The 66404-nt window shown below is 37.4% G+C and overlaps 5 protein-coding genes across 5 annotated transcripts; 2 read left to right on the forward strand and 3 right to left on the reverse strand.

Annotated features, from left to right (window-relative positions):
* The first annotated feature begins 5206 nt into the window (after positions 1–5206).
* Positions 5207–20246, forward strand: esamb (endothelial cell adhesion molecule b). Its single transcript, XM_062419863.1, has 10 exons — positions 5207–5302; positions 9421–9443; positions 9724–9779; positions 9988–10086; positions 11188–11333; positions 12303–12504; positions 13030–13167; positions 18219–18341; positions 18465–18594; positions 19775–20246. The coding sequence occupies exons 1-10, from the start codon at positions 5207–5209 to the stop codon at positions 20244–20246; spliced, it is 1485 nt and encodes a 494-aa protein (XP_062275847.1).
* A 1078-nt stretch (positions 20247–21324) lies between these two features.
* On the reverse strand, positions 21325–26766 carry acad8 (acyl-CoA dehydrogenase family, member 8). The gene is made up of 11 exons (XM_062419193.1): positions 26649–26766; positions 25936–26036; positions 24947–25116; positions 24516–24625; positions 24287–24363; positions 24015–24152; positions 23755–23890; positions 23465–23562; positions 23179–23331; positions 22943–23045; positions 21325–22811 (listed from the first exon to the last, which is right to left on the reverse strand). The coding sequence occupies exons 1-11, from the start codon at positions 26764–26766 to the stop codon at positions 22756–22758; spliced, it is 1260 nt and encodes a 419-aa protein (XP_062275177.1). The 3' UTR covers positions 21325–22755.
* A 434-nt stretch (positions 26767–27200) lies between these two features.
* Positions 27201–30057, forward strand: thyn1 (thymocyte nuclear protein 1). The gene is made up of 8 exons (XM_062419458.1): positions 27201–27287; positions 28545–28603; positions 28682–28866; positions 28958–29026; positions 29210–29302; positions 29378–29473; positions 29585–29735; positions 29826–30057. The coding sequence occupies exons 2-8, from the start codon at positions 28555–28557 to the stop codon at positions 29870–29872; spliced, it is 690 nt and encodes a 229-aa protein (XP_062275442.1). The 5' UTR covers positions 27201–27287; positions 28545–28554; the 3' UTR covers positions 29873–30057.
* Positions 30058–31069: 1012 nt separating this feature from the next.
* vps26b (VPS26, retromer complex component B) lies at positions 31070–37773 on the reverse strand. Its single transcript, XM_062419519.1, has 6 exons — positions 37166–37773; positions 35657–35813; positions 35351–35515; positions 34299–34474; positions 34035–34177; positions 31070–32281 (listed from the first exon to the last, which is right to left on the reverse strand). Exons 1-6 carry the CDS (start codon positions 37386–37388, stop codon positions 32144–32146), a joined length of 1002 nt encoding a protein of 333 aa, XP_062275503.1. The 5' UTR covers positions 37389–37773; the 3' UTR covers positions 31070–32143.
* A 1556-nt stretch (positions 37774–39329) lies between these two features.
* On the reverse strand, positions 39330–51990 carry jam3a (junctional adhesion molecule 3a). The gene is made up of 9 exons (XM_062419388.1): positions 51862–51990; positions 43954–44025; positions 43740–43853; positions 43379–43531; positions 42763–42965; positions 42169–42268; positions 40715–40844; positions 40549–40600; positions 39330–40386 (listed from the first exon to the last, which is right to left on the reverse strand). Exons 1-9 carry the CDS (start codon positions 51923–51925, stop codon positions 40351–40353), a joined length of 924 nt encoding a protein of 307 aa, XP_062275372.1. The 5' UTR covers positions 51926–51990; the 3' UTR covers positions 39330–40350.
* Positions 51991–66404: the final 14414 nt, after the last annotated feature.

A 66404-nucleotide genomic window follows, 5' to 3' on the forward strand; every position in this document is an offset into this window, starting at 1 on the left:
CTATAATTAGGATTTTTTTAAATAAAATATTGATTTGGCCTATGTAATGGCATGTGCACCAGGTGAAGTTAATAATTAATCCCCTCATTTCTTGGCTTAAGGTAAAGATAGAGGTCGAGATATAAGGAGCGGCGAATATGTACGTCACAGTAGTTTAAATATGGCTGACATCTGCTCTATTTTAGTGAATTCCCAAGTGACTTTGATTATACATTTATTTTTAAAATGGTGTGTATTTTCTAAATTTACATTGAACACAGATTCTTTATCTTTATCTAGAGAAATGGATGACATTATTATCTAATGATTGGAATAGATATTACAAGATATGTTTTACCAAAATAGAAAGCAAAAAGGATGCTTAATTGATAGATTCATTTTTCCTATGAAGACAGTGGAAATTACTTGGTGACATAAAATGTAAGCAAAGGTTTGGTAAGTCCACAAATTCAGCATCAAATTTGATGTTTAGGGGACATTTCATTAAACAAGTCTTTAATTCACAACTCACAATTTCAACTGTAGTTTTCAGAGGATTATCAGAAAGTTAAGTCTCATAGAAAGTCTATAAGAAAGTTACAGCTTATATATAATATTTTACAACAATTTATCAAGCTACAATGCGTGATGTGAAAGGTGCCACAACCTGCAAAGCCCCAAATAGCAGACAAAGTTAAAAGTTTGTGAATACAGAGCTAAAAGAGTATGTGCTTTTGTCATTTCAGTTGTATGAGATGATTTGAAAAGTCATTGCAGGTATATTGGGTACATTTTCTAAAATTGGTAAAATAGCACTGTTGGATTTTGGTTCTGAGTGTTTTTTCCACAAAAGCCCAATCAATAAAAATAAATCCTGTATAATCATCAAAGAAACTTGTATAGATTTCATTTTATAAAAGCTATACCTGGGCTTTGGGAATAGCTCTGACTGTGGGAGTGATTCTTTGATTTTACAGTGAGGCCTCAGGAGTAAGACTTAACCTGGAAGTGCCCAGAGAATGTCGAATTCAGACCTTTTCTTTTCCTGCTAATCACATGGTGTTCTGTTTCTTAAAACAAGCAGAGAATTTGAGAAAGAAATGTTGCACTCCTGCATCCAAATTACTCGTACCCTACATCTCTCCCATGATGAACTTGGGAGGCATTTGAGTATCTGATGTTGCATATACAGATTATAAGCTTCATGCTGTAATTCCTCTCTGATGAGAGCTCAGTGGAAATCTGAAATCAGATCACTCAACCTCTTAATTACAGTCACACTGCATTAAAACCCCCGTGTCCCACAGGCAATGAAGTGGTGAGGCAGTTGGGGGGGCCTCAGCCGTCGCGTTCGACCCTGGTCTTCTGCTGCAGTGGCCCAATCAGCCCTCACTCTGTCAGTCTGTCAGCACAGCACGCCTGGTGCATGGTAACACATGACAGATCTGGAAGATAAAACAGCCAACCCTCACCCTGCTGCCACACTAATGGTTTATAAATATCTTCTTCAAAGACCCGAGACGGTGTGAGGGGTGGTGGGGTGGTTATGGGCTCTGTTGTGGTGCAACATTGCAGACCCATTTAGGAACTCAGTTTCCTTTTCATTCCCTGCCACTAGGACCCAAGAGTTAGCTGGCGAGGGGGTTAGAAAGGCCACTGTGGGACTTGTGATGGACAGCTGGGATGAAAAGGCCACTTGCATCCACCAGTCCGAGTCAGACTGACCAACACACCACAACCACAAGACGAGATGAGCCACTGCCAGCCGCTTCACTGTCAGACTCTTGTTAAATATTTATACAGCACATACATTCATACCCATGCACTTACAGATGGAAAAGCTTTTCCCCAACTCCCTAACTTGCGTACTTCACCGAAGTTGAGCTACAATAAGAGTCTTTGTTTTCCCACATAAACACCTATATCCCCTGTGTGTGGTATTTGCATGTGATCAAAGCATCAGCCCACTGCTCCTTCCCTCCCTCCTTCCCTCCTTCCCTCACGACTATAGAAACCTGTTTCTCCGTTTCCCATTTGTCTGCCTTGTGTTTCATGTTTCATTCAGCTCTGAGGGCATTGTGCTTAAATGGGGTGGATGTCAGAGCTGCAAGGAGACATGTAAGGCATTCACCATAAACACACAAGCATGCATGTCTCTGCTGCCGTAAATGCATAATCACGCTTGTAGATGAATGTTGTAAGGGAAGTCGGAGGACAAACAACAAGCGTGTGGAAAAAAGGTAGCTGAACTGCAGCAAGCTGCTTTAGACACAAGACACAATTAATGAATGCACTTGTTTTGTTTGTCACTGTTTCTGATGAGTTCATATGAATATTACAATCATGTCTCCAATGATTTAATGTTCCTGAATTAAAGGTTATAAATAGTTGCTGCAATGAGAAATTACACAGGGAGCTTCTTTTTAATTTGGATTGAGACTCGTAATACATTGTGTTACATTTCTGCCTCAATCTTTTATGTCTCACACAAGCCTTTTGTGTAGGCAGCAGAGACAATGGCATAGATACTGATGTGGAAGCAGTGAGAGAAAATGAGGAGCCAGTGTTTTTATTTTTAATTGTTGCTTTGCTTTGCAATTCTAAGATGGTTTTGATCATTTGTGCAGCATTTTTTTAATACACTAGTCTTGACTATTGCAGATCAAGTAGAGAACTGTTTTAAATGAGATATGTATACATAGTTCTGAAAGTGAATGTGTAATCAATGAAACTCAATCATTAGTGATAAATTATTGATCATCAGTTTTTCTCTGTGTTATATTGTAAATAAAATATTTTGGGATCTGGGCTGTTACTCTGACAAATTTCTGCTTTAAGAACGCACACACAGCAAGGTGCAGACCATTGTGTGCTTGAATGTAAGTTAAATATAAAACACGCCTCCCAACTCTTCTCCAGTACACTTTGCTTTATTCATCAAATGCTTTCGCGGTACGTGGTACGTTTCACAGTTTTATCATGTGACCAATAAATAAATAAAAATGATTATTAAAAATTATAATTATTTACAAAAAGTTTACGAAATTCCTCAGAGACATGTTGATGGCCATTTAACCAAAATAATCAAATCTTTTTACAGTATGAACAAATTACAAAACCAAAAAATTGAAACATGTTGCTTTGGGACTTGTGTTCAACATTTCCTGACCTTTTTATAGACCAAATGTTCAGTCAGTTCATCTAAAAAGTAATTCACAGGTTAAAAGTTTATGAAAGTAGTAGGTACAGCCATGGGTGTCACAGTCCCACCCACTTTTTAAAATGATTAGTCTAGAACCCCCCAACACTTTTACCATGTTGAAAATCAGTGCGTCAGTCTATCCACTCAGCACAGTTTTCAGAGTGCTGTCTAAGTACTTCATTATCAAAATCCATTCCACTTGCTTAATGGGAGAATGCCCAAATCAATGAAACTCCATCCCATGTTTTCACTGCCATTCTCTGCCTTTCACCCAGGCAGATTCTCACTTAGCGCACACACACAAGTGCTGCTGATCATCGGCTGTCATTGATGCTCAGAAGGCAGCTAGCAGAGTTAACCTGGATCACACAGTGTCTAAACAAAATGTTCTGGACATTGTTTACTTACTGAAAATCAAAGCTCGTCATTAACTAAATGTTCGTATTTTGTTTGCCTGTTGCTCAAAGCTTTTTAAAATTTTTGTTACAAAGTCTCTACTGTATAAATTGACAGTAGCCTTGATGTGCGTTCAGCTAACTGTTTAAAAGCTGTGATGTAAGGCGCCCTCATATTCTAGTGGTTGGTGGTCATGCATTAATGTAAAAAGGTCCTTGGTTCGAGTCCAGTATTGCACCCTCCCCTGGTAAGATGGTCCCACTCACATTTTCAATGCATCCTACACCAATGGTTGCAGCCCTAACATGCATCATGTAGGCCAGGTCAATCATGAATCAAATCCTAAACTAGTGACTGCTACCAAGAGGTGGGCAAGAATCATTTTGTTGGTGATTGTTGCTTTTGTATTGATCTGGCTTTTATGGATGTTTTCACGTCATATCAGAATATAATGAACAGCTTTAACAGCTCTTATGAAAAGAATCAAAATATTTATGCAGACTCAAACTGTGTCAGTGATCTTCAGTGATTTTCCTCCCACTCAGCAGTACATTAAGCTAGTTCTACTTTTCTGACGTGAGTGGGCTGCTACATCTACTGTAACCCCAAAAAAGATACTGTAAAAACAAATCATGTTTAAAATCTTATGTGTGCAAGTGCATATTTGTTTGTGTCTTGTGAATGTGAGAGTATGAACGAGTAAGTTTTCTGTGAGAACCAGAAGGAGGTTGTGGGAGTTTGGAGCCATGTGTGCGAGGAGAATCAATTTAAGCACAATCAAAAGTTAAGAGGGATTAAAGCTACTGTGATGAGATAACACTCTCAAAATGGTTTAAAATAGCTACAGAGATTACACTAATGTAATCCAATTTAAAGGAGCCTTCCCCAAATATTTATTATTGAAGCACCATCTGTTTGAAACCCGTAGGGTCAGTCCAATATGCAGTTTTACACCAACAAGGCTATTTTGTTGTCCTACATTCCTCCTTGTCCTGTCTGTCAAAAAGTCAGACAATAACCCAATTTTTCCTTGGCTCTATTGTTATCTTTGTTCATGTTTGTTCTCCTTCGACATCAGCAATCTGGAACAATTTGCAATCAGTTCCTCAGGTTGTTAAATTCCTTAATAAAAGTAAAGGTCATCCTGATTTCTTTGCTAGACTAATGAAAGATTATAATGGGGAGCAGAAATCTGATGCTTAAATAATTTATTAATATGTTGTTGGTTTCTGCAAGGCTAGGCCTTTATGGGGTCATTTGAAGACTTTGTTATTACTTCTGTGACACAGATTCCAGCTCAGCACAGACGAAACATGATGTAGAGCTCAGATAAACTGAGTTTCATACACATGAGCTGTGTTGCTAAGCAGGAAACTGCGACTTTCTCGTTAAATTAAAGGGCAAGTGCACCACTTTAACACATCGAAGGAGTGTACTACTGCATATGTGAAAGAAATTGTTAAATGTCTTTGGGGGCTCCGGTTGTGTGTAGACTACAAGTATGAAAAAGAAAGAAATCTGGAGGTGTGGACGTCAAAAGAAACTTGCCGCTCAAGCATGATATAGAGAACTGGATACAGTGTCGGAGGCGGGGCCCCGTTCATTCCTATGAAAATTGCACAGTAGCCCATGAAGCTAAAGAAGCCAATTCCTGCTGTAAAGAAATACCTGGAAGAAAACCTGATGGGCACACTCTTGGGCCAACCTGTCCATGAAGGATACTCAGTAGGGACAGCTCTTCTAGAGTTTTTAAATGTAATCAGACTGAGTATATCTGAATATATTATATATAAACTCTAATAATGAAACTTGTGGGGGTTGTGACACTAAATAAAGTAATCCACTGATTTACAGACGTCTCTTTCACAATGAAAGTCTATGGGAAAAAGTCTCATGGCATCGTGTAATGTTGTAATTACACAGTTTGATCATTATGTTAAATTGGCTTCAAAGCCCAATGCTTTTTCTGGAGGCTTAGGCCTGAGGATACATTAGCCGCTACTAGTATTTACGCGCACAAATCTCCCACTGAGCTGTCAGTGGTCATGTTGCATTGTGGGTTATTTAGGTGCAAGGTTTTGAAAAGGAAGAACAATGCTCTCTGGTTTCTCAGGATTGCATTTACAGTTTTGTTGTGATAAAGTACCCTGATCTGCCAAGTATTCCCTGAATTAGCTGAGAAACCGATCCCTGTGTGTTTATTTGACCTATACTGTAAATGGTTTCTAAACTGAGAATGTCAAACATATTAACATACAGGGTTTGCTGCTGAGTTAGTGGAGTTGCTCCATATGCCTGAAATAAAAAGCGCCTCAATCTGCCAACAGAAGACGAGGAAATTATTAAATTTTTATGAAATGTAATATCAGGCTCATTAAATTTCAGGGGAAACAAGCAGTAGCTCTGCTCCACTCTACAAAGGTCACATATTTAATGAGTGAAGTCATTGTTTAAACTGTCATCTAGTAAACAAATTGATAACAAGATGAGATGCATCACCTTTAAATATAATGTTTGGAATAAAAGAAAAGTTCAGGCAAACAACCATTACACTAAACAATATCCTGCAGATATATACACGGTCGCCCATAAAGTTGGAATAATTTTGTTTTCAGACACATTCCTCTTTTAATTTTCTATTTATACACATCAGTAATCACCTTTGACCAGGTGCAATGAGATTGATCAATGCAATTTTTAGAATATATACACGTTATCTATCAAGAATAAATCACATTTTCACAATCATTTCATGAGAAGAAGTAAAAAATATTTTATTCCAACTTTATGGGCGACCGTGTATATAAATAGGGTTTGTGTGTGTGTGTGTGTGTGTGTGTGTGTGTCATTATTCCAGTATAAAATGACATGCTTTTTTTTTTTATCCTCAACAAATGTGATTGTCATAAAGCTGAACTCATCCCAAGATCCCAAGCTTAACTTCTTAACTTTAACAACTTTGAAAGTTGAAACATGGTGAGTAAAAAAACATTTGGCACAGGTTTTGTGCCAATTAAATGATAAATCGAGTTGTCAATTGTCAGATGATTGCTGGTGATTGATTACTGAGTAAAGTATTTTATCAAGTGGTAATGTCAATCATTTGCTTTTCCTGTTTTCTAATTTGAGGATTTAAGAGAATTCTTCATCCTACCTTCAGTCCTGGTCTCTAGTCAAGACCTTTAACCTCAGACCATATTACTTTTTTGCTTTGCTTCGATTATCCAGTTCATTTTTTAAGGCGGCAGGCCCACCCTGTTGTATTGATGGGTAAAGGCAGGGGAGAGGTGCACTGAAAACAGAGAGTGAGTCTGAGCCCCAGCTAAAGCTTTAGCTCCAGAGAGGGACTCACATGAGCACATGAGAGAAAGACATGGGTGGAAGCAGAGATTACTCGGGGAGATAGAGTGGGGCTGGTTAAAGAGGATCAGTTTATCTTCACACAGGCCTACATGGCTCCCTGAGGGCTTTGAGAGAGGGACTGACTTTTTTTATCCTTCACTTGATCACACACACACACACACACACACACACACACACACACACACACACACACACACACACACACACACACACACACACACACACACACACACACACACACACACACACACACACACACACACACACAGCAGAATTAGGTTGGGAAGCCCTGTTAGAAATGCACATTACATGTATTTCAGAAATAACGGAGTCACGTATTTGTTTGTTTTTCAACATCTGCTCAGCCCGGTTGACAAAATCTCATTTAACCTGTGTATTTATTTAGCACTTAATTTATTAATTTGATGGGTCTTCAGAGATTTAACTGTTTTAGTGATGTTTTCATAGTAGTATTGTTATCTTTTCATCAGATGATCTCTTTTACCACATGTATGTGCTGCCCCCTGTAGACGGCTCATCATACTACAGCAACCTTACATTTGATCTCTTAATTGTGCCCCAGCTCAGACACACATGACAGGGTTTACTTTTCTTTGATTATTCAGTGCAGGTTTGAAAGTACGCCACTTAATTGCTGTTGCAGGGACCTTGACTGCTGAGACTGCCAATATCTCATAGCCGGGATGCATGAAAACAGAAACATTGTTTATTCTAAAGAGAAGAATCCAATTAGCAGATATAAGCGTGGCTACGCTGAATGGTAGCCTTTGGCAAAATATAATTAGGACAGAGTTTACTCAGCCTACATAGTGTCAGATCTGCATCCCATTTATTGGCAGATTTTCCTGATTTTTTTTTTTTTTTTTCTTTTGTCTTCGTGGAGGATTTAAGTTGACTTCATACCCATATCCACATCTTAAACTGTTTTCTATCTGTCTGTGTCTGCAGTTATACACACATCCCAGATGGAGACAGCCGCGGATTACTGCAGATTTTCCTTCGTTTAATAAACAATTGAATGACACAGTTCTGAGGATAAACCTGTTCAAAGAAACACAAGAGTAGTCTGGAGTGAGGAGCATTATCCCACTTCATTATAGAATATCTCTGTATCATTCAGCGCATCTATTGCTGCATGCTCTCTGCAGCTGGCCCTCATTCACATCAACAAGCAGTATAGTCTCATCAACCTACAGAAAAACAAACTGATCCTTTGTGATTGCATTGCTGGTTCACAATGTATATTAATCATGATGAAATACCTGCATAGCACTTTATAGCATTATACAAGGCAAGAGATTCCAGGCATCTTCCATGTAGACGCAATCCCAAAAGCAGACCCTTTTTCTCAATATTGTTACATAATTGTTACTGTGCAACAGCAGTGACAATAGCTGGTGGAAATGAAATTGGTGCACTAACCGGATTTGTGAGAAAAACTATGTTTCAAATCTGAAAGACGTCAATTCGTCTGTACTCTGGACTGCTGAATATTATTAATATAAAAGCAGGCCGATATGTCGACAGCTGCAGGAATGATGGTGACAATAAAGATACTAATCTCATGCATGCATGTTCAATAGATGGCTTTACTGCTCTGTACCATTTACATGAGCAAAGACAGGAAGGGAAGACATGTTGTGGAATATTTGTACATTAATGTCTCCAAATGCATACCATGGGATTGTTACATCTTTTCTTGTATTTGTGATGAAAGCACTGATGTCCTTAAAGTAGATTTGTAGCAACACATGATGCATGGCTCGCAGAGATGCTAGCATGTATGCTATAAATGCTTTATCAGAGTAACAACTGCTTTTGCAATGCTTTTTGTCATATGCCAGGTGAAGGTTGCCGTGCCACAGTCACATTAGCACCAGCCTCTGCGAATAATCATATAACCTATTGACTTAAATCAAGGTTTCAGTTTAATCTCCTTGCAGGTCAGAGTTTTCCTTTGTTCAACGTTGCCCTATACATTTGCACAAACAGTGATGCACTGTGTTTAGAAAGGGTGATGTCATTATTCTATACTATTTATTACTTACATTGGATACATAACAGCTCATCTTTTTTGTGTTAGACTGTTGGGCAGTTTCATTGAAAGGAAGGCTCATGTGACCATAAAGCCTTTTCAATAACCTGTTGAATGAGGAAAAGCAATTATAAAAGCTTTATATATGTCATTTTTTGGTTAAGTCAAGTCCTTTCTGTCCTTGAAAACCCTCCAATTTTTGGTGTAATTGTGTGCCCAGTACATATTTAGCTGACATGGTGGCTTCAACTCATAACATGTGAAAGCCACAAACAGGCTTGGCAGAGATAGCATGACATGAATGATTAAATGTGAAGCAAAGCGATATGCTAATCGTTGTTTAGAGAACATAATGCATGCTGTGATGATGGCAAACAGCATTGGTGGCTGAAGTGACCATGTGTTACATCATATCCATGTCCAGCTGAGCGCTTGCGCTCACGTGAGGTGAGAGGATTGAGCCCGGGATTGTTTGGGGATTAGTCAACAGGACTTACCAGACTCAGAGATTCAGAAATTAAGGGACAGGAGCACCACAGCGGCAGGGTCACATTGTTCCAGAAGGAATAAGGAAGCCCTGAGTCACTTCAACGAAACTATAATTCAAAAACAAGTTCTGTCTCTCTTTCTGTCTCGGCACACAATCACTCTTTCTCTCTCACGCACACCCATGTACACTTTCCTCCTCATCATCTGTGCACTCCCCCTCCACACTCCCCCTCCCCAGGCCCAGCCTCACCACCACCACAAATCGCCTAATTCTCCTGGCTCTGCATGCTTTCGGTCTGGAAAAGAAGGAAGGCGTGCTCGGCTGAACAGATGTGGAGATCTCAGCTGCCTGCCTATGGATCATAACATTCCCTTCTCTCTGTGTTCTTCTCTACCTCACCATTTACTCTGCTCACCCATCTGAGTGCATGAGGAACCCTCCTCAAAGTGTGCTCTGCAGTCGAAGGATTTAGCGGCACTTTTACTTTTTTCTTTGCATGAGTTTTTGAGCCGAGCTTCAAACTGGAGACACAGACAGACACTGACTGCTGGGATCAGTTGATCCAGCTGCCGTTATCTGGTTCAGGTGACTGGGCACCTTGTGAGTTAGATCTCCTCCTCTTTTCTTTTTAAATATATTATTTTCCTTTCTTTGCTATCAGTACTTATACATAATCTTTGTTCTGCTGATATTTCTTGATAATCCCTGAACCTGCATTTCTTACAATTGTGCTAAAAAAAAAATTATTTTTAGTTTTTAATTCTTAAGAATAGCTTTTTTTGCTCAGATTCACCCAGAAAATGAGATCTGCTCAGTGTGTGTTGGGCCTAACAAGTGTCTGCCTGTAAATTCATTGGTTGAGAATGATGTATGTTTGCACAGTGGATGTCTGTTGTAGACTAGTATAGTTTAATGAGGAAAGATAGTGCAGAACTTCAAGTTAAATCTCAGTATGAAGTCATCATAAAGTAATAATCAGGCACTGTATGTGGAAGTTATTGAGACCTGCACATGTGGGAGGAGCAGAGTCTGTTTTACTATCAGTTGCTGTTGCACCTGAATTAGATCATAATTAGCTGTTACATTTATTAAACATTATTCAAAGAACAGGTCATATCACTACTTACTTAACTTTTTTTCCTCTGCTGCTATATAATGTTTGAGTTACCTCACACATACACATGTCAAGATTTCAAAACATGTTTGGGATTAGATGGTCCTTAGGCTCAAAGGGCATAACAGAGCAGATTAACTGATATCACAGTTACATCATAAAATTCAACTTGGTAACATAATCATTTGGGAAGATTTATTGAGTTATTGATTTTCTCCAGTCCAAAGTTGTCCTTCATTTTCATAATTTTCATTTTATTAAATTACTTTCTGATCAACTCTTTTCATGTTGAACATCAGACTTATTTGGCAAGAAAGTGTCGGCAGCGGTTCAAACTTGATTTGAGTTGATTCTGGCAAAAACATACTCATCCAACTATTCACAAAAGAAAAAAGACAGATTTAATCCAATATGACACCTAAAGATATACAAAGACTTCAGTAGCATACAACAAAAACAAGATGCTTAAAGTTGAATCACATCACAGGACAAAAACAAAAAAGTTAAGTAAAAGTCCTGTATCATGCCTCTGCTACATTACAGTTGTGATATACTCATTTAACCCTTTCTGTTTTATGTTGTTCCAGGTGACACCCAGAAGGTGGAAATCCCCAGAGGAGAGATTGAGGTGGTTAAGGGCCACATGGTGGTGTTACATGCATGGTATAGCCCCAACTCAGACATTTCTAAAAACTCTGTCGTTTGGCTCTTTGTTGGAAAAGAATCCCAACAGGTGAGACAATCAAAACACATCGGTAAATGATTGAGTATGTATTTGAACCTGCTCTGACCTCTAGTGGATAAGAGAAAGGAGAGCAGTTAGAGCAGAACAAATAATTGATTCAATGATCAGATGAGACAGAAAAATAAGTATTTTGATATTTTGCAAGTTGTTTTGTAAAGCAAAAATGTAGTTGCAGTCTCTCAAATGTGAGAATTTGTCGCTTTTCATTGTTTTATATCATTTTAATGTAAACTCTTTTTTTTTGAACTGTTAGTCAATTAAAAATGAATTTCAGGAATTCTTGTTTAAGAACCAGCTATGCCGTTTTGTATATCAGGCCTTTCTCACGTCTGAATGTATGCAAGAGGAAGCAAGCTTTTCTGTGATGCATGACACTGTTATATCCTGAGAAACCCATCGGTGGGTCTTTAAGGTAAAAAAAAAAAGATCTGTAAAGATTAGGATTACTGCTAACACTACTGCTGATTCATAGCGGAAGGAAGGAAGGAAGGACAGATATAGTGGTGTTATTACTGAAAGTGTGCCACTAATGACATATCATCTCTTTTTATTGCACCTACTACATGTAGCACGAACTGCTGGTGAAACTGTACACATCTGCACACAGGAGGCCATATATGTGTTTGCGTGATTAATATAATCTAAACAGTTTCGGTGTCTGATGCCTGTGAGCTTATCTCAAACAGAAAATCAGCCTAAAATTCAACACCACCATCTGCACATGCCAGGATTATCCTTATGAAGGACGTTGATTTCTGTTATATGGTTAAGCTGCACATCTTAATATAGCTGCAGCAAATAAAATTAAACACATTTCAGTGAAATGACTAGAAAGACTGTAGTGCTATTTTCAGAATAAATTTTACTTTATGAAAGCTCCTCTAGTACAGACGTGGATTTCTAATTAACACTGTAATGATACTGTTCAGCATATTTCCATGTTTTTTTTCCGTGCAGGTGATAAACTTTAGCTCAGGTGAGGTTGGGCATGGCCAGAATGAGTTCACCAAAAGAGTTGGCTTCAGTGTGGCCATGCCCTCAGCCAACATCTCCATCAACATCAAGAACACCCAGGAATCCGACTCTGGACGCTATATGTGCAATGTCATCATCCACGGAGGTCCTGGCATTTCCGGAGAGGTGCGCCTTAATGTCAAAGGTAATAAACCACAACAAGAATTTCAAAGGTTAGATTTAATCAGAAAAAAATGTTATGACACAGCTCACACATTTCCACAGGATTTCGAAATTCAGACGCTGAACATACTGTATATTAAGGGATTTTGGACTGGACCTGTCTGTTATAAATCATATTTTTATGTGAGCAGGCATTGTCCAAATAAGATTCATCTGTGCTGAGGGGATTCTCTGGCCTCAGAAGTCATTATGTCATCCTCCAGCAGCAGATGGAATCAGTGGGGGACAAAACATTAAACTTTATGCAATATGGCTACTGCCCTTAGAAATCTCCACCTTGTCAGCTGTGGATTAAAGTCTAACGTACAAGTTCAATAAGAGGTCGTTTCTCTTATTGAAGCCTAACGTACAAGTTCAATAAGAGGTTGCTCCTATATCCTCATTTTTTACATGTGTTAATGACACTCTCTCTCTCTCTTTCTCTCTCTCTCCCTCCCTGCTCTCTGTCTCTCTCTTTCTTTCTCTCCAGTCCCTCCATCTCCCCCAGTGTGCACCATGACAGGAAATCCAGTGATGAAGGGCAATGTGACTCTGAGCTGCAAGTCCAGTCATGGAAAACCCATCCCTCACTACAAGTGGACCAAGGCCGCACCCATGTCCGAGGTCTTCTTCTCGCCAATGCAGAGTGAGTATTTCCTGTCAACACAATCGGACGTTAACTCTTATATGTATATGTAAAGGATTAGTTCATCCAAATTACAAAAAACATATTTGCTCACCTCTAGTTATATCTACCCGTGTAGGTAACAAAGGTTTAAAACACTCGCAGCATTTTTGATAAAATAACATCCATCATCTCTTTCCAGAAACAGTGTCTCTCTTACTGCTTTGTACCAAATGATTTCATGTCCCCATGAAAATGCTGACAGAGTAACAGGGAGACAGTTTCTGTTAAAAGATGTTGCTGAGTTCTTTAAATTCACTTTCTCAAAGCACTGGGCACCGCAAATGAAATTCCACACATAACCATTGCATTGGGGAGGAGACAGAAATCAGAGAGGACAAAATGTCAAAAGCAGCGCAGATTATATTAAAACTATGTGCATTGCTAGATACTACAAGAGGTAATTGAGAAAATATGATTTTTTGGAATTTGGTTGAACCAACTCTTTAATTTCTCTGAAACTGGTATCATAAATACAACTGAGCCACATTTTACACAAGCAGTCTCATCATGTCCCAGTAAATGTGTAGTAAAAAACATATATTTTTTTTTATCAGTTTTGGCTTTGAGAGGAATAGTTTTCGTTTTATAAAATGCACTAAATAGCTTTCTTGCAGTTATCTAATCAGGCAATAAAAAAAAAAGTATTTTCCAAAAATGTCAAACTAATTCTTTAAAATTGTTTATTTTAGAGCGACAAAAAGGTGAGTTTGCGTCTTAGTTATGTATCAGTAAAGAGAGATACGTATCAAACAAAAGCAAAACCGATAAAGAAATAATCTGTAAGCCTGTTTACATGCATGTCTAAGTGGCATGCACCTTGTTTTTGACCCCAACACCTAACATGCAGATAAGGTTGAGTCTCTGCCCTCAGGTCACATACTGTACATGATCTTTAGTTCCAGACACAACTTACAGACTTTGCTTTGCTGGAAGCTCTGCTGACCGCACCCCAGAGGAAGATCCTTGATCTGCCAAAACATACAGCATGAAATCCTCTCAGATTGAGACAAAGCGACCTATAGAGCACATTCCTCTCACATTACTACTACTTGTTGATGTTTCCAGATCATGCCTCAGAGAAAACACCATCTGTTTCTGAACAACAGGACTTAGGATTGATTGAGTATTGACTTAACTGCTTTGATCTCTGGCTCTCATCTCTTTATTGCAGAAAAGTCCTCATACTCATAAAATGAAAACTACTCCCTTTGATTGTGCATTGACCCAGGCTTTTGCAATGCAGTATGCTCACTCACTCCTACGTCACATTTGTGTCCGCACCCTCTTACATGCCACTGACGCTTAAGTTCAAACCATGTGCTCATCTTTTTTATCTGCGCTGATGTATGCTTGCTCTATGACACTTGAACTCAAATCTCTTTCAGCAATCTCTCTTTCTCTCTCCGTTTTCTCTCTCTGCTGATCCTCTCTCGGCACTTCTCATTTCCTGTTGGCCTTGGTGCCCAATCTAACAAGCCCCATGTCATTACTTGATCAACCCCTCTAAGAGGCATAAGTTGGATTTGGGAACGCGAGTGCAGCCGATGTCACTCTTCCACACCCTCCCCATCAGTCTGTACCATTCCTTCCCTACTTCACTCTCATGCTCAGTCTCTCTTTGCCATTTTTCCTTCTGCATCAACCCCCCCCCCCAAAAAAAAAAAACAGAATGGAGAGCCTGCCCCCAGACCATGCTTGTCCTTGGGTTCATGGGTAAGGGTTTTCACAATCATACATTCAACCCAACTCCATCCCTGCCTTACCTGCAAACCGTGACATCATGAGGAGTCACAGTTTGTGGAGTCAAGTCATTTTCCATGAACATGTCACTCCTCTGAATCATATAAGTCATGAGATGTAAGAAAGATTTAAAGGAAAACAAATCAAACCAATTTGTAAGTATGCATATAGGATTATGTTTTAGAAATGATTACCATCTATAACAGCTTGGTATACTGTACCCAGGTGATCATCCCACTTGTTCTTCACATTAACATTCATTGATAAAACCATGAGAAAACATTAACTCTGCAGGAATAGAAGATAAAAATGAAAAGCACGTAGTCGTTTATATTCACTGTAATCATAAGGAAGAATGAACAGCTGTTGTAATATTTTCCTGAATATATTCATTATTAAGATACTGAGACTTGCAAATTAAGGTGCTGACCTGCATATTTTACCATTTGGTTTGATATGGGTTGAAATCATCCTTTAAATCTTTGCAGTGTGTGAGTTGTGTTAGATTTAGCCTTCATCCTTTTGCATCCATTCATCTTTTTATTGTGTGCTATATATAGACAGAGAGTAAGCTGGTATGCTATGACAGAAGTCCAAGTGTCCAGGCTGGTTAGTCTTGTGTGATCTGAAGGTTTTTATATCTGTCTGAACCAAAAGCCTGGTAACAAACCACTATTTAGAGGTCATAGTAGGGATGAAAGTACTTGTTGATAAGTTAATTGCCAACAGTTTTGATAATTTATTAATCATTTCAAGAAATACTTTTGACATTTTAGAAAATACGCTTATTTGTTTACTTGTTTTTGTTACCTACAGTAGAACCTGACTAGCTCCCCCCTCCACCCTATTTCTCTGCCTAATCTAAGCCAACCAGCTCATTACTGTACCTTCATATTTATTGTACAAACATGAGAGTGGTATCAATCAGTCTTCAAGAAACCCAATAAGTGTTTTCCCTAAAATGTCAAGCTATTCTTTTAAACTATTTATCAACCAATTTATCAAGCATTGTCCGCCTTCTCCCAGTTTGTATATGTTTATGTAAACTGAATATATTTGCCAAAGGTATCCCTGTTGGTGTAATTATAAGTTGCAGTCCTAGTCCATAAGCAATAGTTTAATATATATAAACTGAGAGGCATGTGGATGCAGTGATTGACTAATAAAATAAGTTAATGGACAAGCAGATGTGTTTTGTACAGTCCTGTTGTAGCTCCATTAGTACTTTGTGTCCACTAGATTGCAGAAAGTTATTAGAAAGGGTTAATCTCCATCCATTAGGCCTGTAAGAGGAAATGATTGTTAATGGGTAAATTATAGTAATTTGTACTGCATCCATTTTGGTCTGATATGAAATAGTTGTTGACTATGTGTATAGTTTTTTATATAAATTGCAAAAGTGAATCCACTGTAGCTTTGACAATATATGTATAGTGCCATGTAAGGTAGCAAACTATACAATGTGCTCTGAATAGAAATGCTCCTGATTTACATTAATCATGTGTCATATGTCAAGGCTTTGACAGATGCTGTTCATTGACCTTGCAGTGATGGCAGTATAATATGAGTAATGAGTCTTGATATGAAGCAACAACCACGGTAACGTCAGATCCCCTTCAGCACTGCCGCTGGAATCTGATCACTGTGCGGGCTTGAACTCGCTCCAAGCTCAGAGTCAGCTGATGTTCTGCTAATCTGTCACAATTGGGTTTGGTTCTCCACAGCTGGTTTTCGAGCCTGGGGATTAAATAATCAGAGAGGAATCTGCAACTGTTTTATTTGGTGCCCGTGTTTATTTTGATCTCCAAGGCATGATATAATACTCAGGTTAAAGGGTTGACAATAAGGCATTTAGCTTTGATCTGTTAATCATTGCTGTTTTTGTCTTACCCTCCATTGAGTAACTGAGTAATTTTATGTTAAGTAACTTTCATGTTTAAGGACAGCAAGTCATATTTCAAAATTCTGACTTTTCATTCAGTTACAAATATAAGGTGTCGTCTACTGATGCTTGTGGGTTGTGTGCACCTACTGTAAAATAAACTCATGCCTGGTGCAGTAATGTAGCAGATGGTCCAGAGTAGTTGTACAAAACAAGAAGCCCAGTCGATGTTTTACTCCCCAAACTTTGGGATGAAGGCAGATGTTTTGACACAATGGATTTTCTGCTCTCTTGTGTTAATATGTTGCTCGCAGGCATTATATGAACTTTGACTTTTCATCCGGGATGAGTTGGCTGAGTCCCTGGTGTGCATTACTTCTCTTAGTGTGACAGACAGTCGTGCATAAACGCTTATGGGACTCCACCCTCCTGTACAACACTTTTAGGAGAGTGATTCCACAAAGCAGACACACAACCCTCTGTCATTTCCTCACGTCCCCACGAAAGCAAAAAACACATCAGATGAAGACATGCTGTGATGTGACGTTTAAGATTGGATTTCAGAGGATTTGTTGTGATAAGTCCCTCATAAAGCTTGTTTATTTTTCTACAGCCTATGTTTGCAACAACACAGCATTTTGAAGCCAGATGTGGCAGGAGGAACAGATTGTGTTTGAATGGCAATACCCAGTTGTGGGAGCACTGTGACGGATGCTCACATGTCTCACACTGCTGTGTCATGACCTTTTTGTGAGAAGTTATTAAAACAAAAACCGCTGACAAACACTGTTATACTGCAAGACTGCAGAATCATCTGCAGAGCTCTGCGCTGTAGGATTGCTCCAATAAAAGACTATATACAGTAGGTAATGGAAATGAGCCAAAAGTGGATTAAATTCTGGATAAGGGTTGGGAATCAGTAACAAATGGTTCTATATTATCATATGACCACAATAATGTCATCACAATATAAAAAACTCTGTGATCTATTACCATTGAAATTAGAAAATACATTTTCATCAACAAAGAGTTGCTACATTCATGCATTTTGAAATACTGTCAGTGTTACTAAAGTTCACAAAGTGTGTTGAGTGTATTTTTTTTAAATAAGCATGCTTTTTTAAAAAACTTTTTAAAAAAACATTAGCTATGAGATATTTTTTTAAGGTTATCAAACTTTGTGTTCATTATTTTATTATTATATGTAGTTTAAATTTGTGTTTGCTTCTTTGTCGATATAGATGTGTGTCTCCCTGTGAACTATATAGTAGTACAACAATAAATGTCAACCTGTATAGTTTTCTTGGCTTGTGCTTCCACACCCTCATGCTCAGATCACATAAATATATGATTGTAAAATGTGTGTAACTGTGTGGTTGTTTTGCAGATGAGAGACAAGGCACCCTCAGGCTGAGCAACCTCACTAAAAGCATGTCTGGGAAGTACATGTGCCGAGCCAGCAACACGGCTGGCTCTGACAGCTGCTCCATTAACCTGGAGGTTATCACCTGTATGTGCACAGTTAAAGCTCTATTTTTACTCCACTGCATGCCAGAGTATTCAAGAGTGTTTTAAATTGACACTGCTGTGACTCTCATTACGTGTGAATACAGTGTGTGCTCCTGTTTTCCAGCGTCCAATGCAGGCATGATTGCAGCAGCTACAGTGGGGTCAATCGTGGGACTGGTGGCCATGGTGCTCTTCCTCATATTCATACTGAAAAGGAGACGAGATACTGAGGAGGAGATAGCCAATGAGATCAAGTGAGAATTTCACTTTATTATAAGTGTGATGAAAATGTAAGGAGTTTTACTCATCTGAGTAAATGTCCATGTCTAAATGTCTAACTCATTTATTTGTAATAAATATAAGAAGGGAGGAGTCATATAAAAATCTTCAATCTACAGTATGAGTGCTTTACTGTTAAAGTCCAGTGCCTATTGTACAGTGAATGTAAAACACTTAAGCAACAATGTCAAAGGTGTCATCAGAATTAAATGGAAAACATGCATTATTATTTTAAAGGTAGCTTGTGGAGTTTTCTTCCAAACAGAGGCATCTAAATTCTTTGTTTCTCAACAAAATACATTGTTTGCGTCGTGGAGGCCTAGAAAATGTGTTGTCCCATTTATCTTTCATTTCGTGAGCAGAGGAAAAACAGCCACTTTCACATCTTTGTGACAATGCAGTTTTTAAATAATCCAAAAGGTTTTATTTATTCATCTTGAGAAGTATTATTATTATTTTATTTTCTGAACGCTTCAGTTTAACTGGGGGAAAAAAATCCCCAAATTTGGAGATACATGGTTTTTCCTGGATAGCAACAAATTTCAAAACAATGTCTTTGCAAGTTATTCAGTTTTTTTGGAGAGATAGGGATGTCATGCAACACAGGACGTTGTGGTTATATGGCACACACCCTCACCACTTGTCCACTGGCTTAACCAGTTACAACCACCAACCAATGATTAGTTGATTAGTGAGACAACAAAGGAAGTCATAAAGCCCACGTTTCATTTTAATATTAAGGTCAGACTCTCATTTTTTCACCTTTCCTGCTGCTTCTCATTCTTATGGTACCTTTCTGCATCTTTTCTCACCTGTTTATCTTCCGCCTTGTGTTTTATGGCTTAAGTGCACTACAGTACATGCTTGCATTACCATCCTCTGCAGTCGGCAGGAATGCGTGTCATGTCACCTGCATGCTCGCACGGTTACATGTACATCCTTGCATGCAGGATAGTAAAGCACAAGATAAAATTAAAACAGGGACAAGCTCATTAAAATATTGTTCCAAAACAAACTCCACAGGGTACCTTTAAGTAAGCAAGTACATTTATCTCATTTTTTTAAGTAGTTTTCTATGATTTTCATTAATTACATTGAGGGTTTTGCATTCTCTGCTTCTTTCTGACTCTCCTCTCTTCTCTGTCTCTGCCACAGGGAGGATGCTCAGGCACCAAAGCGAGTGTCATGGGCAAAAAGTAACACCGGCTCTGACATTGTGTCTAAGAATGGCACACTGTCCTCCATAGCCACCAGTCCTCGTCCTAGAGACCCCCACCAGCCCAACTTCCACTACCCATACTCCCCCACATCTGCTTCAGACACAGGCTCAGTGATCAACGCCTACCAGCTGCGACCTGGAGAGACAAGCACCTTACAGGGACTTCCGGGTTACAACATCGGAGCAACCCCTTCACGTAAACACAAGCGGCCTCTCAGTATAAATGGGGCCCCTCCGCAAGTTCTCCGGAGCCCAGTGGTTGCCATTCCTAACAGGACTGAGGGGGCTCAGCCTCAGGTACCACCTCCACTCACTGTGTCCCCACAAATCAGCTCCTCCACTCTGACACGCATGGGAGCTGTTGCCGTCATGGTGCCTGCTCAAAGCCAAGCTGGCTCACTAGTGTAGCCAGCAGAAGCATCTCTGATGGGAAATAAAGGACAGTGGTTGAGGGTGGAGAGAAAGTATGCCTTGTTATGGAAAGCACTTTCTCCCTGAAAACTAAAAGGTTGTAAAAGAGGAAAATGTCACATAGCTGATTTGTGCTTCATTCGCACAAATGCTTTCTTCCCTCTTCTGTTTGTTCATTTAACTGAATCAGTACAGTGTTCTTGATTCCAGTTCCGTTTTGTATGCTGCTTTATGGCTCACTAAAGAAAAATATATTTTTTATTTACACGCTTGTAAAGAGATCTTTAAAATGGTATACAGTTGTGTTGTGATGACTACACAGACTACATGAAAGACCAGTTATCGTAAGTGAGCTGTGTTCATTTAATGGAATCAGTCAGAGGCTATCAAACCTTTTCACGTCAATGACCCCTAAATGACACAAATTAGGCCAAGGACCCCCATCTATTGAGATTTTTGCTTTATGATGAATTAAAAAATAAATAAATACATACATTCTGATATTGTGTTACTAATGGATTGAATTATAATGAAAATAAATAAATAAAATGATTCCCCTTTTTTGCTGGAGACGCCACTTTGAGAAGCACTGCTATAAACTGGAATAAACAGTTTAGTTTTCTTAGAGTTTTGCAGTTTTTGCAAAATGTTATGTTTTGGATACATTTGTAATATATATCAATAAACGAAACCTTACACATTTCCATAATTTAATTTGTATTTCACTGTACCTGGCTGTTTGAGGAACACTTTCCAGTTCACTTCTCTCAGGTTAACTGCACTAGTTCAGAGCTAAACCCAGCAAAATCAATATTCAGGTATTTCAACAAAAACTAAATCATTTATTTTCACTTGCTTTGACTCATATTCACTTGTGCTCACCTGACGGTCATTTATTTAAGTGAGAAATGTCAGTGTGGTGTGACAACACTGTTGTCTACTGAGAGAAAATACTGTACGAGTATATTGCCTGTTATGGTAGATGGAATGTAACCAAAATAGTATGTATAACTTTGTTGAAGTTGTTGGTTTCTGATTATTTTGTTCAGAGGTGCTTGATATAACTTGATGAAATTACTGTAAACATATGAGGCCAAGGATGAGATGACAGAAAAGGAAATCTGCTGATGGTCTTGCGTGTTTCATGGTAATTATACTGAATAATGATTTTATTGATGTTGAAAGGCTACATGTAGCACTTATAATGCAGTTTTGATTGTTTTTTCAATAAAGTGTCCTGGAGTGTTTAATTTTAGCATAATTTACTTAGACTCACTTCACTCAGTAACACATTACTACTATTGCAAACAATTCATACAGATGGCAAATACTTTTCAGGTAATGCTTTGATAAAAGCCAGGATCATTTTATTTGGAGTGTGAACAGCATATATAGTTTGTAAGGTGTCACATAATCCACAGTACACTGTTTGTTATTTAACATACTACAAAACACACAACAGGGTCAAATACAGTAACCATCGGGCGCGTAGGTGGTCGAGTGGTTAAGAGCGCATGCCATGTATGCAGCGGACCCCGGTTCGAGTCCCGGCCGGCGGACCTTTCTGCATGTCACACCCCCCTCTCTCTCCCGTAATTTCCTGTCTCTCTACTTTCAAATAAAGGCGTCTATGCCAGAGAAAAAAAAAGAAAAAAAATACAGTAACCATCTGGAAGGCCACTTGAGGATAAAGATAGTTAATTACCATTACATTACCACAATACAATAGCCAAATAATTTAAATCTCAAATTGGGTGAAAAAGTTCTCACAAGCAGCTTTTATAGAAAAAATATCTACCCCTTATGAAACGAAATGGTTGGATGATGGATGGTTTTACACCATGTAGTTAACCAAATCAAAACAGGTTCATCCTCTGTGCAGTAGCCATTATACTGTATAACATCAGACTAAGCTGGTCAGCCTTCAGTTACATTCTTTACTTCCATAAGTAAATAAGTTATCAACTTAAGTCGTACTTATTTCAGCTGTGCTTTGGGCCAAATGCTAATGTTGGCATGCCTGTAGCTAGAATATTAGCATGCTATATTAGAATTAATCTCAACATATAGTTGGAAATTGGGTCATTACTATAGTGGTGAACTATTATGAACTGTTGTATAAGTGAAGTGTTGTATAAATAGACCTGCAGGTGGCGCTACATGAAAAGTCAGAGGATGGCCAATGTCTTTGGGACTCATCCTAAATGAGCTATGAAAGTGCAAATGTTCTTGAAATCCCTCCGGTATTGAGATATGTCACTCTGAACCAATGATCAATCACAAACTGACACATTATCATTGCCTTATTTAGAGCATTAGTATACTTAAAAATCTATGTTTTTCTGACTGGTTCATCCCAAATCCTTTAATGACCTTTGCCGTCTTTTGAACAGCTACGATGCAGAGCGCCACTGAGGAAACCAGTCATACAGTAACAAACCAGAAGTTAATACCATCACAATATGGTCATCACTGAAGTCACTTAAGGGTCCAGGTAAGATATTTATCATGACTCTGTCAGCAGATTTCGGGAGATGATCATCCTCATCACCTCATTTGTTCCTTTAGGGGAGACAAAATAGCAAAACAGAAAAATCATCCAAACTGTAAATGTTAAAAAGCCTTAACATGGTTCTCTTAAATGTAAGGAAATCAAACATAATGACATACAAAGTCCTGTTGTAAAAGCTCACCTTCTAGGATCTGATGTACTCGGATGTCACGGACAAACTGCTGCACTGCGTAGTCTTTGAGGTAACCGTACCCACCGTGCATCTGAAGAGCCTGGTTGCAAATCTGTTGAGGTATAATAAATAATAAAAATATTATTAATGTTACAGTAAAACCTGAAACAAGTACAACAATTTGACAGTTTTCTTTGCCGTGAAGATATAATCACTCTCATTAACACTCACTCAGTACTACTCACATTAAAGCACTCATCTGTGACAAAGAGCTTGGCCATGGCGCAGAGGGAAGCGGCATCAGACCGGTTCTCCTGAAGCGCCGTCGCAGCTTCACGCACCAAAAGGCGAGACGCAACCAACTTTGTGGCCATTTCTGCCAGTTTGAACTGAAGAAACTACACACACACACACACACGCACACACCACAGGCAGGGAGAGAGAAGGAAAGACAACTTCAAGATAGTTTTTCGTAACTGGGTTAGTGCATTAATACAATTTTTCAAAGATATAAAATATTGAGCTACTTACCTGGTTGTTAGAGAGCGTCTCTCCAAACTGTTTGCGTACCAACAAGTGATCCCTCGCCAGCTGTACACAGGCGTGTGCCGCCCCAAGAGAACAGGAAGCTGTCCGGAGAAAATGTATATGAACACAAATTAATATATGTAATATAATTATTCATTCAATTCTATACTTTTCCAGGAAATGTATATTTGCACTTCAAGATTTTCCATCATCAGAGTAATTCCAATAATTTTCTACAGCTTATGGAATAATATAGAAGGGTGACTAATTAGATAGTGTTTTTTCCTCCTCACCAATATTAATCCTGCCTCCATTCAGGCCTTTCATGGCGATGGTGAAGCCTTGTCCTTCCTCACCAAGCTGGTTGGTCACTGGCACGGCACAGTCCTCAAATATCACCGCCCTGGTCGGCTGAGAGTTCCAACCCACCTGAAGAGCAGATTGAGTAAGAGCTGTGTGACTTAATTGTGCCATCTAGTGGTTTCCTGTAGACATTAACTACAAAACAACATAATTAGATCAAGACATGTTTTCAACCACTAATGAACTCTACCTTCTTCTCTTTCTTGCCAAAACTGAGGCCTGGGGTTCCCTTCTCCACCACCACACAGGAGATGCCTTTGGCTCCTTTGCCTCCTGTTCGGCACATCACAATATATACATCTGTGTCTCCTCCTCCACTGATGAAGGCCTGAAAGTCATAAAGAGATGAAAAAGTGTTTCTGGCTCACTGTGTGTGTATATATATATATATATATATATATATATATATATATATATTGTAGGCTTCAAGCCACACGTGAGCATCAACAGGTTTGAAATTACCTTAGAACCATTCAAGATGTAGTGGTCATTTTTCCGCTGTGCAGTTGTCATAAGTGAAGCAGCATCACTACCGCTGCCTAGAGTCAAAGATTACATTTTCAGGTTAGTGTGTTGTCAATCTTTACGAACTAGGCAACAACCTTTGAATACTGTTATTTCAGTGATATAATATCATTACTGGTGGTACATTTTGGAGTGTATGTTTCCTTTAAGTTTGAAAATGACTGACCTGGTTCAGTGAGACAGTAAGAAGCAAACTTTTCCATTGAACAGAGGTCAGGGCAAAACTTCTCCCTCTGCTCAGTATTACCAAAGGTGTCGATCATCCAGGCACACATGCTGAAAAATAAAGAGCACAGAAAATATGCCTGAAACCATCATACTTTTTTTTACAATTTATTTACCTTTGCTTACGTTTCACCTTTCAGTATTTTTTGTTCACACAATGCTTGTATTTATTGTTTCAGATGTAACTACATGTGTTCTGGACACTGTTCTTCACAAAACTAACAATCTGGCAAATTTTCTATGATTTTTTTTTTTTTCAACAATAGCTTCAACAACCAGCCTGAAGTAAACTTTTACCTTTAAATTCGCTCTTTAAAAAAAAAGCCTTAAGCTGCAGACGAGTGTCATTATAGTGACATAAGGGGCTCATACTTGTGGATACTGATGTAAGCTGTTGTGCTGACGCATCCTGTTGACAAGGCCTCAAAGATGACTGATGTGTCCAGCCGAGAAAGACCTGATCCTCCAACATCTGGCTGAACATAGATACCACCAAAGCCCAACTGGGCTGCCTTCCGCATTGTCTCAACAGGAAACATTTCCTAAAAGAATAACATCCAACAAGAGCATACAAAAAATGATCCTAAAAATGGTTCAGTTTTAAGATGTGTGCTTCTATCTATCTATCTATCTATCTATCTATCTATCTATCTATCTATCTATCTATCTATCTATCTATCTATCTATCTATCTATCTATCTATCTATCTATCTAAACTGGGTCTTCTGTAGATGCTCCTATGCAAACTGCATTCACAGTGTTACCCTCTGGCCAAAGATTATGAATCCTAAGTCTGCTGTGTTGACATTTTCACAAAATTAATTAAAGGGAGAAGTTTACTATTGTTTTGAATCTATCTTTAAAAAACATCCAGGTGCCCAAATGAACACTGAAATAGGTTTTCCATACCATAATCATTCTCCCTATACATACTGGACAAGATCCCTTTATAATGCATTTACAATGTAATAGATGGGGGGACAAATCCCACAGTCGTCCTCCTGTGTAAAAATGTATTAAAAAGTTTATCTAAAGCTAATATGAAGCTTCAAATATCTTTAAATGTTACAGTCTTTTTAGTGCCAAAGTCCCTCTTTTTGTTACTATACTTCCACCACAGCTGAACAGGGAAACACAAAGAGGGAATTTGATGCTAAAAAGACTGTAAATGTGGCAGATATCCACTTCATATGACTCACCAAGACTGTTGAAGCCTCACATAAGCTTCAGATTAACATTTGCATGCATGAAAAAACATTTGAAGGGGATCTTTTAACAGCCAGTATGAACAGGAGGAGTGATTACAGCGAGGAAAACCTCTTTCAGTGTTCATGTGACCTGACTGCCTAGGCCCAACATACCTTCTGGTCCCACTCCGCCATGTATGGAGCCATTTCATTGGTTGCGAAGTCAAAGGCCACTTTCTGAAACTCCCTCTGTTCATCTGTTAGTCCATGAGCAGCTGTCAACAAGGTGGTGTAGCATTAGAAAACATACAGTACATACAGGATAAATGAAATGCAATCATGCAGGGTGCTCAGAAACTTTATTTCCAGTATGTAAAGATAAAGAAATCCAACTGCACTTGTCACATTGCTTTTTTATATATTTGGATTTCAGTAGCCTTTACATTTACAGATGCTTGAAAGATACTGTTCTTATTCTTATTGTTATTATTCAGCAATTGACCAGGAAAGCAAATGACCCATCTCAGATTTTGCTAAGTGTCCTTCATACATCTTGTACCACCTGCCTGAGAGGAGAGAGGGGCGGTGATAAGGAGGGGTGTGTAGCCCTCTCTGCTTCATGACTGGACGACCAAAACTACCCAATGACAGTTAGGTAATACTAATATTAAAGCACTAAATTAACTAGTTATTGTCTGAGCTTAGTCAACGTGTCCTATAAATGGCAAAAGGACAGTGAGTTTGTGTGTTTGAAAGCTGTAGAGGTTATGATAAAACCGGTGTGCTAGGTTACAGTAAAGTTATGGACGCCGGTGCGGTGCCATGCAAGGTTTTCTTTTTATAACAAACAACTGTGGCTGACATTGCTCTTTTTTTTCGGGACTTACGGTCGACACATGAAGCTATCCCTCTTCTCTGCGAGCTCCTGTTAAATATTACACGGTGGCTCCTGCAGATGCTGTGGCCAAATCTGGCGAGTCTCGTTAGAGGTCCGACCGCCGCCATTGTTTACCTCCACAGTGTGCCCAATGTTCTTTTTTTCCTAGGACGGCGAAGTAAAGACCCGCCCTACTCTGCTTCTGATTGACTAGTATTTGTTGCCGGCGTTCGGTTTGAGGCATAGGATTGGTTAGATGTAGAAGAATGACGTTAGGGTAAGCCAATCAGATGCAGGATAGGGCGGGTTATGACTTCACCACCCTAGGATAGAAAATAGCGCCCACAGAGTTAAGTTATATCAGACAGGGCGGTGCTGCCGGGAAATGTAGTTTTATTGTACTGTAGAGATGGGAGTGTATGTTCAGTCAGCTGATGTCATACTTTAAATGCATGTTGATGTTCACCCATGCAGGATTATTATTATTATATCTATTTAAGAAACAGCCCTTAACGTCGTTACAACACAAACGGAAGCAGCTGGTACACAAATTAAACACATGGTTAAAAATGTGTTTACGTCACGTGTCGGGGATTTTTCCGCGGGTTTTGATGGCTGCATGTTTACCTGACACACTACTGACCTAAAGGTACGATTATCAGTGTTATCAGAGGTCATCTACAGACCACGGCTGCATTATAATCTACGTTACTGCCAAAAATCTGTGATGTTTGTTTACATGTGTTGTTCAGGTTTGTGTGAAGCTGTCAAAGTCCTTTTTAATCTCTGCCATCATGTCCCACTAATGTTGCAGATTAAGAATTAGCATGTGACCTTCATGAGCTCAATTTTAAGTGGCGAATGGGGTGTTGCAAGTGTTTAAACCCAGGAGATAAAACCAGAGTCAATGTTAGGGCATGTGTTTCTATTTTTAACGTGGAAAACCACTGCAGTAAGCATAAATTCCTCTTAATGTTATCACCCTGGGATGCATTTACCTGCCAGTTTAATTTATGCACCAGGCTGCAGTTTGTTATGCCATATACAGCTTCCAAAACAGCTATACAGTGTTATTAACACCCCTTTATAGCTGTGATACTTCATGAAGCTACTGAATGTACACAATCTCACATTTATTTTACTGCAAAACCTACCATACTGATAATCTGTGTTGTGTGTGAAGTGTTGTACATCATCTATGGATTAGGAGTGGGCGATATTGATAAAATAATTACATTTTGTAATGTAACAGTAAAAAAGTATAGATGTAAATGTAATTTAACATATACAAAACTGTGTTTTATGCAGGCACTTCAGATGTTTAGATTCATATCCATAATGCAGTACCATCAAGGAGGCATATTATTTGGTCCCAAATTTATTCTGCAGCATGACAATAACACCAAACATACATACAGAGTTATTAAGAACTATTTTCAGCAACAAGAAGAACAAAGAGTCCTGCAACAGATGGTACGGCCCCCAAAGAGCCCTGACATCATGGAGTCAAGTGTGGTATTACATGAAGAGACAGGAGCCTAAAATTGATTAATCTCTAAATAAATTCTGCAAGATGCTTGAAATACCTTGAAAAAGTGCACACCTGTACTGAGGAGAACTGGAGTTGTTATAAAGCCAAACTCTGGTCACACAAAATGTTGATTACATTTAAGTTTATTTTGTTTACTGAACTTTATATGAAGTTAATTAATACATGAAAAACTATTCATGCTGTTTTTTTGTTGTTTTTTTAAAGCATCCTCGCTTTACAGCACAATACCTGTATATCATGATTTTGTAAATTTTCAGGGAACTCAATGAGTTTGTCAAATCTTTCCCAGACATGTTTTTAAGACAAATAAACCACTTATATTATGCATTATATTTGAAACATGTCCCTTTACAGTCTGTGAGAGATGTCTCCGAAGAAAAGGGCCAGAGGGAGCAAAAGTACAGAACATTCAGGTAAGTAAATTAAATCACAGTAAAACTTCTTGTTTGATGATGTTTTTTAATGATGAGTTGTTGCCTTGACACACACAGCCAAAGATGACGAGGGTGAAACAGTCTCTTCTGTGAAGGAGACAGTTGGCAGGAAGAGGAAAGCTGCAGCTTCTGTTGAGGCTGGAAAAAAGGAAAGCACAGAATCATCGAGTCCCCCGCAGTACTGTCACTGGCTGATGAAGTCTGAGCCTGAGAGCCGCTTTGAGAACGGCATCGATATGAAGGTAAAGAGCAGTGACAGTCCCATCAAGACAGTCTGTTGTTAGAAAAAAAGGATCAACTGCACACCTCTGATGCATCTGGTTAATTTTGCAGTTTGGGATCGAGGATCTGAAGGGTTTGCCTAATCAGACAGGCTGCTGGGACGGTGTCCGCAATTATCAGGTAGAGACACAGAGCTGCCTGCTGTTATCACAATACCCTGAAAATGCTTTTTTCATCTTATTCTCACCAGCATTGTCCAAACTGTCTATCTGTAACCACAAGAAGAGCTTGAATACAATTGTTCATTTTATTTCGTTTTCTCTTTGCGGGAAATTTCTTCCAAAAACTGTCTATCATCTGCAGGCGCGCAACTTTATGAGGCAGATGAAAGAAGGGCAGCTGGCTTTCTTTTATCACAGCAACTGTAAGGAACCGGGGATAGCAGGGATCATGACAGTGAGTCAGTTTCTTTTCCTGCTGAGAATATTCAGGTGCTTAAAAATGTTACTCAGCTGTAGCTCCTTCTTTTAGATCGTGAAGGAAGCATATGTGGACCATACTCAGTTTGACAAGAAAGACGTCCATTATGATGCGAAAAGCAAACCAGACAACCCCAAGTGGAGCATGGTGAAATAAATCAGGAATAACCACTAATGCAAACACATGAATACATATATATTGAGTGCAATTTCTGATAATAATTAAGGATGAATTTAATTTTGTTTCTTTCTCTGTCAGGTTGATGTCCAGTATCAAAGGATGATGAATCGTTATATTTCTCTGTCTGAGCTGAAAAAGTACCACCTGCAGCATCGTGCCAAAGGAGGGCCTTTAAAGGACATGGCACTTTTTACAAGAGCCCGGCTGTCCGTGCAACCTCTCACCAGCGGTAAGTAATAACTACGCTGTGCAATTCTGTTTTATTATCTAATGTTTGGCTCATTGTGAACACTCATTCGGGTTTCTTTTTTCTTTGCAGTGGAGTTTGATTTTGTCCTGAGTTTGGAGGACCAAGAGGCACTGTGAAGATTTGGACCACATGATGCTTTGTGATGGGGTGAAATAATGAAGCAACAATTAAGCGCATCAAACCATCACCCCAGTGATTATGGAAAATGCAATGAGTTGAAATAACTGTTTCTTTGTACTACTCTAGTTCATAAATATTATTAAAAGTATTTGTCAAATCATGACTCAGATCCACTTTCTACCTACAGTACATCTCCAAACGACGGTCATCTTGCTTTTGCAGGCCGTCAGCCACTGTGTATGGAGACAGTTAATGACTATCAACAGATAACTCTACTAAAGGTTTCACATTCTTTTTTGCATCATGGACCATTTTTCTACTGACAGTTTTGTTGCAGACCAGCTACATATTCTCTGTATTACATTGTGGTTACTCACTCCTTAACAGCTCAGTGACACATGTAGTATCCTCACACAAGTATGTATATGCAGTATATAAACATTTAATAAACAGTTGTTAAACAATATAGTCAAAGCAGATTGAAGAACATTTTCAGTGTTTTAAGGATTTGTCAATTATTGTTCATCACTACATTATAGTAGTGATGAAGTAGGACTTAAAGTGAAGTGTTACCCCTCAGTTAAATAAGAATATTGTTGATGGTGTGAGGAATGTGCAAAGTAAGTCCAAGGTAATTACTGCAAAAAATCTCATAGTTATATAATATTGATATAAACTTTTTTGCCAAATCCTATGATTTCCTCGCAGCCTGCTAGCAGTTCCAAGGCACAGTGCAGTACACAGCCAGCAGGTTGGGATCCTCTGGTTTATACTATTAACTGTGTCATCTGTTAAATCCAAATGATCTTTACATGACCTGACTAAGTTGATTTAAAATGTAGTATTCGTTCAAAATGTCATTAAAGTTTATATCCAGTCAGTTCTCAAAGCTGTAATGTGGCATCGAACAGTGATTTTACTTAGGCTTTCCTTGCTGCTGTTTGTAAGTGCAGTTTGACTTGAGTGGCTGCATGCTGTCATTTTCAACTCTGCAGCCTGTAACATTACATCCATTGCAAGCTCAGGTGTGTCTCAGGATTAAACAAATTCAAGAACCAACTGTTTGGCCTCTTAAACTCTCCAGACACTTCAATGCTGTCACATGGTGTTACACAACTCTGACTGACAACACAAATCACCAATGTATGTAACACGTCCTTTTTTCATGTCATTTTTTATGTTATCCACCCAGTCAATTTCAGGTTTATCATGTCAACACATTCACTCAATTCTGCAAAACAACAAAGTCTGAGTTTTTCCATTTGGCATCAATTTATTTGACTTTCGGGGACAAGGAATACTTGATAAGCATATTGCAAAAGATAGATAGTTCTACTGTAACTTTTCTCTGGTTAAAAGACTAAAATCATGTTAGAGGCAGGAGGATTTAATTTGCTTGATACACATAGGCACAACTTTCAAGTCTCTAAAAGAGAAGATACAGAGGACTTCATACTATTAGACCTTATTAATACAAACACTTTGACATCCTTTCCTAACACCACTGGAATGCTGAGGTAAAGCGTATGATCACGAAAGGTCATTTTGTGGCACTGTGTACTGTATAATCGATGTACACAAACTAGAACAGGATAACTGGTTTTAGCTGGTCTTATTTACAGATCTCAACAAAATGTGTGGGATAATACTTGAGCCCTCTCACACACACACACAAAAAAAGATTAAATTCCAGTTCCCACGTCCACTATCATTTGTGCAAACGCACACAAACAAAGAGAAAACTGTGTTGAACAAGATATAGCAGTGCAAAGTTACTTCAGATTTCTTGACTTTACAACAATGTTAGGAATGCGTTCATTAAACGTGGAATGTCGGAGATACATTTAGCTGGAAATACATGACAGTTTAGTTGCATTAATTAAGAGATTAGAAACCAATTTACCCCAAAAGCGTTAGAATGACATACAGAAGGGTGATCGCTTAAAAATTTAATGCAGAGGATTTTACACAGTCAATACTGCAACTGGTGATTAGTTTGATTCCCAAGACGAAGAGAAAAAAAATGCATTAATGAGGAAGGATAAGACCAGCAGGTTGAAGCCACTTTAAATGCCTCATGCAAACTGTTCTTTTTCATTGTTCACATACTGTTTACTGTAAGTCGGTTTCCCTTCTTCCTCCCTTTACCAGCAGCGGCTACAACGAAAACAGCTGCACCACCAGATGTTGTACAGTAGACAGGTACCTCCACCACTCCGACGCAGACGCTGATGAGTCTTGTGAGAGGAGACTGGAGGGCGGCGGCTCTACCCACTTTCCTCCTTTGCAATCTTTTCCATTGCGCTCTCTGAGGCGGCCGAGCCCTCGTACCTCTGAGAGGCGATGGCTGCCTGGTGAGACATGCTCTTCCTCACCACGTCCCCTTTTCTCCACAGTGTGATCTCCTAAAAAAGAAGAAGGGGAGGGGAGAAGAAGTGTTTGAAGGTTTTCAGACTTGGGTCCATGGGTGGTCCATGGGTGGTCCATGGGTGCTCTTAATGCCTGGATATGTGAAAGGTAAGAACAGTAATCTTGGCTTCAGTTTATTATCTGACAGGCTCAGAAAATAGTGTCTGATCCAACTCACTTTCTCCACCAGCTCTTACCTACTGGTAGATTCAAGGTTCCCAAAGCAATATGTTGCCATTGTCAGTAGGTGTGTATTAGTATATGTGTACAGGCAAACTGTGCATGTGTATGGAAGCTATGTGCTGACATTGACTATGCTGACATTTTTCTTTTCACTCCAGAGTATGTATGATTTTATCTTCTGTTGAACTACAGGACACAGTCCAGGACAAATTTCCCTGCAGGGACATTAATATATATCTTATCTTAATAGAATCACATTAGTAACATTTGTGTATCTGCTTGTCATCATGCAAACCATCATCATGCAAAACATCTGCGAGTGGAGTAGACTGCACACAAGAAATGATGTGATGTTTCTTATTTTGAATCACAACCATGACAAACTGTCGCGGTACTACAACTGATTAAGGCCAATAAAACTCCGTCACAGCAGCCATTTTTGTGGAACAGCACAGCTAAAACTAATCATGACATTAATGATGGCTCAGGGCCATCAAGTGTCCCTGTAAACCATGACAGTGAGCCAGCATGCACAGCACCAGCAACCTGACTCTCCTACATGGAAAACAGCCACCATTAGTTACACCTGTGCTTTTCCTGCTATGACACCTGTGACTATTTGCCATCGTATATTGTATGTAGGGCAGGTATTTATTAACAGCTATTTACATTTTTGATGAATCTGTTGACTTTTTTTTTTTTGATAAACTGATTTATTGTTTAATCTACAGAATATCAGACAATAGTAAAACAACACTTGTCCCCAGAGCCCCAAAACACTAGTTCAAACAAACCAAAAGATACTCAATTTAAAAAGTTACAAACCACAGAAAAGCAGCACATTTAAGAAGCAGGAAGCAACACATGTTTGGCCTTTTTGCTTAACAAATGACTTCAACAATTAATGGATTCTTAAAATTATTATAGATTACATTTCTGCAGATCAATAAATTGACTAATTATTACAGAATGAATACTGTTTTTGCAAAAAGGATACAAAAAAATAAATGTCAATAAAAAAATGTTTACTAACAGGAATAATACAGGATCAGAGCTGACAAATGTCAAATAAAATGGGATTTAACTCAAAATGCCATGGCCAAATAACCTTCACAAAGAGAAAGCTAAGTGTGTTTTCAAATATTTAAAGCTTTTCTTTTTGATTTACAAGATCTTCCTGTGGCTGCCTCAGCCCACCCTCATTCATTTCAATGCTTTGCAGCTCATAGTACACACACAAAGTTGCTTAGACACAGCTAATATTTGTTAAATGATGGTACGGGTACATATTTCATGTTTCTCTTTCTATCTAATGTTTATTCCACACTTAGGAAACCTTGAAGAAACCTAGCCAGTGGTATTATACAAGGCCAAGTAATCAGGCTTCTACTGTAAAATGTTACTGTGTTAATGGTGATAGTAAAATCAGATATTTACATGGATCATCCTTAATTAGATTACTACCAGTAATAGGAAAATATTTAGATTCTTATGGTAAATGACTGAGCTCCAAAAGTGACCAATCTGACATATTGCTTTGAGTACTGTCTTTTATGTGTAGCTCACCTGCTGTTTGAAGTAGCGTCTCTCCTCCTCATCAATCAGCACCAGGTTCAGGTAGTAGCGCACAGAGAACTTCTTGTTGATGTCCCGCATGGTGGGAGTCAGATCATAGCCAGCCAGAAATAACCGGATGGGAATGGACTCTCCTAAAATATTAAATACATTGTAACAGGTTAGATGTCATCTATATTGACGGAATGTGGCGATGCTTGGCACTGTTAAACTGTGGGAAATTATAGATAAATATAAAGTGGGTTTTTTTTTTACCCCTGACTGGTGCTCCATCCATTATCTCATACTTGGCAATAGTGTCGTTTTCATGGTATACACTGGGGCCAGTGCCTGTTGTCTCACGTTTGATGATGTCAATCTCCATGTGTTTTATCTTAATCCTCACCAGCAGAAAATAGATTTTTCCCACAATAACATCTTTCAGATGGTACCTGTCAGAAGACAAAGTAACATTATTTTAGGTATGTAAATATGGGTAGGTTTATTCATTTATTTTTTCTTTGTTTATCTTCCCCATATCTATATATTTTACAGTTATTTTGTATATATTAATATAGAGATTTCTTTCATTTAGTTAATTTATACTGCAAAAAATAATAAAAATAATAAATCAGAAGATAAATGAAGACACAAATGAGAAACAACTTAAAATAAAGGCTTTAAATAACAAGTAGTTGAGAAACCCAGCACAATTTTCCCCCCTCAGAATAGAATTTATATGTCATGATTCTTTCAGTGTGTCAATGCTTTAGACAGCATGGAATAACGGCATAATTGATAATGTCCTCAAAGTAGAATTACTATACTACACAAGTACACTAACAGTAGTATTTTCAAGGGGCGCTGTAATTATATTAATTATTTTCTTCACTGGATTTGGTACTTTATTCCTGTACCTGAATGTATTCATTTTTTTAATCCTGTATTTTCGGAAAAGTGTATTATAAATATTCATTAGTTCACTTTAACAAATGGGGAAAACAAAGATAATAATGTTTTCTTACTTGGATTAGTTATACTCAAACTCAAAATTCAAAATAAGTCTTCCCCTAAGGGACTGTTTGAACATTTTGGTGGAAGACGAGGTTCAGAAAAGGGTTTGGGTTGGCAGCGTTATGTATTTTCCTTTTTACTTAAGGGAGGGTACGTAGTCTATGATTTTTGGAAAGTGGGGGAGGGTTTTTCTTTCTACAGAGATTGGAGCTGTTTAAGTATTTATTACTTGTGAGTTCACTTTGTGTCCTTTCACTCAGAATCATATTCATGTGTCATGAACGGGGTAAATATTAATAATAATGTCTTCTTACTTGGATTTGTTGTATTCAAACTCAATGTGGAGACAATCCTCAATTCCAACTTCCATTTTAATGGACGAGTTGAGTTCGGGGTAAGTGCTCAACGTGTGGACGACGATGTCCATCTCTTTAGTGATGTCATTTAGTCTTCTGATCACCGAAGCGCGTAGAAAGTATCTGGAAATGTAACAAACAGAGACTGAAACAGCATTTTAAAGCAGTAATGTTCACATGTAGCTGGTGTAACATTTACAACACAAAACATTGAGTGCAACCACATTTCAGGCATGTTAAAAAGTGACAAGTGTCCAAGCTTACCTTAGCTTAACATTCTGGCCTGTGTAGGACTCGTAAGGTTTTTCCACATGAGTGAATTCGAAGTCAAAGGTCTGCGACTGAGTTATTTCACCAGGTCTGGCGAGGTCTTTAACCAGGGAAACAAACTCATGGTGGTTTCCTCTGTCGTAATACAACTCTAGAAAGGAAAGATAATATTAGCAGAAGCAAAATAAGAGACATTCATTTTTAGATTTTGCATAATGATTACTCAGTTTATGTAAATAAGTAAACATTTTGTAACATGTAGCCTGAATCAGTTACGATCAATTTTTTGGCAGATATACAGAAATGTATTTTCAGTAAAACTGGGCCTTCTTTACATTTTATTGTGAATCTCTTCATGGGTATATTTCAACAACACTGTGCAAGATGCCCTGAGTCTTCCCCTAAGGGACTTTGTTAAAATTGTTTGGTGGAAGAGCGTATGGTCAGAAAAGTGGAAGACTTGTGTCATTTTTTTTATTTTTGCTGAAGGGAGGAAAGTCTTTTTTTGGGAGAGTGGTGGAGAGCTTTTAGAGGTTGAACTGTCTTTCTCCAGAGAGCATATTTTTTGTCATCTTTCGTCTTCCTTCTTCACATGATATTGCATCTTAACAGGAAGCAGAAGTAAAGTAAAATGTGTCTAAGAATCCTGTCATCTAAAGTGACAGTGACAGCTCTAGGTTCAAAACTAAAGACTGGCTGGCATATATAAGAAAAAGGACAAAGTTTATGTTCACCATTATTAAAGTGATTGCTAATTCCACTTCTAGTGTAGAAATGATTAAAAGCAATTCAATAGTGTTACAGTATATTACTTTGAGATATTGTAGAGAGTGCTGCAACTGTTCTTTTAGTCACATGGAGAGCACCTCTCATGTATTCACATTACAAGCATCCAAATTTTCTAAAAATAGAGTAAAAAAAACCCAACACCACAGGTTTAACAACACTAACTGCTGTCTGATGGTTTTTTCCAGAGTATTCAAAACCTCTTCTAACCATATGGATGAAAACGTTTTCTTAATACAAATGTAGGTGGTAGACAGAAATATATTATCAGCTGTATTCAGATGTTTTTTTCTCAGTATATAATATGTCCATACTAATTAACTAAGTTATATTTTGCTTGTGTTTTACAAAAAGAGCAGGGACATATTTTTATTGTGCAAAACATTTAATATAGTTTAATCCAGATAGCTGGGAGAGTCATGAGACAGTCAGGTGCATAGTTTTAGGGAAACCTGATGCCAAGCCTTGTGATATGAATGTAATGGTACAAGAGAGGCACATACTGGGGCTAAAGAGGGCCTTGCTTTTTTTTTTTTTAAAAAGAAGTGAAACATCATGTTCAGCCCCCTTCCTCCTTATCTGTATAATTTTCGGGCAGTCCCAAATAAAAAATGGCTTGTTCATAAAGTGCAGAATGTAATTGCTACTATCAAGAGACACTGTGCTGTAGAAATGTATGAGGTCATGTTGCATTTGGTGCATTTTTTTTCTACCCACCTATTTGTCCAACAAATTCAATTTTGATCCCTTGGTGCTCCAGCCTCTTCCCGGGGTTCTTCAGTGTGACATTCACCTTTCCACTGACAGTCTCACCATCATAGAAAAGAAAGTATTTGTCTTTCTTTCCATCTTCAGTCTTGTGTTCAGCCTTCTTCCTCGTTTCGGCATCATTCAGTACTACATCAATTTCTGCAGTTTGTCCAAAACTAAAGAAACTCATGGTAACGTTACTGACTTCTGAGCAAACTAATCCAAGAAAGAAAGAAAAAAAGGAGAGAAACCCCTGCTGATTTTTTTAAAGTAGAAAACACACAATAAGGCCTGAAAGGTGTAGCTCACAACACGCTATTATACAATAAAAGTCAGAGATATTTGACCAACATTAGCTACATGTCCACGCTCATTTCCAGCGATACGGTTGCACAACGAAAACGCTCAATAATAATAATAAGAAGAAGAAGTCCATGAAAAAATTAGCCGCTTGCTTTTTTCGTCGTGTTCACCTCAATGTGTCCAACAAACAGCCTGCCTCACAAAGGACACACTCCCCGCTGCGTGAATGGAGATATTTTACATGTTTGTTTATCGACAAGAGAAGACCGTCAATGTTGTCAAAAGATCAGGAAGTACGTCACATGCGTAGCTTCATCTACTTCCGGGTCCATTAAAAAAAATAGCAGGATGCTTTTTTTTTTCTTGTCCAAGCATATAATATATATATATAATAAATATTGTCTAATACTTTGTTCTGAGTTCATTTGTAAGACCATTGAGTACAGCACGCAAGTACAACTTTTACATACTAGTACTTCAATGTGTTTCCCCTTTTCTTCTGCTCTATTTTATATACTTTAATAGATTTAAGTGACAGCTGTAGTTTTGTTTTGCAGGTTTTACATACAAAAATAATCAACCTACTGTCTAACATATCATATATTTTGAAACCCATAAAAGAAGATCCTGTAAGTCAATATAATGAGAAACTTTCTCAAAGTAATGACTCAGTAACTCAAAAATAATGACTTAATCTCTCAAAATAATGACTTAGTATCTCACAATAATGAGAATCTATCTCAAAATAATAACATAAGATAGATTTTCTTTGTCATTCAAATTATACATTATAGACTAATTATCTCAAAATAATGACTTACTATCTCTCAATAATGACTTATCTCAAAATAAAGAGAAACTATCTCAAAATGATGACTTATTATCTCATAATAATGACTTAGTATCTCAATATAATGACTTAGTATCTCATAATAATGACTTAGTATCTCAATATAACAACTTAGTATCTCATAATAATAACTTAGTATCTCAATATAATGAAATATTAATAATTCATAAGATAGGTCATTATTTTGAGATACTAAATCATTATTTATTCATTATCAATCATTATCATTTTTAGATAGTTTCTAATTGTTTTGAGTTACTAAGTCATTATATTGAGAACGTTTCTCATTACAATTTTTTTTTCATCACATTGGTGGAAATGGGCTTCCATTATATGCTGTATTGTTAAACTACCCTTCAACAAGTGCAATTAAAATTAGATCCACCTCTACCACCTACAAATGACCATGCTGCCTCTTTAGAGTACATTTAGCTGATTATAATTTATCTTACTTTAGTAAATGTTTGAAACCTTTACTTGTAAAATAGTATTTTTACAGACAGTATTGTTACTTGAGTAAAGAACTGAAGTGCATCTTCTACTGGTGACATGTTAAACATTTAATTATTGAGGCTGCAGTTACTTTCTGTATAAATAGGTTAAACTGGGCATATTAAAAACTCAATAGTTTAAAAAGAACCTCCGTTTTTAGAGTAGCCTATCAAAAAAAAAGTAGTTCATTCATTGTCAAACTTTAACCAGTTTAGTAAAATTGTTTGTACAGTTTTCCCTTTCCTGCATTCTTCAGTATTTTTCAGTTTTTACACATGTTCTCTTGTTACAGTCACTCCCTGATATTTGCAAGTCCTCTCTCAAAATCAAATTGTACAGATAAAGTCACATCTCCACAATAAAACACATGAAACATGAATGAAACACTTACAGTTCAAATGTATTTTAATAGTAACAAAATAATATGAACATATAGCATTAATATCAAATGAACAGTGGACATTTTACAACAGTTCCTGAGTTTTTACATAAATCATCGACACTAATGTTTGAAACGATATACTGTTAATACTGACAGGCTCAACACTGCAAAAACACATTAGACAGTAAATACTGTAAGTTGATTTCAAACAAACCGTTTTATTGCAGTATTTACAATAAGGTATGGAGTGCAGTGTATGAAAATTAAAAGATAAAAAAAATTATGCATTTATGTACATTAAATACTAAGTCAAAACTGGACAATATGTCCAATACTCACAAAATAATTAGTAAAGCACAGAAGGTCACTTATACACAGAAACAGCACTCTAAAAATCATACTTCACCACCTTTATAGTACATATTGAATTTGCAGCATAGTGGGATATATGGTACTCAATTTTATGGGTTACTCTGTACTCGTACATACTTGTTATCATCTGTAAATATAATAAAGGCTGATAAATTGTGCCTTATGGATCTGAGCTCATCAGCCTTTTGCAGTCTGTTATTTATTGCCTGTATAACTACAGTATATACAAAAACAAGTTTCAACTCTTGGCCACTTGAAACAAACAGAAAATGTTTATCTTATGAACAAAGACGATGTAAAGGAGTTTCATACACAATTTCAGTGTATACAGTAAAAAGTTTAAGAGTTATAAAAGAGAACTTGTTCAAAAACTGTGAAGGAATGTAGCTTCCAGCATATTTTGCAATGATAGCATGGGCCAAATGTGAAATTTCACAGCTTTGAAATGGTTTTGTTGTAGAATTAAAAAAAGGGAAAAAAGAAAACTAAAGGAGTAAAAACCCAGTGTTTTAAATGGAAATTAATTCTACCAAAAATAAAAACCTGTTACCTTATAAAAACCACAAAACAGTGCCACAAAATGATATTAAAATTACTTTGGCAAGTTGGTTGATTTGATTTTGATGTGCATCAGAGAATAATGTGCCATGTTAAACCTCAAACTTTACCATCTGGAGCATAATTGTTGCAAGTTAACCATCAGTTTTTCTTTGTTGGTTCCATCATATCCATCCATCGTAACTCTCTCAGCTGTCAAATGATGAATGAAGACTTGTGGCGAAAATGGCCCTGTGAAAAATATAAATAATAAAATTAGTATAAATTATCTCTCCTACTCCACAAAATGTTTCTTTTGTTTAATATGTCCCTTTGACATTCAGTAAATGCTTTTTATGTTTTCCTCAACCTCTCATCAACTAAAACGTAACAAATTTTGCAGTTTTTATTTACCTCATCTGCATCACCGTAGTCAACACCATCAGTCTGTGCCGGCCAATTGTAGCTGAAATAAATAAATCATAAAACACAAGAGGCTTAACATAGTGCAGACATAAGGCCGAGGATACAGAATGACAAATAGCCTTCCTACTTCCCCTGAGCAGTACTTTATACTCACTTATTTTCATTGAGACCTTTTTTGGAGAAGCATCCACGTTTGAGTGAATGACAAATGGAACAAGTCAGGATCAGGAACACAATCACTGCACCGAAGGACTTGAGGAAAATCCCAAGGATGTCAACGTCATCTGCAGCAGAACACAGAGATGATAGTTGAACACAATAAGGCCACCGGAGAGATATCAACGCTTATCATTTTGACTTACAGTTATTAAGCTTTGTCATTTATGTTTTCTTATGTTTTTATATTTATTTTACGTAGTGGTGAAAATACTCCAATTAATGGATTGGCTGATCAACATTATTTAGTAAATGATTCCACCAATGATTATATTTGGCAATTTTTGTGTTATGCTATTCTTCTCCAATTCACATTATTCAGTTCTCATTACTTCACGTCATTACAAAAACAATACTTTACTTTTTTTTTGGCCACATTAAGCATAACAGCTTCTGACAAAACTATGGCTCTGATATCTTGTGATAGATGGGCAATAGTTACTCATTTTGATATGATTAATCAAGTAACTATAAATAATCAGTACTGCAAACAATCCATATCTGTAGCCCTTCCTGATTATAAAGCTGAAAGACTTTATGAATTATATCCAGTTTCCCACAAAGTTGTTTCAACTACATAACTATTCAATAAATAGCCTGAACCTGATATCCCATTCTTCTCTGTTTACTCTTCTGTTTGCCTGCTCTCACCTGAAAATGAGCATTTTAGTGTTTAGAGCTGGTGCTTCACCGGTCCTGGATTCAAAACAGACTTGGCCAGCTGGGACTGTCTTTCTCTGGACTTTGCTTGTGAAGGGATGCAGGTTAGGTGACTTTAAATTGACATTGGAAGTACTGCATATGCATGACATGCTAGTGGTTTTGAGAGCATGGTTACAGATTAAAACTGTTGCATGATTTAGTGTTATTTGTCCTTTAAAGTCATGTTTAGTGATAAGAAATAGAAAATTTAAAAAACGTATATTGTAACTTTTGTGCATAACATTTTAAAAGGAGAATTCTTGTCATGAACAAGGTAAACATAAACCAATCTGAAGCCGCACTTAGCCATTTGACCTGTCTACATTGTACCCAGCCTCTCACCCAATGCATGCTGGGATATGCTCCAACTAAGTCTCCCTTTATAGAAAATGGATGAATGAATCACCTACAGGTTTGAACCCTGTCATAGCTAACCTGTCCAAAAGTAGTGACAATTTCCCTGCTTCTAGCAGTTCACCTGACCACTCTAGCTGTCTGCTGTCTCTTTTTCATCTAAGGTTTACTCTTTTGAGTCTGCCGTGTGGTCAAAGAACTGTCCACATACACTTGTACAAAATACTTTACACATACACAACATGAGCTGGTTTTTCTCAAAATGTCTGAGAAGTTGTCTCAAAACTTTGCAGTGAGCAAGCTCAAAAACTGCAGATGCATGCACATGTCACTCACAGACTTCCATCATTTGCGGGGGACACTGTGCATGTCCGGCATCATTCTTCGCTTGGCAGTAGTACTCCCCTGCGTCCTCCTTTCTGACCCTTCGAAATTTCTGAGGAGACATTTTTAGACATCTTTCAGTTCCAATGACACATAGCTGCATTGTCAGCAAAAATGTTGAAGGATGTGTGGGTGTGAATACATTTTTGTGTGACGTTTCCTAGTTGAGAGTAGTTTTCATTTGTACTTTAACATTTCATGATGTGAATATAACATTATTGTATTTCTGCCATATGTAAACCAGCTTTTGTCTATTTTAAGAAAACCATAAAGACATCATCTTGACTTTAAATGGAACATTATCCTCCTCTCTGCTTTAGACTATCTTTACATCCATGGATTAATACTGCTGTTAGTCATATAATGGTTTAGGTTTTGCTTAGATTAAGCTGTTCACATACTTTAGAGCTGCAATTTACGATCCTTAATACTAAAGAGTCACATCCACGAGAGGACAGTAAGCTAGTAAAACATACAATACAAAAAGCCGTGGAGGCTGTTACAAAGATGATAATAATGCGGAGAGATTTCTACAATAACTCTTACCAGGCCCCCAGTGTCAGGATTTATGCTGTAGGAGGAGTTGGCAAATTTAGGGCTGTTTTTGTGGTCCTGAGGAAGTTCCTCGTTGTTGTGGAACCAGCGGTACTGGGACGCAGGGAAGCCCTCGTTCTCCAGACATCGTAGCTCGGTTGATGTTCCGACCGTGACTGCCTCAGGCACGCTGCACCGTGGTACGACAGGTTTCACTGCACACAGGCACAGACCAAACTGAGAAATATTGACACACACCTCTATCTACTTCAGACAAAAAAAACATGTATTAATCACATAGTGAAACCAGAGCATGAGATAATGACTTAAAGGAATAGTTCGACATTTTAGGAAATCTGTTTTGTTTTATTTTTTTCTTGCACAAATGAGAAGATTGACAACATTCCCTTATGAGTGCCTTAAATATTAAGCTACAACCAGCAGTCTACAAAACCTGAAATATCAATTCTATATTAGTGTGAAACAAAGAAAAGCAACTAAATCTTAGACATCTAAAGTGCAGTTTAATTTAATCTTCATCCACCCACAAGAATGTAAATCCAGATTCACTGTGAGTCTTAGACAATCACGGACAGGTCGGTGATGTGGTTAGAACCTGCTGCCATACCTCTTACTGCCAGACTAATAAGTATCTCATCAAAGTCCCTTTGATCATCGATGGCGGCCACCTCGCAGCGGTACTCTGCGGTGTCTGACCGAGTGGCGTTGTAGATCAGAATGTTGGCCGGCTCTCTGAGCTGTGCTCTTTGCTCCAAGTCCCCTTTTCAGAGGAAGAAAGAAAACACTTTACAATTGCTCATTCAAATACAGAGCATGACTTCACAGTCCAAAAACAGAATTCAATGCCAAGTTCGTTCAAGGTACCATTCATTCAGCTAAGCTCTGAGGCTCAAGACATTGCTTTGAAAGGCAGTGGTCCATTTCATTGGTGGGGTTTTTAAAAAGAAAGAGTTTTCCAAGCGGTTTACCTGCTATCTTGTTTTGAAAGTACACATAACTGGGGACACCGTTTTTAATCTTTTTCCACTCAATCCTCGGGTTGTTAGTCGAGATGGACTCTATTAAACAGGTCAGTTCGATGGCTGTGAAGAAAAAAAACAGAACGTGTGAGCGCAGGAGCAGGCATCCCAAATCAGGAAAAAAAGAAAAGCTACTTTTGCTAAATAGGTTAAAGGAACTTACGCTCAAACTCATTTGCCCAAACAATTTTGTCTGTGGTTCGTAGGATTACGCAGAGTGATGATGGAATGTGGCCTGTGAATAAAAAAGAAGAAAAAGAAAGACAAACATTAAACGCTGAGTAACCCTGATGACACTCATGAACATTTTCATTAGCAGGCATTATCAGCTGGGCGTACTGCCTAATAAACAGTGGCTTAAAGTGATAAATATAGAGTGAGAGAGCCTTAGGATCTGATTTAGGGTAAACACATCGTATTAATTACTTCCCATTTCTGTTTAGGAAGATTAACCTGAGGCCAAAATGTGTAAAGTGTACATTTTTAATGAGGATGTGTACTCTGTAGTGTAGGCTTTTTGCATAAATTGACTCCAAAAGAGAAATATTCTGACTTCACTGGTTAAATATAGCCTCCTTTATAGTGGTTTATTAGATAATAATTTGGCTGGTGATGCATCATGAGAGAATAAGTTCTCAATGTTATTTGTTGTTTGGCTTTACTCCAGCACGCTGCTTTTTAAAATGAAACAGAGACCGAGGTTAATGTGCCGACTTTCAGCTGGACGGGTGTTTTATTGTGTTTACATCCATAGTGGAGGAAGCCTTTTCTGCACAGCTCCTCCAGTTTTAGGCAAAGAAGTGAGAAAATGATCCTAAACAGATGAGGTAAGTAAGTGATTTTTAGGGTCAAATTGTTTGATGTGTATTTAATTGAATGAAAACCTGGACGCTGCACATACAAAAGGATTTCAATCTGTCACCACTGACTCTAATGCTGAAATCATACATGATATGAGCATCTGTATCATCTGTATGTGTCTCTGAAAAATAGCTGAAATGGGTCAGTGATGTGTCACCAATGTGCTCTCATTTATTTTCTCTAACTCATCATTTTAGTATTCGGGCAAATGTGCTATTAAAGCATTTATTCACTCAAAAAAAACAAAAAAACAAGATGGCTTTGTCTAAGTGGTCTGTCATTTCTCAACTTAATTATATTGGATGTAGCTGCTGTTAAAAAGCCTGGCAGCTGAATCATGACACTAAGTTGCTCGGGATACTTAGAATAAACAATGCGTCAAAAACACTAAACAAAACAAACCAGAAGCACAGATTACTTAGCAGTGCTTAAACTCAAAGCACATTTAATCAACCATCTTGGTTTCCCTCTGGCACAAACAGCAAATACTTATTTTAAGTTTTAAGTTCCTTGCTTGAGCGCACTCCTTAAAGCGATCAGCGTTATTTTGTAAATGTCAGATTTTAATGACGAGTTAATTCACAAATTGTGTCAAAACTGGGCCGGCAGAAAAGCCAACCCGAGCAGAAAGTAAATGACTATGAGGGAGGAGGAGGAGGAGGAGGAGGAGGAGGAGCGTGTGGCAACAAATGAAGAAAATCTGAAACTATCATTTCAAGTGTACACATTATTCTGCAATTTGAAGTGCTGAAAGTAAACAGGTTTTAACGTATTACAGTGGTTGCTGCTGTTTTCCTGCTCCTTTGCACAATTGTTAGTTGGTGTATGTGTTTAATGTTGTGTAGTGTTGTTGTATGTTTTTAATGTTGTGTAGTGTTGGTGTATGTGTTTAATGTTGTGTAGTGTTGTTGTATGTTTAATGTTGTGTAGTGTTGGTGTATGTGTTTAATGTTGTGTAGTGTTGGTATATGTGTTTAATGTTGTGTAGTGTTGGTGTATGTGTTTAATGTTATGTAGTGTTGGTGTATGTGTTTAATGTTGTGTAGTGTTGTTGTATGTGTTTAATGTTGTGTAGTGTTAGTGTATGTGTTTAATGTTGTGTAGTGTTGGTGTATGTGTTTAATGTTATGTAGTGTTGGTGTATGTGTTTAATGTTGTGTAGTGTTGGTGTATGTGTTTAATGTTGTGTAGTGTTGGTGTATGTGTTTAATGTTATGTAGTGTTGGTGTGTGTTTAATGTTGTGTAGTGTTGTTGTATGTGTTTAATGTTGTGTAGTGGTGTTGTATGTTTTTAATGTTGTGTAGTGTTGGTATATGTGTTTAATGTTGTGTAGTGTTGGTATATGTGTTTAATGTTGTGTAGTGTTGGTGTGTGTTTAATGTTGTGTAGTGTTGTTGTATGTGTTTAATGTTGTGTATTGGTGTTGTATGTTTTTAATGTTGTGTAGTGTTGGTATATGTGTTTAATGTTGTGTAGTGTTGGTATATGTGTTTAATGTTGTGTAGTGTTGGTGTATGTGTTTAATGTTGTGTAGTGTTGGTGTATGTGTTTAATGTTGTGTAGTGTTAGTGTATGTGTTTAATGTTGTGTAGTGTTGGTGTATGTGTTTAATGTTGTGTAGTGTTGGTGTATGTGTTTAATGTTGTGTAGTGTTGGTATATGTGTTTAATGTTGTGTAGTGTTGGTATATGTGTTTAATGTTGTGTAGTGTTGGTGTATGTGTTTAATGTTATGTAGTGTTGGTGTGTGTTTAATGTTGTGTAGTGTTGTTGTATGTGTTTAATGTTGTGTAGTGTTGGTATATGTGTTTAATGTTGTGTAGTGTTGGTATATGTGTTTAATGTTGTGTAGTGTTAGTGTATGTGTTTAATGTTGTGTAGTGTTGGTGTATGTGTTTAATGTTGTGTAGTGTTGGTATATGTGTTTAATGTTGTGTAGTGTTGGTGTATGTGTTTAATGTTATGTAGTGTTGGTGTGTGTTTAATGTTGTGTAGTGTTGTTGTATGTGTTTAATGTTGTGTAGTGTTGGTATATGTGTTTAATGTTGTGTAGTGTTGGTATATGTGTTTAATGTTGTGTAGTGTTAGTGTATGTGTTTAATGTTGTGTAGTGTTGGTGTATGTGTTTAATGTTGTGTAGTGTTGGTGTATTTTATAATGTAATTTTATTGTCCTCATGATGTGATGTGGTGTGTATTGGTTGTATTTTTTAGTGTTATGGAGGAAGCCAAAGACAATAAAGTCAATTCAATTCAATTTGAGTCAAATAAGCATGTTTCCACCTTCCACTGGAGCTCTATACACAAACTATTGTGTCTGCGCCTCTTCCAAATGTGGTAATTACTGGGTACACTAACACACTAACTGCCCCCCTGCTGAGTAATGAAGGCTTTCCCACTCCCAGTGGGGGCTGCATGAAGGGCTGAAATTAGACAATAATAATCAGTGTTGATCTGAGTGGGCTTTGAATACTGCAAGCCCGAGGCCATCTGACGAACTCTGAGACATTTTATTCAAAGCGGCCACACGAGTCGAGTGACCCCCCGAGACGTACAGAAGAAGAGAGCGTACATATAGCCTCACGACGCTCTGCCTCAATGTGATGAAAACATGGGTCCTGCCAAAGCATCCGGTCGTATCTTGCAAAGCTGCGGACGCTGATGAGATCTGACTCCCAGGTCTCAGCTTCCGTCTCTGTTGCTGACTTTCCCACCCTGTACATCAAGAGCTATTTTTACCCCAGCTGTGACTGGACATCCTGAGAGAGACACAGGAGACCTCGTCCAACAAACAATCCGCCCCCCCTCTCCCTCCTCTGCATGCGCAAGTACTCGCCTCAGTCTAAAGCCTAATGCACAGTTTGGAGTGGAGTGCTGTGAGATAAATCTACAATAAAGGAAAAAGTTTTATTCATGCTGTGAGTGTGTTCACATGAAGAGGAAATGTCAAATGTTTTAGACACAAGATGAAAAAAACTGTAAAGTATCAAATTACAAAAAGCAACAAATATAAAATCCTGACATCTCTCATCGTTTCATTACAACATACCAGCGTGTAATGTGTTACTCCGCACTTACAAGAAGTGATTCAATTCATTAAGTTCAGCTGAAGTCTATTTGTTTTTGTAACACTGGAGAAGAAGGTCCTCGGGGGGTGCTACGTGTCGTCACCCTCCCCCCCTTCCCCCTCTTTAAAATAAACTTCAACCCTCACATACTGTTCATATTATGACTCATAATTTAATCTCTACTCCAATTCACATTCATAATTTTACCGTTAGTCATTACTAAATATTTGAATCTTATGGAAAACAGACATTTACAATCACTGTTTTATGGTGCAGGAGAACATTTTATAGAATATAATGAATACAACATGTTTTAATGCTGGTTTTTGATTTTTTTTTTTAATAAACACAGGTCATATTAAGGTATTAATGTATTAAGGTAACATTTGCATATGGGTCAATGGAAAATACATGTGAACTAAAATGTGAAATAAATATAATCAATGCAGAACTATGTTTTTTAACAAATTTTACATAATTTGTCAAAACTTATTTAGAAAAATGTCCCGCTCAATATTGACAAAGTGCTTTAAAATTTAAATGCAGAAATACTCCAAAAAAATGTATTTTTTATTTGCTATTATTAAATGAAGTAATTATTTGTATAAGTGCACTTAAATACACTGTATGTGGATAAAATTAATATTTATCATTCTTTTGTAGTTACACCATTTGACATTTTCAGGAGCATTCAGTCTTATTATAGTAAAAAAAAAAAAAAAAAGGTGCAAATGTCATTTCAAATGACATGAACCCAACAAAAATACAAAATGTACATTTTAACAAACCTGATGCTGATTTTAAAACTATTTTTTAAGATATTTTTGAATTGCTCATCTTGTTAACCCTTATTTGTCATTGACCCGTATAGAAATGTGTATCAACTGCACAAAAATGTATGTAATTAATAAATGTTTGATTAATCTTGTGGAAACCAGACATTCACAATCACTATTTTATGGTCCAGGAGAACATTTTATAGAATATGATGAATACAAGAAACATGTTTTAATGCTGATTTTTTTTTTTTAATAAACACAGGTCAAATTTTGTACATTTGCATATATAAAAATGTGTATCAGCTGGACAAAAATAATGCATTTTATTTCCATTTTTGTACACTGTGGGTCACATTAGGAAAAGTTTGGCTAAAAAAATGTGTGTATGGTGTTTTTACAGCTCTCAAATGTAAAAAAAAAAAAAAAAAAAAAAAATGTAAAGTATGTAAAGGTCATAAAAAAGGACAGATAATGTTTACTGCTGTTATTATTCACAATACAAAAGTAACCAAGATCAAAAATATGAGTAAATCTGTGTCATGTGATTCCTGTTCGACGTTCTTCTCAACCCAAACAAAACCAGAAGTAGGCCGTGGGAAAGACTCATCACAGTCAATTAACGACACAATGTAACGACTAATTGCTAATAAGGGCTTAGAATAAAAGCATCCATACAACAATGATCGACGCTGCTGTGACACAATGTAGGCCGAAGAGGAGACAATATTTTTGAATTATGAAAATAATCTCAGTCGCTTTGCTGGAAAGCGAACACACGGGCTCGTTTTTAATCCCTCTGTTGTCTCTGATGCACGGGTAAAGTAGGTCTATAGCCTGTTCGGAGGGAAATGTGCTCTTAAATAGCCACATTCTGCAATCCTCTTATGCACCAAATATGAAAACAATTACCCCGTCCCCATCCCCTGCTTAAAAAAAAAAGAAAAGTTGTTGATCCAGTGCATCTATAAAAAGCTTTTTTCCAGACATTCCAGTGCGGACGCTGCGAATATGCTGAGCAACATGGAGGGTTGTGTGGACCAGAGACCAGAGACCAGCAGGGACTCACAGCATACTGAAGCCACTGTATCATAACGTGTAATCGCTCCAGTAGATTAATAATAAAGGACATGAACTTTATTTTGTCCTCGTGTCCTTTAAAGCCACTCAAGGCCGCATAAATGACACAGATGAAGAAAACAACCCCTGTGTGTAGATTCAGAACTCTTTGAGTTAGATTTTGAAGACCCTTTTGTATTGTTTTTGTCACTATTCTCTAACATCTATTGACCAATATCAAACAGTAGATGAATCTTTAATGAAAACAACCCTTGTCTCTTTGCAAGATTATAGCTTCAGGAGGGTTTAGAGCTGAAAAAATTAGCCTTTTATGGTGATTTTTTAAATGCTTTTCATTGTTTTATATCATTGCAATGTGTCTCTATTTAAATAAGGACTGTTTGCCAGATGAAACAAGCAATTTTGAAGATCTTTTTTATAGTTTTTGTCACTATTCTCTGACATCTATTGACCGATACTGAAGGATAAACTGATTAAAGAAACAGCAGATTAATCTATAATGAAACTTAAACATTAGTTGCAGCTCTTGTAGGTTTCACACCACTCTACTCCAAATTCAGAGGAAGACGGCAAAAAACATAAAATTTTGTCTTCATTTAAATAAAATTATTTAAATGTATGCACCATTGTGTCCCAATTATATGAAGCATGAATTCAACAATGCTAACACTAATTCATATTCATTATTCAGAACTAAGTGCAGTCTCTAAAAACTTGAGGGTAGAATTGGAGGCTTTTTAAAATAGTCTGAAACCTTGCATTTTGATCACGTCTCCTGCTGTTGTGAAATAAGCAAGCTACTTTTTTTCTTTTTTTTTTACTCCAGATCCTGAGTCCCAGTCCTGACTGACGACAACCTGATAATAAATGAAGCTCTTGCCTGTCAGCTGCTCATTTGATTTACACTTGCAGAGGGGTCAAAAGTTCAACACTTACTGATTAAATCTGCTATTTAGCAATCACCCAGTCCACTGCCAATTTTCACACAGGAGGAGCAGGGTGACCTCACACCCACCAAGCGTACACCAGGATGGACACAGCATTTTTTTATACACTGATCAGCCCCCCAAAAAAGCTCAAGCTGGTTTTTTTGGGCACCATCATCATGTTACCTGACATGACTTCATTTTGGAGCAGATGCCCTCCATCTGCCTCACTATTAACCACCATCAATCAGCACAAAAAACCCATCAATACACTCACTGTGTTATCAAATACACCACTTTGGATTTCCACATCGCATCTAGTGAAATATGGGTTTTTAAATATATGGGCCCCTATGGGTTTAAGCTGCATACACAGCAGATGTTATTTCTGAGATGCTCTAGCTTAGAGGGCCTGTCTTTGTTATTTCTGATTCCTGTCATCATATCAGTGCTAACATGACAGGCTCCCCCCACAACCATATGCTTTTGACCTGGTCTGCTCTGTTTTCCTCACGTTTAACTTACAGATCATTTAACACCCTGTTAGGAGCATGATTGGTGAAGGTGGTTGTTCATTAGTATGTGCCTTGAATTGGTAGGACTACACTGGTAGAATTGAAGCTTGTGGTAGGTCTATACTTTGATAGAAATGATAAAACCCAGTTTAGAAACTAGTGTGATATTAATGACCAGAGAAAGTAAGAATACATCACTTCTCTTAATCAAATAAAGCATTCAATTGTTTTTACCATTATGACCATTTGTATAACTTAATAAGGACAACGTATCTTGGAGAAGATGCAACTCATAAAAATCCAAAACATTTAAAAAATATATTCACAGACATGTTTACTTAGGCGCACATGAGATAACTAGGATTTTATTTGTCACATCTCATTTTCCACTCCTGCCTGTTTAAGGGTTAAAGGTTGGTGACAATCACCAAAAAGCTACATTTATTGTACAAGCATATCTCAAGCTGTTTAAATGTGGCACTGCTTACAAAAAAATCTATTAAAATGTTTATGAAGGATGCTCATATACGACGACGTCATGTTTCATGTTTGAGCCGCACAACAGTAACATTAGCATTACTGACAAAGAGAGAGGAAGAAACAAGCAGCATAGCCTATGTTAATAATGTTATCTACTTCACACCACTACAACTAACCACAATGCTCCCTTTATTCCCCCTCCTTCCCTTCAACCTGTTTGTGTCAAGCTAGCACATTATTATCTGGTGTAACATTAGCGCTGACAGTCACATTTCTACAGCTCTCATTAAAAAGACAGCCGCACCTAGTTAGGAGCACAATGCTTTGATAACAGCGCTGTGGAGAAGGAGGAGAGGAAAAGCTTACCTAGGCTGGTGTAAAGAAGAAAACAAGCTATGAGTCGCACAATCGCCATCTTGCAGCGTCTCATTTATCGGCTACAGATGCACACACTCAGCACCTCTGAAAGGTATGAGAGGATGAGGGCAGAAAAGACTGGTGGATGTTGCCATCGACGAGTTTCCATAGCTACAAGGTTTACAAAGGGGGATGAGCCCTCAGTGCTGTCTAACAGGCAAGAGGAGGTGCATACTGTGAGCTCCTCCTCCAAATAAAATGCAAACCTTGACAGAGATGTCAAGGTTTGCATACTTTTCATATTCTGATATTCACAGTATTTCCTCATAATTAGGATGATATCATATTAATATTAATATTAATATTAATATAAAACAGGTGAACACAACTATTTCATATTATATTAAATGTGAAGAATGGACATTTTTGAATTTTCTGGTAAATATGGGTCAAACACGCTACAAAAACGATTTTTAAAAAGTTTAAATATTTCCATCGTTGTATGTTCTGGGTCACATTAGGGGAAATCATCAAATTTCAGGCTAAAAGAAAAAAGTATTTTTATAGCTCTCAGATTTGTTAAATTTGACCCTGAACACTATGTAAGGGTTAAATGAGGGGTTTGCAATTTTTCAGGTTTTTCTTAACCCTCACATAGACTGCTGTTCATATTCTGACTCACAATAAATATCTACACCAATTCACATTCATACATTCCCCATTAGTCATTATTAAATGTGTGATTATTCCTTAATGACAAGCTGTCAGAGAATGACCAGAGTATATTCTATTTATTTATGGAAACTAAATTACATTCACAATCACTCTTTTATGGTCCAAGAGAACATTGGTGATTTAAAAAAAAAAAAAGTTGTATAACACAGGTCAAATGTTGCACCTTTGCATGTTCAAAAATGTGTATCAGCTGCACAAAAATAAAAAAAAATGTGTATACTGTTTGTCACATTAAGAAGATTCCTGCTAAAAAAAAAAAAGTGTATAGGGTGTTTCAGGGTCAAACTTTCGGGGTCAAATTTGACCCTCAACAGTATGAGACTCGAGCTTTTGTTTGGTATGCATTTTTAATTTCTACGAGATATGTGGGATTAGTAGGACCTGATAAGTACAAAATCTAAGCATTGTTTTTGAAAAAAAATAGTCATTTCATATGGGGACAATGGGTTTATTTTACCGTATGACACAATAAATTCACCAGTGTATAAAACTGTTTGTTTCATTATATTTAGATCTTCCCGTTGCATGAACAATTATGAAGTCCCAATGTCCTCAAACAAATACTTCCTGATTAGCAGTGTCACAGCTTGTTACTATTGCTAAAATTAGTCAAATTTGTATAGCATCAAACGACAAACGTTATTAAACAGAAATGAACAAGTTTCAACCATAAAATTAGTTTTGTACCTGGTCCACGTTTGTCTGGGGATTGGCTGTTGACTTGGCTAGGATGCCTGTCATGTTGGACAACAGGTCAAAGTTAAGCAGAATGATTGAAGCAATAGTCAGGTGCTGAAAAGAACATTGAAATAGGTTTTTCTTGATGTAATTATTGCGTATCCTGCCCTCCATCCCTACCTTCAACACCATGAGACACAAATACACCAGTGCTTTAATACATCAGCACTTCCACATCAGCCAAATTGCACAAGTGAACACATCAGCACTTTACTTTAAAAGCTGCTCTTCTTATGAGTTTAAGTTTTTATGTTTCTTGTGTTTTATATGTCTTTTTTTTGTCTGTTTTTAAACGTGGAAAATTACTGAAGAGTCAAGAATGGCATTTCGCTCCTGTTTATGCTGAGTATATTTGGAAGTGACAATAAAATTGATTCTGATTCCTGTTCATACTGGTTATTAGATTTCCTCATAATAACAAACTTGCAATGTAAGTGATGGGGGCTATAATCTGCAAGCCTCCGTCTTTACAAAAATGTATTTAAAAATGTATCAGAAGCAAATGTGAAGCTTTAGCCATCCAAATGAGTCAAATCAAGTGGATATTTTCAGTGTTACAGTATTTTAGTGTACTATACTTCCACTGCAGTTCCACAGGGAAACACTGTATATGCTAAATGCAGCAGATTTCCACTTGATATGACTATCTCAGACTGCTGAGGCCACATATAAACTTCAGATAAATTCTTGAAGCCTGTGTGGACACACTGTGGATTTTGGCTCTCACCACTTTGACAGTTGAGGGGGTATTTTACAGTAATAGCAAGTACTGTATGGTCAAGAGGAATTATTACAGCAAGCAAAAAATATTTCTGTGTTAATATGTACTTTTAAAACAGACAGTGAAAAACACAACATTTGTGAACTTGTCCTTTAAAAAACAATTTCTTACTTACATTTCAAAGGCAGGAGATAATGCCTCATGTTCTTCCAGAAAGACAAGGTTGCTAAAAATATTATTCATACACAAGTGAACCACTGTGGAATATGGCCTAGTAAAATATTAAATGTACATTATAAAATGACACTGTTGGGATGCAGTGAGCTGTAAGAAAATATTTCAGCCAATGAGCTTGAACACTATGAGGGCTGTACCTATCCGGAGAGCACTTATGTTGTGTCTGCTGTATTTTCTCTGGGAATTTGAATATTTTAAGAACCCAAATCTGTTATTAAAATTGTATAAACTTTTATAAGCAGATTCCAGTATTGTTTTATATTCTCTACTCATATAAATTCTATTACGTTTAGACCATTGAATGAATACATACATATGTTTAAATATGTTTAGACTTTCATGTTAGAAAATTTATACCAAAGCCATTAGCTAATAAAATGTTTAATAAAATGCTTAAATATAATGTTGGCCACAGACAGCTCTTAGCATTTTAGCGATTAAAACCATTGTGACACATTTTGATGACAATAAACAGTAACCACTAAAGAGAGGCTTAAATTCTGTCATTTTGAATCTATACAGATATTTAAGAAACCTCTAAAGGCTGATTCACGGTAGGTCATGTACATCTTTTGGGTAAATGTCACTCAACAGAAATTTAAGAGTCGTGCAACATTTTTAATATATGCTTCAGCAAAAGGTTTCAGTCCCTTTCCTCTAGCCAGTTTGCTTAGCTCTGCCTGCAACTTACTTACTTACACATACCATAAGGTGACTATGTACACCAGGGGGCAGTACCAAAAACAGGTTTACATCCCCAGGTAATAGGGACCAAACAGTGGGCTAACAAGGAGACAGGAATGTAGATTAGAAGTAGGGTTTTATTTCCCAAAAAAATCAAAACTTTTACAAAATTAAGACAAACTTAATAACTAAGCCTATAAAAGCGTTCAACAAAAGATACTCGATATAACAACAAAGGAACTGAGATGTTAACAGAACTGACCCAACATAATGACATAATGGAACACTTATATACTGACTTGGCCAAACCAAATGACACACAAGGTGTAAGCAAAATGGAAACCATCTAAAACTAAATAGGCACATGGTTCAGCCTGATGAACTTGGCCCAAGATTTAAATGTCCTCAGGCCTTAGCCCTGCCTTTTGCTTGGCCAGGAAGAGTCCTCCACCAACTATGGCAACTCAAAGACAAAGTAAGAAATTATTAATAAAACAAAATTGTGCAGAACACTACATTGTTAAAATATGTGCACTCCACTCAAACAATGTAAGGCTCAAAGTAGATAAACTCATTCTAAATCAAACCTGTGTAAAGTGAATTGTTTGGTGTTTCCTGCAAATGAAATGATTCTGTGTAGATAATCAAACTATATTACCTTGTTTGGCTGTGGCTATCATACACAGTAAGTCCTCGATAAAAATAAACCAAAAATGAATGGAATGAAGTTCATAATCTTGTTTTGGAATCGATTGTATGTTAATGTTGTTTTTCATGCATACTGTATAGGGCCACATATAGGCTATGCATGTGTAAACCTACAGTATGCAAGCTACTGTTGCTTATAAATTGCTGCCATTTTTTCTACATATTATCTCCTGTAACAATGGGTAGAATGTGTTGCCTGTAAGACGAGACTGAGGGCGGTGCGCAACACTAATAGTCACTACAAGGGCATCAGGGCGGAAGATGGACCGCTCACAGACAGGAAATGCCTGAACATCAGTCTGCCAATGTGCTCGTGATGCGATGTGTAAGTCTCCACCATTTTTTCCTCGAAATCCATGAAATAGTTCCGACTCCGACACCTAACAGGGAAAAAAAGAAAAAAAAAAGAGAAAAAGGCACAATATACAAAATCAAATGACAACATGGGCAGGATATTCTTTCATCTGAATTATGCCTGCAAATAGTAGTATCCTCTCCAAGTAAGAGGCTATAACATAAGCTCATATTGGTGGATTAATTTAATTTAATTTTGAGGTGTATTTTCATTGCTACAGTACCGAGGCACAGTGGCTGCTTGGGTTCTTGCAAATAAACAGCAGGTGGCAGTGTAAAACCATACATTACAGCAGTTGTCAATTCATCAGACACATCTAAAGAGGTTCAGCACCATCTATATTACAGTATACCCTAAATTGGTATTCAGTCAGTATTGAAACTCTTAAGAAAACTTACTATGTTATAGGGGATGTTTTAATATACAATCTCCACTTGCAGTCATAAGTTAAATGATAAAACAATATCACAGCGAGTTAAACTCCTAGATTTGTGTTTAAATTGAAGTGTGTGCCTTTTAAATACAACCCTCTGCCCCACCCACCAAAAAGATATTTTAAAAAAGACACACACACACACACACACACACACACACACACACACACACACACACACACACACACACACACACACACGCACACTGAGAGAGCAAAATAAGACAAATTAACTTATTGCCCTTTTCTCCTGCACCACTGTTGCAGTGTTGGTAGTATATGTTGCTAGGCAATCACTCCTCTATTGCAAGACCCCTTCTGGCTGCACTGTGTTGCATCTCATAGCAAATTGTACATTTTTATATTGTTTCCAGATGCAGTGAAACAAGAAAGAAATATCCTGTTTTTTGTTTAGTTTAGTTTAGTTTACTACGTCTATCTCTAAAAAAGAGTCATTGACCTTGCTTTTACTGTAATTTTAATAGGAAAAACAATCTGTACAGGAAATCGGGATATTCAGCTCCCTCATAAATAGTTCAGTCATATGAGGTGATCTTACGGTGAGCTAAATCAGAAATTAATCATTTTACAGGCATTGCTTCTTGGCACCTTCATTTCCTCTGTTATGTATTAGTGGCGTGAGGTGTTGACTATTTGTTTGTGCCTCCATGCATTATTTGCACATACAGTATGATGTGAAAAACACATGACTATTGGTTTTGAATTTAATGTCTCTGGTTTATCCATCTATTTATTTTCCCCACAAACCTAACAGACAAGTTTAACATCATTGAGGTGTGCACTGTGCTGAAGTTAGCACAGGATATTAAAGCATATCAGCCTATATTATGCTAAATGTATAGTGAAATGAAACGGTAGGTTTTATTTTACATAAAAGAAAATTATTACACTCACGTGCCGCAGGTAGAATAAATGATAGGCCTTCATACGTTATATCTACTCTACTGGCATCTACTGTATATTAAGAAGCACAATGCAGAGATTGCTACTGCATTACAGTATCAGTAAAGCTGTTGTGGTTGGCTCTAATAAATGAAAAAGGTGGCATTATGTGAAAAAATGCTTTTAAAATAAGTAGACGCTAAATATTATTGTCTTTGTTTAAAATGTATATTCCAGATAACATTTCAATAGTTAATACTTTATTATTTTTGCTAAAAATAAAAAAGTAATATTTAACACACAAGTTGAATCTTCATGATCATGTTTTATTAATGTAAATTTTTATTCAGTACTACACACTCAAAAATAGAAGTACCAGTGTGTACCTAAAAGAGTGCAAATGCTTGTCACTGGAGGTGTACCCTTTTGAGAGACAATTGTGTACCCCTCAATCCACTTTTGTGCCTTATCAAATTGTACTAGTTTATGTAGAATTGTGTACCCTGCAAGACATAAAAGTACCTTTTAAACTATAGTAGAGCAATGTACCCATTGAAAGGGTACTTAAGATTACTGTACCACCACAGCGACAAGCTATTCTGGACTTTAAGGAGAGAGAAATGTACCATAATTGTCCATACACTAATTTCTTCTTGACTCTTTGTTGACAACAATGAAATGATAATTTTTCAGATTGACATGACAGCATTAAAAGTGGTGTATAAAAAGTTAATTCACTGCAAATGTAGCTACACAAAATGTATCCATTTCAATGTATGAAATAACAAGACGTAAAGATTGCTCAAATTATTAACATTATACACTGCATATTTTAAACTGATGAACTACTCTTCCATTGCCCCCACCCCAAAGTTACTTTCTGGCAACAACTAACCTACAAACAGACCCTCTCTTCTAAAACAAATTTATTTAAATGTGAAAGCTTATATAACAATATACAGATGAGGAACAAATTAAGGTAAGCACCTGGGTGCTTAGCCCTTACTTTAAAGGGGTTCAATAGCTCTATCATTCTCTGTGGACCATTGTCTTGGCATGGTTTCGATACAAAATTACCCCTCGATCCAAGGATCACTGCAAATCAATAAAAAGTTATTCTGAGTGATAATAATGGAGCCACCTGGCCCCCTCACAGCAAGGGATCAGCATTCAGGTGTTCCCTTTGACTTGTAGGTGTGCCAACTTATTTGGGCATAATACTTGAAGGTAACCAACATATTTAGATAGAACATAAATGATAAACATGCAGGCCTAGGGATTAAGAGGTTGGTCTGCAGGATATATCATGTTGAAGGCTGCGATTAAGGCCTCATCCACCAAAGTGCAGGAACAAACTCAATTCCTTCAACTTTAACAACACTCTGGCACTGTCTGGAGAGGCCAGTTATTTTCCAGTCTTGGTCTTTCAGTTGAACAGTCATTTGTGGAGTTAGAAGATTATTCTACATGAGAGAAAAGAAATGTTAGCATACATAACAATATGGATCTGATGAGACATGCACAGTGATCCAAAAGAACATTAACTTTTGGCTAGTGACTATGCACGATAGTAGGTATTTACCTCTCCAATACTAATGAAATCCTCAATTTTCTTTTTGAAGATGGATGGCAAGTGGAGGCATCCACCCCCAAAATCAATTCCTAGGTCATACAGATAGTACAATTTTAAGTGCAAATGCATTTCAACAAATTTTGTTAGATACTAATAACTTGCAAATTTCCATAGACAGGCTACTGCTATAATGAACTTGTACCTTCATACTTTTAGTATCTAAAAACATGTTTTCCTTGAAAATGTTTTAAGATTCTTCAAATGTGCTCTAAAGCATGAAAGTACTTAAAAATGCAAGCTTCTTAGATTGTAGCAGATGCAAACATTTGCAGAGATGTAAAACATAAAGTGTGGTAAAATAGCATTACAATCTTTCCTTATGATACATTGCTCAAATGGACTGAGAGGTATTAGAAACCTGCTCTGGGTCAATAAACCAAATACAACAAAACAAATGCCAGAAACATTTAAATCTGTTGAACAGTTTGTTAAAAACCACATTTTAAATCTATACATATGTTTTCATTAATTTTATTATAGTACGAAATCATTAAAAATGTGGTTCATATTAGTGCATGTTAAGCTATTGTACCATATGATCTCTGTGCTTACTGTAATCCTCAAGATAAATGATACATGGGTGAGCTAGATAATGGCAATCCATGTCATAAGTGATTCAAAGAATTTCTATGTATACTATATATGGATGTATATTGGTCATAAGTGTCACAGCTTATTTGATGGATATTCTTATCTCTAACCTTCTGCAAGTGTCAGAACCTGCTCTTTGAGCGTTCCTAACGAGCTCCTCAACCCCCCTCTTGCAGCTATTATTAGTGTTTTGTTCAAGCAAGACATTTTCTTCTCCTCCTAATATTTCTGCTACTTATTGTTTTTTCCCCCCACTAACTCTGTAATCTAATTCATTTTTAAGCTACCATCTGCATTCCAACTTAAAATGCGGAGATTCATCAGAATGCATGTGCTATTTTTGGTCTCCACTCTTAGAGGTTTATTTTACATTCTGGAGATTGCAGCTGACACATATTCGGCTATGACTTTCATTAAAAAGCTGCAGTCAGAAGTGTCAGCGGGGCTCCTCGGGACAGAAGTGAGGTCTTAAGAAGCAGCTTGAGGTTCAGATGGTGAGGCAGCTCAAATTTCCAGACAAGACGATCAGATGGAAAAGGCTAATGAACAAAGCAAGAGGAGGAAAAGCTTCTTTCAGCAGTCCTGACAGTGACAGACTCATTTAGTCAAAGTCCCTTAAAAAATTTTCTCAATCACCTTTTTACTATGAGTAATGGTGTCCTTGATTTAGTTAATGGAGATGGAGCGGATGCTCACCTCTTGTGTACCGTTAGGTGATACATTCATGTAGTGAAAATGGATGTTTGACAGGTTGGGTGCCAAACTAAGAAGCTTGGTGCCAAGATGAGGCAGACGGATAATAGAAATACCATCAATTATCTCCTTGGTTACCACAATTTAAATAAACAAACAATCCATCAGGTGTGATTAGATAAGCTTTACAGACTCATAAAACACAGCCCGGGGGCTGGCAAGCTATTGCCTTTCCTTTTGGCAAGTCATCATCCTTACAGATAACATGCATTGTGTGGAGATGATGGCCATATTTTATGTTACAGGTCCTCTACTTTAATACTGATTTCCTGGAAATCTTTGGAGAAATTTGTAGGTGTTGTAGGATTATTTTTTAGGACATTTTACAGAAAAGGTGGTGCAACAGAAAATTGTTGGTTTAGTTGGTAAATACAACTCATTGTATTTGGACCGTATATTGCAGTAATAATTAGCAAAAATCCTTTAAAAATTAGGTTAGCAATTCTTCAGTAGACCAAATTAACTTAGTTTTCAGTAGTTTTGTGTGTTAAAAATACAGTACATATTAGCATATTAGGTTCTCACTTAAAAACATATATAACGTATATAATGAGTTATGAGTTTTGTTTGTTTTTTATAATTTGTACCAAATTGCACCACACTTTCTGTGAAATGCCCAAAAAAATGTACAGTGAAATACCTATGAATTAGAAAATTTACAAGAAACTAGTGAAATTTAAGGGACCTATAGAATAAAGCATTACCGGGATGATCATGTAAATCTGTGTGGACATATTTAGTGAAACATTAAAGATTGACAATGCATATTATTTTCTCTTCACTTTCTTAATCCCTAATTGCCAAAACAAAACAAATTGAAGAGTGTCTGTAACAGCATTCACTCAGTACACACTTTAGCAGGTAATCAGTGGCAATTTGTATCCTGCTAAAATAATAACTATCAAAGAATCACTGACCTCAATAGCTACAGTAGTAGTAATCATTTGGGAATAGACTGTACTGATCTTCTAGCTGGCAGGCTGAATCCGTTTGCATTGCCACTGCAGAAAGTTTCTATATTAGTTGCCATGGGATTCAGTTTCTGAAAGTTATCACAAGTCGAAAAACAATAACTGACTCCAAATATGCTCTCTCTGGGCCGCAGGAGCTAGAACTCTGTGTTCTTGCTTGCTAAAGCGAAGCTGTCAACAGAGGTTCGCCCACAGTGAGGTGCATCACGTTCAGGGAGCCTGAATGGCACTTTCATGCTATACAGTATCAGGAGTGAGGAATTAACAGGTGATGCACTTACAGCTCAATTAACACTATGATATTAATAGATTTCACAAGTGCACTGAAAGATGACATGATGCACAAGAAACATTTTTTACAGACTCGATGATTCCATTGTGAGCAAAGCAGGCAGCTTTTCCTCCCCTGTGTTAATTTCCTTTTATTGTAATTAGCCTAATGTATAAACAGTGCTATTTCAGGGAGGGTGTGATAACATATACCTATAGAGACATATGTGAAACCATAGAAACCAGACATGATCACTCCAGCTGAATTGGGTTGAACAACATGTTTTGGTGTGTGTAACTGGGATGTTTAAAGATAGTGGAGCTATTGTCTGAAAATGCCTTGTAAAGGAAATAGCTTGAATCATGGAGGCATGTCAGTAATAGAGTAGTAGAGCTGGATTAGATTCACACAGGATGGGCATAAGATAATTTTACATCCCATTATTTGTAAATTCCTGAGGTGATACCCTGTGCAGACACACATGCAGGATGCTGCTGCAATTCAGTACCACTAAAATAAGATGAATGGTGGCGCTTCACTACTACTGTATTTTCCCCACCGAGCCGCCATTTGGGTCGGTTATTCACAGACTTTACTGATGGCCACCGAACATGACAAGTGATTCTCATCTGAGGAGCAGCGGAGAGAATGAAAGTGACTTTGAGGCCATCAGCCCTCCTGTCGATGCAATGCATGTGTCATTCACATCTGCCGTTTCACAGAGAGAGAATAAAGAGACAGTGAGGTTGACTTGTTCTGGGATTAGATGTTTGATTAAATGATCAATGGCGTATTCCAGTAACATTTTTTATGCACAGTATCTCATCTGAAATGACACAACACTGCACTGTCTCTATTAGGATTTAGACATACTGTTCTAGCAACAAAAAAAAAAGTGAGTTCATCACTAAGACCAGTATTCACATGTAAAAAAAAAAAAAGACAAGCTTTTCTTTCATCTGGTTTAATTGTTATATATTAACTGTCACTTTTAAATTGAATGAGAACCTGCAGTAGAAATCACAAACACTCAGCACATCTGGCAGCATCTTGCTCTGATCACATAAGGCTGTTGATTGCTTTGCAAAGAAGACATATGTTAGTGCTGACACTTGACGTCAGCACCAACAGGGGGGAAAAGAGCACTAAATCAGAGGCTCACACTAAGTCTAAGTCAGACAGTGGAGCAATGAGATAATATACAATAGTCTGTACATGTTCTAAATCTGGGGTTCTCAAATGTTTTCATGCCACAGACTCACAGCTAATTTTAAAATCCCATAACTCTTCCCGATCATATTTGGTTTTAGATATGATCATGACACTTAGCACAGGCACATTCGTTTGATCAGAGGCATTATTTATTGCACAGACTTACTGTAGATACATTCAACATTAAACAACCTCCAAAAGGGGTCTTTTCTTAGCATTAGTTGTGTGTCCTTCCTCAAAGTCAAAGGGATGATTCATATCAGCCAAATTAGATCATTTCTGCCATTTCTGCTGACAATATCACTCCCATACAAGGAATTTACAACTGTACTGAAACATTAATAACATCCATCTATTATAAATCTCAGTTGATCATTATCAAAAAATCATTTTAATAGATATTTTGCCAACTTTATTACTGCTATGTCAGTATGTTCCAAGATAGATTAGAAAACAGGACATTTTTGTAAGAGGTATTGTTTATCAAGGTGAAAATCTAATTTAGGGTAAACAATATCCTGAAACAAATAAAAAAAATCACCACACATCTCATTTGGTTTACATGTCCTGAATGGTGTTTTGATGAATGCACAAAAATAAACCCACAAATAAAGACAACAGAAACTGAAACTACATAAGCAAGGCTAGTCTCATGTGTAAAACACTGCTGACCACTGCTGGTCAAAAGACTGCTTTATACTTGAAAGGTATGTGAGACTGTATGGACAGACAGAGCTTATAAAACACCATAAAGAGACATGCAGCAGAACATCCGTTCAGCAGCTGGCTTGCATGACATCTTGTTTGGTGCAGGAAGGTTATTCAGCTGCAGGCTTACTGACTGATGCTGGATGGGGCCTTCAGTGAACACATCTATATGTCTGTGTCACTTAAGAATTTAAGTCTGTGGACGTCTATGCTTAGTCACGCGAATGCATGTATACATGGGGATAAGGGAACAATGAATTTGCATGGTTTGGATTCAACAATATACATATATATATGTATATATATATATATATGTATATATATATAAAGCCTTCACCATAGGTGTGACAGACTCAAGAAGATCTCTAGACAATGACCCTAAAAGTAAATGAATGTGCTGCACTTGAAGACAAATATCTTCATTTTTCATTCCCTTACAGTATTTTTGGCAGGGTGCCTGAAAGACAGAAGATGCAGAGATCTGATACAGATCTTACCTTATCCCAGCACTTGGGAAAATGGGGTCTCTTTATTGATTGCTGTTCAAAATGAGACTATCCAGTAATCAACCAAGCAATCAATCAATCAATTTACATTATTTGATCCCAGTGCGGCAATTGGTTATGCAGCAGTGGGACACATATATTTAGCACACATAAAACATAGGGCACATAAATACAACACTAAGGCCAAAATACCTAAATACACAGTAAGACAGTCAATTAAAAAGATTTTTTTAAAACAATAAGTTAAAACATTATGCAAATAACTATATTTTCCTCCTAGAGTTTAGGAGGGAGATTGCAGCGGCTATAAAGGAGTGTTTGTATCAATCGGTGTTAGCTAGTGGAAGTCTGAGGAGGGTACCAGATGGCAGAAACTGAAACTGTTGATGTAAAGGATGGGAGCAATCAGACAGGATGGATTCTGCTTTGTATAACGGTTTGTTGTAAAAAATCCTGCAGAGTTCCCCATGCAGTGCCAGTTATTTTGCTGCAAACATTAACCACTATACTGAGTACAGTATTTTGTGTTTTACCTTGAGAGATTGACACCAGCAGATTAAGGAGAAAATGAGCACAGACTCAATGAAAGATTGTTAAAACATTGTTGTCAGAGTCCTGTCAACCTTGAACTTAAAGAGTTGTTGCTGCTGATTTTTAACCATGTCAGTGTTACTGTCAAATGCCAGTTTATTTTCTAGTAGGACTCCAGTATTTCTATAGTCTAGCCATCAATCACTGTACTGACAGGAGACGGGTGAGAACATCTAAAATCAATATGCATACACATTCAGTACAAAAAACAATTCATGAAATATAGTCAGCAGGATTATGGGAAATTTCCTAGCTGTTTAGCAGGCTCACTATGACTGTATCATGAGCAGATTTCATGATGGTTTTCATACACGCTGCAGCAGTCATTAGTGTACAATATGTACAGTAGAGGAGAGAGGACACATCTCTGGGGAGAGCCGGTGGATATTACACACAGCTCTTTGCGTCCTGCATGCGAAGAAGTCCAGAATCCAGCCTGTGAGCCTCTGGACACAAACAATAATCTTCTATTGTTGTGACAGCTATTGTTTTCTTTTTTGCTTGTTTAAAAAAAAACACCAACATGAAAGTCAATAAATGAGAAATCTGATTAATCACATATTTACTATAACAAGGCCTATGACCATGTTCTGCAGAAAATAATCCCAAAGTTGTTTGTCTGGGCAGCACCACTGGTCCCTGCTGCATTTAAAATTCACTAAGATTTCATGCTCAGGCTCTGGCCTTTGGTGAGACAGCCATCCCCAATCTCCCCTAACAGGGCTGGAAAACTAATAGTTTTGTTGCATAAGAGATTATCTTAACTGTTTTTATCTTTTCTCTGCCTGACTCATGTTGAAATCAAATTCTGTACTGGAAAAAAGAAAACAATGTCTCTCCTGTGGCCTCATGAAGCAAAAGCCATCATGTCATGTGTGTGACACTGTGGAAACATACTTATCAAGACTCATGCTATAACAGGTATAGGCCTTTATGTTCTGGTGCAGTGTCAGCACTCCTGTAACTTTTGGTGAGGGCTGGAGGAGGTGTGCGCGTTTTGTGACCTTGTTTTGACATGCAGAAGTCACTGCATGCTATTGCACACCTCCCATGACGGTAATTGTGAATCTGTGAGTTGGACGGATGCTCCACCTTCAAAACAGCTTTGACCACTGAAGATTACAATTCCTCCACACGGCCCTCTCTGAGGAGAAGAGTTTAAAACGTGAAATGTGTTTCCACTGGTCGGTCAAACAGCTGCTCTGCTACACAAGGACTCCCTGCTGCACAGCTATTGATAATAAAGATTCATAACTTATGACTCATAGCCTCAGTTTGTGTGAGTATCCCACTGAGTCTTCTGCAGAGGGAAGATTTTTCTTCAGCAGTTGTCATGCTGGAGTCTTACAAAACTTATAAAAGGTTTTCATGGCCAGGTACCTGCTTACACTTAATTGTGTACTGTATATATGTGGTATGTTGTGTTCAGCTGTGAGGAAGGAGATCAGGTGACTGAGTAACATAATCCATTTATATCTCCTCATCTTCTTTTTATTTTTTACCTTCACATCTTTCATATCTTTCAAATAATTTCTCTTGCTTGCTCATCACAAGTTGCATATAAGTTGTGAGTGGACTGATTTAACTGAACAGTTTTTCTAGGGGCCTAAAATGATAAAACTACCCAGAACTCCACAATAAAAAGAAAAATAGTTTAGAAATGTTTTTGCTGTTTTTCTTCTTATTTCCTTTCTTGTTAAACATCTAACAACCCCTCAGATTGATATTGTGATCCATAGGCACCTCCTGACCTCCAGATTTTTAAGGAACACTAACAAACTAACAAACGAACACTAAAAAAA

This window comes from Scomber scombrus, chromosome 5 (assembly GCF_963691925.1).
Source record: "Scomber scombrus chromosome 5, fScoSco1.1, whole genome shotgun sequence".
Classification (NCBI taxonomy): Eukaryota; Metazoa; Chordata; class Actinopteri; order Scombriformes; family Scombridae; genus Scomber; species Scomber scombrus.

Coding starts and splice junctions, on each gene's coding strand:
- esamb (XM_062419863.1), top strand. CDS start 5,207: ATGAAGCTAAAGAAGCCAATTCCTGCTGTAAAGAAATACCTGGAAGAA. Junction 9,444..9,723: donor AGCGCTTGCGCTCACGTGAG/GTGAGAGGATTG, acceptor CCCCCTCCCCAG/GCCCAGCCTCACCACCACCA. Junction 10,087..11,187: donor TTCAGGTGACTGGGCACCTT/GTGAGTTAGATC, acceptor ATGTTGTTCCAG/GTGACACCCAGAAGGTGGAA.
- acad8 (XM_062419193.1), bottom strand. CDS start 26,766: ATGGCGGCGGTCGGACCTCTAACGAGACTCGCCAGATTTGGCCACAGC. Junction 26,037..26,648: donor GATAGCTTCATGTGTCGACC/GTAAGTCCCGAA, acceptor CCTTGTTGACAG/CTGCTCATGGACTAACAGAT. Junction 24,364..24,515: donor TTACTGTCTCACTGAACCAG/GTCAGTCATTTT, acceptor CTTTGACTCTAG/GCAGCGGTAGTGATGCTGCT.
- thyn1 (XM_062419458.1), top strand. CDS start 28,555: ATGTCTCCGAAGAAAAGGGCCAGAGGGAGCAAAAGTACAGAACATTCA. Junction 28,867..28,957: donor AGAACGGCATCGATATGAAG/GTAAAGAGCAGT, acceptor TTAATTTTGCAG/TTTGGGATCGAGGATCTGAA. Junction 29,736..29,825: donor CGTGCAACCTCTCACCAGCG/GTAAGTAATAAC, acceptor TTTTCTTTGCAG/TGGAGTTTGATTTTGTCCTG.
- vps26b (XM_062419519.1), bottom strand. CDS start 37,388: ATGAGTTTCTTTAGTTTTGGACAAACTGCAGAAATTGATGTAGTACTG. Junction 35,516..35,656: donor GGCCAGAATGTTAAGCTAAG/GTAAGCTTGGAC, acceptor TTACATTTCCAG/ATACTTTCTACGCGCTTCGG. Junction 34,475..35,350: donor TTTGAATACAACAAATCCAA/GTAAGAAGACAT, acceptor GTCTTCTGACAG/GTACCATCTGAAAGATGTTA.
- jam3a (XM_062419388.1), bottom strand. CDS start 51,925: ATGAGACGCTGCAAGATGGCGATTGTGCGACTCATAGCTTGTTTTCTT. Junction 43,532..43,739: donor CTTTCAAAACAAGATAGCAG/GTAAACCGCTTG, acceptor TCCTCTGAAAAG/GGGACTTGGAGCAAAGAGCA. Junction 42,269..42,762: donor ATCCTGACACTGGGGGCCTG/GTAAGAGTTATT, acceptor ATGTCTCCTCAG/AAATTTCGAAGGGTCAGAAA.